The sequence below is a fragment of the Neoarthrinium moseri genome (assembly GCF_022829205.1).
Source record: "Neoarthrinium moseri strain CBS 164.80 chromosome Unknown scaffold53_Wmoseri_CBS_16480, whole genome shotgun sequence".
Taxonomy (NCBI): Eukaryota; Fungi; Ascomycota; class Sordariomycetes; order Amphisphaeriales; family Apiosporaceae; genus Neoarthrinium; species Neoarthrinium moseri.
Window position 1 is genome coordinate 1 of NW_026055167.1, and position 66757 is coordinate 66757.

At 52.0% G+C, this 66757-nt stretch overlaps 22 protein-coding genes across 22 annotated transcripts; 10 read left to right on the plus strand and 12 right to left on the minus strand.

Annotated features, from left to right (window-relative positions):
• On the plus strand, positions 1–1679 carry JN550_010341 (uncharacterized protein; the record flags this gene model as incomplete). Its single annotated transcript, XM_049308584.1, has 6 exons — positions 131–817; positions 931–1005; positions 1068–1126; positions 1196–1240; positions 1301–1434; positions 1548–1679. Coding segments are annotated over 6 exons (1132 nt in total), but the record flags the coding sequence as incomplete, so codon positions are not given.
• Positions 1680–2082: 403 nt separating this feature from the next.
• On the minus strand, positions 2083–2901 carry JN550_010342 (uncharacterized protein; the record flags this gene model as incomplete). The annotated part of the gene is made up of 1 exon (XM_049308585.1): positions 2083–2901. The coding sequence occupies one exon, from the start codon at positions 2899–2901 to the stop codon at positions 2083–2085; it is 819 nt and encodes a 272-aa protein (XP_049167622.1).
• Positions 2902–3571: 670 nt separating this feature from the next.
• On the minus strand, positions 3572–4536 carry JN550_010343 (uncharacterized protein; the record flags this gene model as incomplete). Its single annotated transcript, XM_049308586.1, has 2 exons — positions 3572–4218; positions 4272–4536. 2 exons carry the CDS (start codon positions 4534–4536, stop codon positions 3572–3574), a joined length of 912 nt encoding a protein of 303 aa, XP_049167623.1.
• A 1554-nt stretch (positions 4537–6090) lies between these two features.
• Positions 6091–6408, minus strand: JN550_010344 (uncharacterized protein; the record flags this gene model as incomplete). The annotated part of the gene is made up of 1 exon (XM_049308587.1): positions 6091–6408. The coding sequence occupies one exon, from the start codon at positions 6406–6408 to the stop codon at positions 6091–6093; it is 318 nt and encodes a 105-aa protein (XP_049167624.1).
• Positions 6409–8464: 2056 nt separating this feature from the next.
• JN550_010345 (uncharacterized protein) lies at positions 8465–8886 on the plus strand (the record flags this gene model as incomplete). Its single annotated transcript, XM_049308588.1, has 3 exons — positions 8465–8495; positions 8563–8740; positions 8799–8886. The coding sequence occupies 3 exons, from the start codon at positions 8465–8467 to the stop codon at positions 8884–8886; spliced, it is 297 nt and encodes a 98-aa protein (XP_049167625.1).
• A 216-nt stretch (positions 8887–9102) lies between these two features.
• On the minus strand, positions 9103–11154 carry JN550_010346 (uncharacterized protein; the record flags this gene model as incomplete). The annotated part of the gene is made up of 11 exons (XM_049308589.1): positions 9103–9173; positions 9223–9328; positions 9393–9615; positions 9679–9801; positions 9855–9985; positions 10051–10438; positions 10487–10565; positions 10667–10708; positions 10761–10858; positions 10922–10930; positions 10979–11154. The coding sequence occupies 11 exons, from the start codon at positions 11152–11154 to the stop codon at positions 9103–9105; spliced, it is 1446 nt and encodes a 481-aa protein (XP_049167626.1).
• Positions 11155–13541: 2387 nt separating this feature from the next.
• JN550_010347 (uncharacterized protein) lies at positions 13542–15798 on the minus strand (the record flags this gene model as incomplete). The annotated part of the gene is made up of 7 exons (XM_049308592.1): positions 13542–13600; positions 13699–13793; positions 13876–14132; positions 14189–14564; positions 14628–15199; positions 15247–15404; positions 15453–15798. 7 exons carry the CDS (start codon positions 15796–15798, stop codon positions 13542–13544), a joined length of 1863 nt encoding a protein of 620 aa, XP_049167627.1.
• A 642-nt stretch (positions 15799–16440) lies between these two features.
• On the plus strand, positions 16441–18835 carry JN550_010348 (uncharacterized protein; the record flags this gene model as incomplete). Its single annotated transcript, XM_049308593.1, has 12 exons — positions 16441–16629; positions 16681–16736; positions 16793–16896; positions 17027–17113; positions 17168–17385; positions 17452–17589; positions 17647–17682; positions 17732–17838; positions 17893–18012; positions 18063–18199; positions 18254–18433; positions 18492–18835. The coding sequence occupies 12 exons, from the start codon at positions 16441–16443 to the stop codon at positions 18833–18835; spliced, it is 1716 nt and encodes a 571-aa protein (XP_049167628.1).
• A 47-nt stretch (positions 18836–18882) lies between these two features.
• Positions 18883–20223, minus strand: JN550_010349 (uncharacterized protein; the record flags this gene model as incomplete). Its single annotated transcript, XM_049308594.1, has 7 exons — positions 18883–19032; positions 19084–19480; positions 19533–19674; positions 19750–19811; positions 19874–19906; positions 19974–19986; positions 20034–20223. The coding sequence occupies 7 exons, from the start codon at positions 20221–20223 to the stop codon at positions 18883–18885; spliced, it is 987 nt and encodes a 328-aa protein (XP_049167629.1).
• A 1436-nt stretch (positions 20224–21659) lies between these two features.
• Positions 21660–21977, plus strand: JN550_010350 (uncharacterized protein; the record flags this gene model as incomplete). Its single annotated transcript, XM_049308595.1, has 1 exon — positions 21660–21977. The coding sequence occupies one exon, from the start codon at positions 21660–21662 to the stop codon at positions 21975–21977; it is 318 nt and encodes a 105-aa protein (XP_049167630.1).
• Positions 21978–22487: 510 nt separating this feature from the next.
• On the plus strand, positions 22488–26925 carry JN550_010351 (uncharacterized protein; the record flags this gene model as incomplete). The annotated part of the gene is made up of 3 exons (XM_049308596.1): positions 22488–22780; positions 22908–26253; positions 26317–26925. The coding sequence occupies 3 exons, from the start codon at positions 22488–22490 to the stop codon at positions 26923–26925; spliced, it is 4248 nt and encodes a 1415-aa protein (XP_049167631.1).
• Positions 26926–30269: 3344 nt separating this feature from the next.
• JN550_010352 (uncharacterized protein) lies at positions 30270–32148 on the minus strand (the record flags this gene model as incomplete). The annotated part of the gene is made up of 2 exons (XM_049308597.1): positions 30270–31746; positions 31802–32148. 2 exons carry the CDS (start codon positions 32146–32148, stop codon positions 30270–30272), a joined length of 1824 nt encoding a protein of 607 aa, XP_049167632.1.
• Positions 32149–38732: 6584 nt separating this feature from the next.
• Positions 38733–39932, minus strand: JN550_010353 (uncharacterized protein; the record flags this gene model as incomplete). The annotated part of the gene is made up of 3 exons (XM_049308598.1): positions 38733–39184; positions 39252–39689; positions 39854–39932. 3 exons carry the CDS (start codon positions 39930–39932, stop codon positions 38733–38735), a joined length of 969 nt encoding a protein of 322 aa, XP_049167633.1.
• Positions 39933–40311: 379 nt separating this feature from the next.
• JN550_010354 (uncharacterized protein) lies at positions 40312–40752 on the minus strand (the record flags this gene model as incomplete). The annotated part of the gene is made up of 1 exon (XM_049308599.1): positions 40312–40752. The coding sequence occupies one exon, from the start codon at positions 40750–40752 to the stop codon at positions 40312–40314; it is 441 nt and encodes a 146-aa protein (XP_049167634.1).
• Positions 40753–42186: 1434 nt separating this feature from the next.
• On the plus strand, positions 42187–43924 carry JN550_010355 (uncharacterized protein; the record flags this gene model as incomplete). Its single annotated transcript, XM_049308600.1, has 3 exons — positions 42187–42533; positions 42597–42901; positions 42960–43924. 3 exons carry the CDS (start codon positions 42187–42189, stop codon positions 43922–43924), a joined length of 1617 nt encoding a protein of 538 aa, XP_049167635.1.
• Positions 43925–45830: 1906 nt separating this feature from the next.
• On the plus strand, positions 45831–47810 carry JN550_010356 (uncharacterized protein; the record flags this gene model as incomplete). Its single annotated transcript, XM_049308601.1, has 6 exons — positions 45831–46030; positions 46109–46817; positions 46949–46986; positions 47045–47172; positions 47225–47587; positions 47701–47810. 6 exons carry the CDS (start codon positions 45831–45833, stop codon positions 47808–47810), a joined length of 1548 nt encoding a protein of 515 aa, XP_049167636.1.
• A 128-nt stretch (positions 47811–47938) lies between these two features.
• On the minus strand, positions 47939–49690 carry JN550_010357 (uncharacterized protein; the record flags this gene model as incomplete). The annotated part of the gene is made up of 1 exon (XM_049308603.1): positions 47939–49690. The coding sequence occupies one exon, from the start codon at positions 49688–49690 to the stop codon at positions 47939–47941; it is 1752 nt and encodes a 583-aa protein (XP_049167637.1).
• A 2501-nt stretch (positions 49691–52191) lies between these two features.
• Positions 52192–54179, plus strand: JN550_010358 (uncharacterized protein; the record flags this gene model as incomplete). The annotated part of the gene is made up of 7 exons (XM_049308604.1): positions 52192–52315; positions 52370–52455; positions 52508–52575; positions 52649–52921; positions 52971–53145; positions 53208–53978; positions 54060–54179. 7 exons carry the CDS (start codon positions 52192–52194, stop codon positions 54177–54179), a joined length of 1617 nt encoding a protein of 538 aa, XP_049167638.1.
• Positions 54180–54696: 517 nt separating this feature from the next.
• On the plus strand, positions 54697–56672 carry JN550_010359 (uncharacterized protein; the record flags this gene model as incomplete). Its single annotated transcript, XM_049308605.1, has 2 exons — positions 54697–54743; positions 54983–56672. 2 exons carry the CDS (start codon positions 54697–54699, stop codon positions 56670–56672), a joined length of 1737 nt encoding a protein of 578 aa, XP_049167639.1.
• Positions 56673–57715: 1043 nt separating this feature from the next.
• JN550_010360 (uncharacterized protein) lies at positions 57716–58810 on the minus strand (the record flags this gene model as incomplete). The annotated part of the gene is made up of 3 exons (XM_049308606.1): positions 57716–58160; positions 58239–58376; positions 58464–58810. The coding sequence occupies 3 exons, from the start codon at positions 58808–58810 to the stop codon at positions 57716–57718; spliced, it is 930 nt and encodes a 309-aa protein (XP_049167640.1).
• Positions 58811–60611: 1801 nt separating this feature from the next.
• Positions 60612–61664, minus strand: JN550_010361 (uncharacterized protein; the record flags this gene model as incomplete). Its single annotated transcript, XM_049308607.1, has 1 exon — positions 60612–61664. The coding sequence occupies one exon, from the start codon at positions 61662–61664 to the stop codon at positions 60612–60614; it is 1053 nt and encodes a 350-aa protein (XP_049167641.1).
• A 3666-nt stretch (positions 61665–65330) lies between these two features.
• JN550_010362 (uncharacterized protein) lies at positions 65331–66656 on the plus strand (the record flags this gene model as incomplete). Its single annotated transcript, XM_049308608.1, has 4 exons — positions 65331–65501; positions 65549–65665; positions 65718–66186; positions 66250–66656. The coding sequence occupies 4 exons, from the start codon at positions 65331–65333 to the stop codon at positions 66654–66656; spliced, it is 1164 nt and encodes a 387-aa protein (XP_049167642.1).
• Positions 66657–66757: the final 101 nt, after the last annotated feature.

A 66757-nucleotide genomic window follows, 5' to 3' on the forward strand; every position in this document is an offset into this window, starting at 1 on the left:
CCCCCTGCCAAAGCTCGACAAGGGACCATTAAAATCCGATGCATACGCCGGCAATACATACACACGACTGTCACATTGGAGTGATGGAAAAGCGCCTTTGTCGCATTGACTGCTGTTGATAAGTTCCAAGGTTGTATCTCACCGGCTGTCTGTCCGTCCCCGGGCCACGAGCAGTGACAGCTAGAGTGCCATCGGATCGCAGTAAACAAGCATCGACTTTGGGACGGCAAAGCTACCTACGCGAGGACTCGCTCGCACCACCAGCACCAACACCGACCATGGCGGACCAACCTCATAGCATCTTCTCCCACAGCAGCAGCAGCAGCGGCAGCAACAACAGCAGCAACAGCGGCAACAGGGGCAAAAAGGCGGCGGTCTTGGGACACGCAGACCGCCGTCCCAACGCGCATGCCGAGCCTGACGGGAGGCCGACGAGCAGCAGTGAGGACCCTGCAGACGCCCTATCCCAGTCGGGGCCAGCGCGGCGGGCGGCGGCGGGCCTCGAGGCCAATCAGGCCCAAGCGCGACGGCTGCCCCGCCATGGAACCCGACCCCTCACTCTGTGCTTTTTCACCGTACTTTGGCTGCTGTTCGTCTGCCTTTTTTTCCTCCCCTGGCAGTTGAACGACCGTCCCGGCTGGAGTTTTTCTCGAAGTGTCCAACACGATCTCCACAATTACAAGGAAGTTTTGAAGACCATCGTCTCGCCTGCTTCCTCTCCTCCTCCCACTCTCGATCTCGGATCACTACCCATTCCCACGTCTCAACCCATTTCAGCCGACCCCCAACCCGAAGCCAAGATGTCTACCGAGCAGACGTGAGTCTTCCACCGCTCCGCTCCGCTTTGCTTTGCCTTGCCCTGCTTTGCTTTGCCTTGCCATCACCCAGGACCCAGGCACCCACAGACAGACAGGCTGACCGATGCCCCAGCTTCATTGCTATCAAGCCTGATGGCGTCCAGCGTGGCCTTGTTGGCCCCATCATCAGCCGCTTCGAGAACCGAGGGTGAGCAAATTGACACGACACCAACCCGTCCCCGACCACTGGTGCGCTGACACGGCCGATAGCTACAAGCTGGTTGCCCTCAAGCTCGTCTCCCCCAGCAAGGAGCACCTCGAGACTCACTGTGAGTTCCATCCAAAGCCAATTGGGCTCGATACAAGAAACGCTGGACTAACCTCTCTCCTCTCCCCAGACGCTGACCTCAAGGAGAAGCCCTTCTTCCCCGGCTTGGTTCAGTGTATGTCCCCCTCGAACCTAACGAAACCCCCGATCTGCCATTCATACTGACCACGAGCAGACATGCTGAGCGGCCCCATCTGCGCCATGGTCTGGGAGGGCCGTGATGCCGTCAAGACTGGCCGTACTCTCCTCGGTGCCACCAACCCCCTTGCTTCTGCCCCTGGCACCATCCGTGGTGACTTCGCCATCGATGTAGGTTACACACATCCCCCCTTCTCTCTCCTCTACTACCCTGGTCTTTTCTCTCCGCAAACACACACAAATCGCGCTTGAAGGAGAAATACCTGCTAATCTCTTAACCCCAGGTCGGCCGCAACGTCTGCCACGGTTCCGACAGCGTCGAGAACGCCAAGAAGGAGATCGCTCTCTGGTTCAAGGAGGGTGAGGTCCTCAGCTACCAGAGCCACAGCGCTGCCTGGATCTACGAGAAGCCGTAAATCCATGTTCAGCAACCTGCTGACATGAAATGATAAATTACGGTTGTTCGTCTTCTGAAATATAGTGAATAGACAAAACGATCACCGAAGCAATCCAGATGTCCATGATTTGTGAACTATTGACAATGCCTCTGCGAAAAGAGGGAATGATAAACAAAGGAAATTGCTCTCACTCCTGAGTATGCCATCCAAACTTGCTGGGTTTGCGGGTGGGCCGGAAAGTCGGGGATCGATAATTACCTTTTCTGACTTACTGTTCTCGGTATTTGCGAGACTTGAAATTTGTTCACTCTATACAAGTCCTGGGCCTGTAGGAAATTGTACGGTTCTCTATCCTCAACCAGTCGGGAAGGGGGTATCTTCATCGGCACGCAGCCTGATTTACACAGGACCCGGCGTCTTTCTATCGCCTAAACAGAGCCCTTCTAGCCCAAATCATAGCCCTCGCAGCCGAGGGTGTTGCCCAAAGTGAGAAAGCTATCCTCGGGATCAGCAAAACTTTTGTGATGGCGTACGCGGCCACCAGCTGAACGCCAAGCTTGTAGCCAGACTCGGTGTTCTTCAGGGTCGCCTTCTCCCGCACCATCTCTACAGCCCGGCTGGTCTTACTTCTTGCCTGCTCAACCATCTCCACAGTCTGCGCGTCCTCCTTGCTAGAGCTCCCTCGTAATCTGCCCAAGAAGGCCCAAGCACCCGCGGGATTCCCTCTGCTCCTCTCCCGTTCCCGGTCTGCCTCCCGGCCCAGCTCCTCCTCCAGCCTCCTCTCGCCCTCCTGGGTGTCTTCGTCCCCGAGTCCAAACCAGCCCTTCCTCCTGAACCACCTCAGGAACTTGAAGGCTCCCTCCTGCACGTACGGCGCCCACGGGCCGAAGACGTAGCCGGCGGGCACGACATCATAGTACCGGAAGGCGGTGACCAGGCCAAAGATGGGCAGGACAGCCGTGATCTCGTGTACTAGTAGGAAAGCGACGACATGGCTGCCCGGCGCGGCCCGGAAGTTCTGCAGCGTCGGATGGAAGCGCTTGGGCAGCCAGCGCTGCGTCCGCGTCAGGATCCGGTCGAAGCGGCTCTGCTGCTTAGGTGTCAGGTCCGGAGACGAGGACGGCGGTTTGTTCGACGAGAAGCGGGCGTTCAAGGGTCGCCGAGGGCGGAGGAGGGTGTATCGGAGGGTTTCGGCGCTCGTGGTAGGTACGCGGGCGTGTAGGAGCCGTAGGAACGGCATCTTGGCGAGTGTTGGTCTCGTGGCGATTATAGAGACGGCCCGGGAGAGGTCTTTGTCTAGAGCGGAGGAAGCTGGATTGATGACGAAGGACGGGAACTTGATTGGACGGAGCGGCACCCATACATGCTGTCAAGGGAGGGGAGAGGCGCAAGGACGATATCATGTGCAAACAACGAGGTCTCTACGATGGTTCGGGATGCATGTAGCAATGCAACTAGCTTGGGACTCGTTTACCAAAACGGCACGCCGATCACTGACGTTGGTGTCGATTGCGACCAGATACAGCCAGACGGCCGCTGGCGGGGCAGCATGGCGGCGTGGCGGCGGCGGCTAAGTTACCTAACCAGGTACCTAGGTAGCCCTGGTAGCTAAGAAAACGGGCAGCTCCCGGGCTGGCTGCTTCTACCTTTTTAGTAGCTCAGCCGAGCTGTGGTTGGGCCACCCCCCAGCAGCCTGGACACTCAGACGAGCGGCCAGAGGTGTCGCATCCTCGCACACCTGCCACTCTCCTTGATATCATTGCGCTAACCTGCTCATTGCTCATGGAGATCATTGTCGTAGAGCCGCACCCATCCCACATGAGGTCCGAAAACTGTGCGTGCGGGGCGGCGCTGACGGGAGCTGAGGTTGGTGACAACTTCAGCCCACGTCAGAAAGACATGGAGCCCTATCACATGGGTAACTGCTCTCCCAAACCCTCCACCAGCATCTGCGGTGCTTGGAACCCTTTGCCGTCCTTGAGCACGCCAGCCTTTCTCAGCGCACTGATGCAGCTCTCGATGACCTTGATGTCAACCCCAGCCGTCTCGCCGGCGAATCTCACAGTCTTGAGCCACTCCCGCGCATCTTCCTCCGAGTAGTCCAGCGCTGTACTGATGTACTCGACAGCCTCGTCCTGGTGCTGCTCAAAGTACTGGATGCCCCGGTCCAGCTTCGAGAACAAGTCCTTCAGTCTGGGGTCGTTTCCGAGCTTCGTGCTGGACGTAGATGCCACGATCTTCCAGCTGCTCCAGGGCGTGTAGATCTCGCCAATCCTGCGGATCTCCCCCGAGTCGTAGTACCGCTTGGACGTGAAATGCTCCCACATGAAGAAGTCCGCCGTCCCGTCGTTGACGGCATTGCGCAGATTCGCAAAGGTCTGTAGGACCACAAAGTCTGCATAGGGACTGCCGGACGAGAGCCAGCCTTGTTGGTCTGCCAGAACGTAGCCCATGACCTGGGAGCCCGAGCCCAGCCTTGAGATGCCAATTTTGGAGCCCTGGAGAGACGGGACGGACGAGATGTCCGGGCGTTTGGCCCCTGTGGAAATGGCCCAGCCTACAGTTGTATCAGCCGTCTGGATACGCCGAGGCATGAACGCAGCAACTTACAGAGAGGGGTCTCGACATAGGTGCCCACGATCCGGTACCCACCGTCCCCAGGTGTGTCTTCCTTGCCCAGGCCCGCGACCCATGCCTCTGTCAGGCCGATGCCAACATCAATCTCCCCGGCCCGCAAGGCGGTGATCATGTGGCCAGTCCCGGAGGGGAATGGGGTCAAGGTGGCCGAGAGGCCGAAGTGCTTCTGTGCAAAGTGGATAGGAGTGGAGAAGTGCTCCGGGACGAACCCGATACGGAGGGGCTGGGAATCTGCCATCCTGCCTTGTTCTCCAAATTGTGCACTCTCGGGATCAGCACGTAATCTGAGAGAGAGTGAAGACCGGAGAGCACACGACTTGAGCGATTTCCCAGTCGCGTTCCAGCTACGCCGTGACGGGAAATTTTCCTCCTGCCGTTTAGTTGTGCCCGCAGGAAGATGCAGGGTCCCGTCCGGTTATGAGCGGGGATGACGTGCCGTTTTACTAATGGTGGGGCCAGTGTGAGAGACCTGGACCCTCTGGCGACCAAGACGACTTGCATGTGAATATTTGACTCGCCTCGCCTCGCCTCGCCTCGCCTTCTCTGCTCGTCAGCATCGAGTTGCACACTATCCAAGACCAGAACCGCAGTCAACTGACAGGCCGGGAAGCTAGGGGAGTACGCTTCGATCAAAGCAGGTGGTTAGCTGCCCATGGATAAGGTCTGTAACGCGGTACCTGGGTAGGTAGGTATCCTTACTCGGCTAGAAGCCAATCCCAAGACCTTGGGCATCACCACCGTGCTAGCGACGGGAGTAATCGATCGCTGGGATACCTTCAGGGAGCTGTATGTATTAAAGTGTGATGACGGGCTCAGTTGAGCACAATATTCAATCGACTTCACCATCGAGCTTCCATGCAGACTGATCCACATTCTTCTCGTACCTTTCCACAGAGGGTGATTTGAACAGCTTCTTCAGTGCTGTGGCCAAGGGGTTTGACCTCCTGTCTTTTGGTTTGGACTTGTTTTCATTGGTGGTTTCACTTTTCGAATCTTGCATATGTTCTGTGGTTTGACGATGATAAGTTTTAGTAGGCATCGCAGCAGGGAGAGGTTCGTAGCGCGTCGGGTGAATCTCTAGAGTCACAATGGTTGGATGGGTCTGCTGAGATGAGCGTATGGGTGATGGTGTAGCACCCCAGTCCTAGTGAGCGTACTTGCAATTTCAACTTTCTCGCGACAAGAAAGAGGAGGTCTTTTTGGACGGAGGCCGGCCACTTTGACAATAATCCCGAACTTGTAGGCGCTGCCAGGATCGCCTTCAGGGGCGTGTCATTTATTGGGCGGCCACGGTGGCTACGTTGAAGCGGCAATAGTGCCTGCGAAATTGGTGCGTCATCCTCTGACTGGTGTTTGTGTCTCATTGGACTATATCGTTACAGCCCGGCTTGGCGCAGTGGCTGACACCCGAGCACCCACATTGCTTTACAATTATTGCATTACCCAGACGTATGTTGATCTGGGGATTTTTGGACAGACCCAACATCCAACCGATCAGATCGTAATCTCTACTCACAGCTGTATAGGGACGGCTTTCGTGTTGATATGGGAGTTTCGTAAACTGGAATATATAAATGAGTATGGCTGAATGGGGATTCTCTTAGCCTCAGTCGGGACTCTTTCCAACCTGCATCTCGAACATTTGTATGGCCCATGGCATTCTGTTGTCCTCGCACCGCTACGAAACCTTCCGTCCATTTTCTGTCGAGTACTGCCATGAGGGAAGAACTGAAGGTCTAGCAGATGACCAGGCTCTCTCGATACCAATCCACAGCCTCTCGAATAGAGCTCCCTAAGCAAATATTGCCGCGACGCCAACGGCCAGTCCAGCAATAGCCATACCGGTTTGCTTCGATACAGCGCCACTTGAGATGGAGGTCTTGGTAGGAGCTTGGGTGGAAGACGCCGTAGTTGTAGTCGAGGAGCCGTCCGAGCTATCTGTAGCTGAAATTGAACTTTTAGCGGTGCTACCTTGTGATACCATCGAAGTAGAAGGTATTAGAGAGACAATAGCCGATGACGTCAATGTCGTCTTTGCTGATGTTGAAGTCGTCGTATCTGCGGCAACGGCCGTCAGGAGAATGGTAGCAGTAACCAACGCGAGCCTCATGGCTGCTGATACTTGAAAGGTTGACTGAGGCTGCAATGTAAGCTGATGATGAAGCAGCTCGGATTTGATGTCATACGCACACAAGTAATACTAAGGAAAGATCAGCCTTCTATGTGGAATTCTGAATTCTTCGACATTATCAAAAATCAATCAAGTGCTCGCTACAAATTCTTGGTATGCAAGTTGCCTGATCTTGAAGTTTGAAGCATGGCTATATTTTCAACTGAATATTCGATTCTGAGATGAAGAATCGGTCAAGTATGACAAGAACCCGTGGATCCCACAAACCCTGTTTGTAGACAAGGAGGTTTCCAAGCAGCCGCCCCTGCTGAAATACTGTAACACCCCGGTGCGCTCGATACAAGGTACACCGCATGATGTTTGACAGCCGGAAAAAATACGCCGTGTGGACTTGGGTGTTATTGTTAGACAGACGAATGTCGGACAGGCGGCGGGCGTCACGCAAACTCGGGCGAGGCAGTGTTGCAGTCTACAGAATTAGGTTGATAGGCATCGTGAGCCCGGTGATATTCAATGTGGGAGTGCACCATTCATTGATACAGCCCACGAGCATGCGGACATCATAATGAAATTGGAATCATAGTGATTTCCCGTGATATGATCCATTGTTAGCCTCGCAGCGGAATGCCGTTGTAATAGCGCTAACAATGCCCCCTGCGCTCTTTCCTTCACTTTTCCCCCTTTCTTTTTTTATGTCTCCCTGTATTCTTCTGATGGCTTATTGTACATCAATCGAGCGGTAAATGCGGCATATATACACTTATACGACAGGCGACTTTACTTGATAACGGCATTGAGATGTAGATTTACAGTTGCTTCTCGTCATGGCCGTGAGTACCGAATCAATCCATGATAGGCAATGCTGGTACAATCAATTTAGTCACAATTAGAAGACTTGCAAGCATGATGCCTGGCTGTAGGCATGTATTTCTCTTCGAGTGAGTATGATACGTTTTGGTAGAGGTGCACACACAGATAGCGGTGCGAGCTGTCATCTATTGGTAACTGGCGGCAACTGCCATAAAGATAAGGAGATAAGCTAGTTCCGTGGTAAGATACACCTTAGTGGGAGCCACGGATACTTACATTCTCCATCTTCAATACATCACACATCGCACCCCATAATGATCGCATCATCTAGTTTTATAGATATATCAGCTTGCAGCCGAGTTTGGCTAAAATGGATAAGTTGCTAGGGTAATCCACTAGCCTTGTGCTTGATGCCGCGAGCTGAGGGCGATACCTATGCCTGAAAACAGTTGCGCGCATTCTGTAAAAGTTCCTCTCCAATCTGAGTATTTCATTGTCCAGGGAAGCTAATGGGGTATAAGTACATGCGTGCGCGAAACGCCAGAGTACATGCTTGCTTGTACTACGCGACCTGAGCCAGTTGTCTTTGTTATGCAGATCTATTGGCTACGTCTGCCTGTCATTTTTCATCACTAGCAATTGACATTCTCCCGCACGCAAAGCCCTCTGAATCAAATGTATCAGTTGGCTTGATCATCCGATGGAGGTTGGAAATCATCGTAACTTGGGACGATTGCGTTCTGATGCAGCGTCTCGGCGTTGTGGGGAATAATTGCAAACCTGGTTCTTGCGTCGATCAAACCATTCACTTCCAGGCTTGAAAACTAGAGTCTCAAAAGTGCTTGCCGAGGTCCACTTTACAAGCCGTACAGAACTCAGACAAAGCCCAAATGCTGAACACGTACATGTACTTTCCGGTTGAGCCCATGTCGTGGATCAGGACTTTGACGTCCTTGGCCAGGGATTGCCTCCAGTCTTGAGACGAACCGGGCTTCCCGCGGCGAGACAGACATCAATGCTTCTTCTGTGTATGGTTTATATCAGTCCACAGCCGATCGCGAGGCCACAGTGCATATATATAAAGCCCTGCTTAATCCCAACATGCCTTGGAATTGGCATGACATCCGTCCAGCCACAATAACAATTTGTGAACGACCCGGTGTCGCCAACGCCAAGTCTGTATTAAACTTATTGACGTTTTTCTCAGTGAGAACTTTTTTTCATCATGGCTCGCTTCATTCTAGCTGCTTTTCTATGTAGGTGTCTGAGGACCAAGGTCATCCCATGATCTCTGTGCTTTGCTAATTTGGTCCGGAACTGCAGTTGCCTTAAGTGTCACGGCGATCACCCCGAATAACGCTGGCGCAAAGAACGTTGGGTCTGGGAATGGATCACAATTCATCACAGGAGGCTGCGTCAATGACGCTGATTGCCAATCGGGTTGTTGCGCGGATGCAAGCAACGTTGGTGTATGTTCGGCTGAAGCGGCACAGTTCCAGAAGTAAGTTTCGCCGCGTTCTTATGCTTCAGATGGGCTCCAGTTCTGACTGTCGATATAGTGGAAAGAATGGATGCAACTTCGTTGACCCGAACGCTGCCGCTACAATCGCAGCTGCAAAGCAGCAGGTTAAGAAACAAGGCTTTTAAAGAATCGGCGTGCTAGGCAGAGACTTTCGTAAAATGAAAGACAAACCAATGCTGAAAGCTGAGATGTATCCCTAAGAGATATACCATTTAGAACTACATATTCCGAGTCAAAGGTTTGATGGTGTGGAGTCCAATTTCCACTCATGAAACTGATGATTTCGCGGTGCTCTTGTGATCCGACTCCATATCATTTCTTGTCCATTTATCTCTCTGTAATCATTCTAGACGACGATTCTTCAAGATAAATGCCGCTAATAGTGCAAATATGGAGCAGGCAAATGATACCCCTTTGTACGTGATTAGTCACAAGGAATGACGTAACTGACAGAGACCTACCATAGCCCCATCTTAATCCATCAACATATGCGCTTGAAATAGCGTCCGCAACGGGCCCATGGAGACTGTAAATGTAGTCAACATTTCCTGAAGCCTTGGAGATAATCTTGGTGCATTGACATTAGCCATGGCCTTCCGAATTGCTATGAGCCTGCCTAAAATATACTAACCTCCAGTCGGGCTGCCAGATTTAAGCCCAGTTTGACAAGACCATCGTCGAGTTGTTTCTGCATCACCTCAAGCATCAATGCGCTAGTGACCGCGATCCCCGTGATCATTCCGATAGGCATTGAAAGAAATAGACCCGAAGCCGCAACTGCTTTGTGAGAGGGCTCGGTAACGGCATTGAGGCTGACGAATATGGCGGTATTGCCCATGCCTGCACCTAGCCCGCTATACCAAAGTATGAGACTTTGTGTATTAACGACAGAAAGCAAAGAGTAGATGAAGACATACCCGAAGAAAATGTACATAGACTCCAACCAGTTGGTTTTTCCAAGCCAACGCAGAATTAGTAACAGGTAAGCTATTGATCCTGATACCGAGGCCGCTATTGCAACAACCTTATATCGACCAGTACTGCTCGAGGAGTTGAGTTAGAGTTAGCCATTGCAAAAAGAATGGATACGCACGCCTTGATAATCCTGCCTGCAGCTAGGCCTCCAACGGCATTGCCAAAAACAGCCGGAAATAAATGGATGCCGGCTATAGTATTTGAAACTCGTTGAGTGACTTGAAAGTATAGCGGGACAGAGAACATAAGCTAACCAGCGATCCGTTGTTAGTACAACCTGAATGTCTCCTGAGCACTATAGCACAGAAACTTACAGCGGTTTGAGCAGCAGCCAATAATCCTATTACGAGGTAACAGGCAACCAGTTCTTTGTTCTTCAACATGCGAACCGGGAACACAGGGTTCGGAGCCCACCACACTTCATTCGCCAGGAACAAGAGGAGGAGAACGGCACCGATGCTGAAAAGCACAAAGATTATCGGATGCTCCCATGATACATATACACCACCAAGCTCCAACGGCAACATCATTGCCAGAATACCAAGCCCTAGAAGTATAATCCCAATCATGTCAATTCGCACAAAGAAATTGGTCTTGATGCCGTTGTAATTCTGAGATGCAGTTGCCCGTTTTGTGTTGGGGATGGCCAAGATACAAGAGACAACGGCGATGGCAAACATGGGTGCTTGGCTGAGGAATGACCTGTGCTATAATTCAGTAAAAGCGTATGGTTAAGCTGTTGCTACTCACCAACGCCAGCCAACCTGGTCTGCAAGCCATCCACCCAAGGGTCCGCCTAGGCTTCGACCAGTAGTGTTTATTACATTCACTGAAGAAAAAGGTTAACATCATGGCTTTGAGGCTGATTCCTGTACGCATATCTCAAGGAGTGCACTGAATGAGGCAAACGACCCTTGGGGAGAAACGTACAATATCCGTGCCAAGTAGCAACCTCCCGAAGAGGTATAAGGTCTAGTGGCCGTGAGTTAGTGTCGCATGCGATCGTGTCGAAACAAGCTCTCACCAGTAATCAAAACCAAACCAATTGATGACATTCCTGAGCCGCCTGAACCCGAGATAACCCTGCCAAGTACAACCTGCCACATACTCTGGCCCATGCCGCTAGGATGACACAGTCAGTCCATTATATATGAGACTATCACAAGCCGACTGGAGTGTGCATACATGGTAATCCTGTGAGTCTTAGTAAGCCATCTTAAGTGTTGATTCAAGGGTTCTCACAAACCGACGACCATTAAGGCGTAGCAAAATACGAGGAGCCATTTTCGGCCATATATATCGCTGAGCTTCGCATAAAGTGTCTGAGTCACCACACCAGCTAGTAAGTAACTGATAAACAGCCAGCTAGACTCCTCAAGGGCGTTGAATTCCGATGCGATTCTAGGATGAGTGGCCATGACAATGGAGCCGTCTAAACTAGCCGTAAAGATGCCTGTGCATCTTCTAAGCATCCACCGTGAAGTTCTTGGTACGTGAATTTTACCTATTGACAACACTGCAACAAGCTGGATGAGTGATGCTGTATTCAAAGTCACATGTACTGACAGCTTGGTTTGGCTGTCTAACGCTGCAGGAGCGACACTCGCGACGTCTTGTTCTCCATTTGCGACCGCTGTGGCTGGCCTGACGTCGGATCCGTCGCTTCTGATCGAACGGCAATCGCCTACGCTGTTCGCTGTTGAGATGCTTGAAGTCGGCCCCAGAAGGGCACTCCTTTCATCATTTTGATCGCGCATTGCAGATGTTCAGTGCGACGTCGCGCAATCAGGAACGGTCTTCTCTGAGCTCCGTGGCGCAGTGGCAAATTCAATGGTTGTTGAATTCATGAGGTGCACACTAGGTAGTAGATTGAGAGATATGCAGTGAGGGTCGCGGATGTATTGCCCAATGAAATGCTGACCTTCCAATGACGCCATCTGGCTGCATACCATGTTTGTCTACTAGGCCTGGAGCCGTCCTGGGTGCCGAAAACGAAGGCACATGTGCCAAATGTCAGGTATTGTAAATTCACAAACACTGTAAGTTATTTTCCTTTTGAATGTAGCAAATTTAGAAGGGCGTAAATAAACACCTCTGTATAGTTAAATCGTTTTGATAGTTTATTGGAACTATAGAAGTCAGCTTCTGGTATGTATAAGGTTGCGCAGATCACCGCGAGATTCTTCCTATATAGTGCAGGACTATACGCAATGATGGATGTGGATAAAAGCAATATGCTATCGCGATTCATTACCCGTGATAATCCTGTAATAAATCTGCAAAATTAAGGTGATGAGCCGGCAGTACTATACGTCATCTCTAGTCGTCTTATGCAGAATTATGGAAGTGTATTTGTGAACGAGAAATAAATTGGTTCGGGAACAATATTGTCATAAGTTGCCATAGTTGAATATCAGTCAAGTTCCTTAATAATCGCTTTGCCGAAAATCCATAGAGCTGGATTTATACCTGAAATCATCGAAAACTGCTCATGTGCGTCTTCTCCCATCGTCCAAAACTCTCGCTCGGCCTCGGCGAGTTCGCGTGCTGGCATAATGCCTATGGATTCGCCGCAGTCCATAGGGAAGTCAGAAAAGTACTCGACACTGATCTGGCCCTCGATGTTCGTGACGGCAAGGCATATCTGCCGATATCTTCGCTATATACGAATTGGGAGAGCCAGTTCATCTGTCGTAAAGTGTCTTCACTAGGATTCCCACCGGGGATCCAAAATTAGGGAACTCGTAGCCAGTTTGAGTCCTAGTTTCGAGCTAAGGAAGGTGAATGGAGACATTGTGGCTCGCTCATAGACAACTCCCCATGGACAACCGCCCATGTGTGCGTCTCGTCGTGATCTAACCAGACGTTTAGCCGCCTAAGTTGGCCCAAACGACGCAGGTCAGGGTAAATGTGACTCCACGCCTTCAACTTTGAGAGAAATGCAGCATCGCTTGTATCCGCACTGGGAGCCCGGGAAATTTGGCAGATACCGCCGGCCGCTGTCGGCTTCAGTGCCTTGAAAAACTCCACGAAGAGTTTCAATGTCAGGGCGGACACTTCTCACAGAGGCTAAGGCACAGCGGGAACAAATATCAATCGGTAAGAATCTACTCTCAACCGACATCAAATATCATAAAGTGTCAAGGTCGCAGATCTCGACGGTGCGTGCACTTGTCGAAAATAGGCCGCACAATGTGTATATATCTGCCAACAGATGTTGAAGATATAGTTCCATAATTAGCAATCCCGAGAAGATCGGAAGTCGAGAGTCATCATTTTTGGCGTCTTTACTCTCAGGCGCGCCTTGCTTTTCGTCACAGATTACTTCTTGGCACCTCCAGTAAGGGCCCCACGAGGAAGAACGATGCCGCGGCCAAATGGCTCGGCACGGCATATGGACGCTGTCCTTCTGTCTCATTCCCGTATCGTGGACAGGAATGGGTGTGATGCATCTTGAGATGAACAGGCCACCGTTACGGAGGACGACATAGAAATTGTCCAGAGAGAGTTGTGAGTATATAGAGCAACGTATCTCTAGTGGTGCTAGAAACAGTTTACTTCCGAGCTGTGGACTGACGGGCCCGTCGGAGGGCGTGAGAATCCCTGCGTACCATTCTGTACGCTGTGCGGTCGGCATGATGAATCGGACAAGAATCATGGTATCACAGACGGATGGTTGCGAACAGGAACCAGATGCAATAATAAGAGAAAGCGGAGCACTATCTTTGGCCTCTGTCAAGCCGTCAATTCTAATTAGCGTTGAATATCCCCGTTTACGGGATCGTAGAAGATAACGGAAGTCCGGTTACAAAACGACATGCGGTGCTGCTGAGGTGATGAACAGGCGGCTAAGTACGACCGGAGCTGTAAACACGTATCAGCCAGCACGCAAATACGTGCCGCGTCAGAGTTTTTGAAGTGATTTCCCCGGCCAAAACCCCTAACGAAGTGAATCAACCAACGGAGGTTAGTTTGTAGGATGCTGAAGCTCATATTGAATACCACTGCCGAAGGATCTAATGCTAGTTGTTGAACTTCAACATTATTCGAAATGGTGCTAGTTTATGTCAACAACTGCCCGTTCATGTTTATCTACAAATTGCGGGCCCTCAGCATCTAGAATGAATCCCATCTCACACCTATCGAAGACGATATTCTGACGCTTTTCGGCATAAAACACATCAAAACGGGGAGAAAGAGCCTCCTTCAAAGTCTCCACACTCCCGGCTGGATGCAACGCCTCCCATGGGCGAGTGCAAGTTCCAGCCTTGCAGGACTTCAGAACAAAGAGTAGAGAGTCTAAGCGAGCTACAACTCTTTCAAGAGGCACTCCAAGTAATTTGGTAGACGTGGTTTCTTCCTGGTCTAGGAGGTTTCTCATTTGGCCAGGATCGGTCTGGAAAGCTTAGTATTAGCTGTGTTGCACACATTTCAGACGTTGTCTTTACCAACCTTCAAATCATACAGTTCGTGATCGTTATTGCACCAAACTTGATAATGGAGATCATACGAACTGCTTATTACCCTCAGAGCTTTGTATGTGTTATTCCAATACAGCCTTTGCCAACCCTCGAACAATGTGCCTTCATTGGAAGCGAAGCCCCAATGTTCGACAGTCACATGCTCATGCCTGCTTTTAGTGGCTTGTTCTAGGCCATAACTGGTCAGAGGTATTGCCAGCCCGTCAAAGTCATCCCTAAGAGGTGCTCCAGCAATTTTTAATAAAGTCGGAGCGAAGTCAGTGTGTGTCGTGACAATATCCGTTACTGCATTCTTTGGGACGCCAGGTCCGCGGATTATCATGGGGATATTTATATCTTCCTCAAAACTGGAAGCACACATCAGTAATGCAGCAATACGACGGAGATATGAGACCCGAATCCATACTCACCTGCATTGTTTTGCCGGCTGAAGCCTATGCTGGCCAATGTGGTACCCGTTGTCGGTTGTGTAGATGATGTAAGTATTTTCGAGTATGCCATGTCTTTCCAAGCGTTTCACCAGTCCATCGACAAGATCATCAACGCTTTGAAGGGCTCTCAAGCGTTGCCGGTAGAAATGATCATTGTATTCGACATTCTCCTGACTTTGCTTTGGCAATTTTCTGATCCAGCTTGCCCCTGATGGCTGATTCGGGTTGAAGTTCTCAGTCCGAGGCACTTTGGCGTCATTGAACAACTTCGAATGCTTTTCTTCAGGAACAGGGACGCCAAATATTACATCCCGTATGTCGGTATGGTTCCCATCCACAAAACCAGGGGCCCAAATGTTTGCATGAGGCGCAACCGGGGCCACTCCTAGGAAGAATGGATTACCACTTTCGACCGCTTCGTCAAGAAGCCCCAAAGCCTTCTCCGTCAACACCTCTACGCTATGTCTTCCTTCGTAACTGACAGGTGGGTCTCTGTTTCTTTGATATGTGCTGTTCATATACCAATACGTGAATGGATCCAGCAGGAAGTCCTAGACAGAGTCAAACACAATGAAAGGAAGTGCCGGTGTACACCTACCGAGGAAGTCCATCCGGCTGCATGAGGCGAATTATAGTTGTTAACAGAGTGAGCATTGAATAATTTACCGGTATAGTAGGTATTGTACCCTGCTTCCTGCAGCCAAATTGGCAAATAATTGTTATTAAAGCCTTGGCTCAAGAACTTGGGATACCCTCCTGAGAAATCCGTTAGCACTATTTTGAAGTTTTGTGGCGGTTACATACCATATGGCGGGTTGACGTTAGTAACGTTTGTGTTGTGCGCTGCTTTACCGGTCCATAAAGTCACTCTGGATGGGCAGCACAAAGCGGTGGTACAAAAGTGACGGCTGAAGGAGGTTCCTTGATCAATCAGATGCCTCTGGACATGGTGCATGTAGTTCAAAGACTGCATGTGCAGGTCCTGATCATCCGTAAGCACGAAAATAATGTTAGGACGAGTCGCTGCCGGATGGGAGATCTGTAGCTGCGGACCAATGGGGAGCTGGTTCACAGGTTCAAGCGGCGCAATGCTGTCGGCGAGTGATAGAGTAAACGTTGCCAGAGGCAGCAGTTTGAGCGCAACCATCATCTTCTTGGCAGCAAGGTTCAATTCCGTTCAGTATGATGAGGCTGAAGAGGGCAACAAGATCCTGACGCTGAACACGCTGCGCTGACGAGCTACTTCCTCCGCCGGGGGTCAATTACCACATCGAGTAGCGAAACCGCTATCGCTATCTGGCGACGTTGGAAGGGAATGCCCCTGTCCAATTTCAGATTTGACAATTTGACTGTGGTATTGCGTGATCAGCAGCATTCCCCCCAAGGCTGAAAAGCTTGATAAAGGCTGTCGAATGTCATATCACCTTTGGGCCATCACGGGAACAATCTTGTGATATCCTTGGACGATGGGAGGGCATAACCACCAATTATCTGCTATGCGCGTCAATGTACGTGCCGTGGTTCGTTGATACCCCGCATCTGATGTTCTGAAAAGGGCAGTTGTTGAGTAGCCGGATCATTGGACCATTCTCTTGGGACTTCAATACATGCTGCATACATTATGATTGATGACCCGGATGTAACTGCGTGGAGCCCCAGTGGCGACCATAAGAACCTCTTGTTGATAAGCCATGGCTTCCGTTTGGAAACCCCAAAAGCTTTGTGGCCTAGGCAGAGCGCCGACGCTCCAATCAGCAGCACGTAGTCTACAGTAAATTCGCAACCGTCCACGATGGCGACGTGGGTTCCCGAGCAGATCGTAACGGAGAAACTGGTTTCCCAGGACGACCCTGAATACACAGCCGAAATCCAGGAGGCCCGCGAGCAGTCTTCTTTGCCTTTGGGAAAGCCCCTAGAGGAGAAGAAGTTCTGGTTCCAGCGAACCAAAAAGACCTACGACCCTTATTCTATTGCAACACTAGTGAGTTTCCATGAGATACTGGGTTGAAACGAGAGCTGATAGATTGATTAGCCAAGTGTCTTTGATGTTCCCGATGTTGCGCCCCAATATCAACCTCGCGATGACTGGTGGGTAATATGGATTATGCGTGCAAACATTCGAGAGAGAAGCTGAGCATTCAAAGGGAAAATCTCCATCGATTTGACCCCTCGGCACGGTGGACCTGGGAGGAGGAATTCAAAGTCATCAGGAAGATGGACTTTCGCATCATGTCGTGGTGTATGATTAGTGAGTAGGCTCCAGTGCCCCGGAATAGATGCGTTTTTCGAGGGGGAGATGTTTCACGCGCCCAGGCCACAGGATATAGCCATGGACCCAATAAGGGTTCGACAACTAGACTCGCTAACTTTGTTTCCAGTGTTTATGGCAATGGAGCTTGACCGAGCGAACCTGTCTCAGGCTTTGTCAGATACCTTTCTAGAGGACATGCACTTTGATACGAACGGTTGGCGAGCTCAGTCTTTTCCTCGGAAGAAGCAAAAAGTCTGACAAACAGCAGTTTACAATCTCGGAAATACCGTATTCGCAGTCTGCTTTCTATCCGGAGAATTCCCCTCCCAACTACTGAACAAGTGGCTGGGCCCGGATCGGTGGATCCCCACTCAGATCATTCTGTTCTCGGTCGTTTGCGCGTCGCAGTTCGCGCTGAACTCTCGAGCCTCGTTCCTTACATGCCGAGCATTTCTTGGATTTCTGCAAGGGGGCTTCATACCAGAGGTAAATTAGCGGCCAATTTGACAAAGCTAAAACAGTGGGGCGCTACTGACCAGTGCAACACTATAGGTCGTCCTTTATTTGTCCTACTGGTATAAACATCATGAGCTAACTCTCAGGCTTGGCTTTTTCTGGACGGGCATGTTCATTGCGGATATCCTGGCGGCCATCATCGCGTACGGCTTGCTTCATATGAAAGGGGTCCAGGTAAAGCTTCGCGTCGTGCCAGACCTTGATTTGGTTTCAAACTCACTTTAATCTTAGGGCTATGCTGGGTGGAGATGGCTCTTTCTGATCGAGGTATTGTCCAGGGAATATCTGGTTGCTTCCATTTGCTAACGGCGTGAAGGGACTTATCACGGGTAGTATTGGTGTCCTCTCCTACGCCGTGATGGCTCCAGGGCCAACCCAAACTGCAAGCTGGTTTCGCGGCAAGAAGGGCTGGTTCACGGAGCGGTATGTCGTGTGATTGTAGAAATGGCACTTTGGTTCATGACTGACATTGAGTAGCGAGGAGATCATTATGGTGAACCGAGTTATCAGAGACGACCCAGGAAAGGGCACCATGCACAATCGGCAACCGGTAGGATTGAAATTGATCTGGATGAGTCTCAAAGACGTCGATCTTTGGTGCGTAGACTGATGCCCATTCCCTCGCGGCTAATTGACATTGTGTATAGGCCCTTATACCTTATCGGTTTGACTTTCAATATCCCCACGCTAACGCCGACTCAATATCTGACACCGTCGCTCCGTGCACTGGGGTTCGGGACTTTCGAGACGAATCTCCTCACGATTCCTTACTTGGTTTTGAAGAGTAGGTGGTTTACCCTAGAAGCGGGCTTGAGGAACGCGCTCATGAATACTATAGTTGTTTTGATGCTGGGACTAGCCACTCTAGCTGAAGTGACTGGCCAGCTTGCCGCCTGTGCATCAATCCTCCAGTTCTGGTCTTTACCCTTCCTGATATATTTGCGTGTTGTTGATACGACCAAAGTGTCAAAGTGGTTGACGTGGGGGATGACGAGCTTACTGCTCGCTGCGCCGCTTGGTATATGACACTTAATTATTTCTAATGGGAGATGAATATGGCTGACCCTTCTTCACAGGACATCCAGTACAAGTGGGCTGGGTCTCGCGAAATGCGAATGCGGTCCGAACTCGAACCGTGGGTGCGGCGCTCTATAATATGTTCCTCCACGCAGGAGTTATCACATCCTCCAACATCTACCGAGCAGACGACGCGCCTTTGTACAGACGAGGCAACAGCATCTTGATTGGAATCGCATGTATGAACATCGTTCTATATGCCCTGGCCAAGCTGTACTATGTTCAGCGCAACAAGTCTAGAGATAACAAATGGCAAGGGTTGACCCCAGAGGAGAAGCTTGTGTATCTGTCTGAGAACAAGGAAATGGGCAACAAAAAACTTGACTTCAGGTTCGCTTCATAGAGACGTACAAAATATTAATATGTTGGATCTTGTTACTGAAAAGCCTCTCAACATATGGGGTGGTGGCTGTGGCGATAATCAAAAGCTACCAGCACGGCTTTGGTGTAGGCTAGGGCCGCGAATACGACCATTGTATGCATTATCTGATGGCTCGCGCCGACGATATCGAAGCGTCGAGGATACCAAGTCTCGGGAAACTATTTCATCTTAGCCATTCCCATGCAAGAGTGACAGGACTGAGAGCCTACCTTGAACGCGTACGCAACAACCCCTAGGCCATTGCAGAGCACCGTCAGCCAAATCCAACAGAGTCCTACCCTGGCGCTTTGCTCTTCCAAACCTGCCGCCAAGATACCATGGAGGATTGGGATAAGGAATGATGCAAGACCAACAGAGCCGAAGAGAAATGCGCGAACGTGACCCAGATGTGGTCCGCCAATTGACGGGTGGAATGTCGCGAGCATACAGCCACCCGCAAGGCTGGTAATGACCGCAATGTATAAGGCCTGCAGGTACATGCGGCAAGGGAATGTATAGAGAATCAGAGGAAACGTTGACGTGTAAATCAGGAGGAGGATGCCAGCATAGTCCAACTTGATGCCAAAATCGTAGGTCGTCTTGCTGTGGTGCATGAAAGTGTGAAAACTATTGGGCATCAGTCCATGGGCCGAAGTGATCAAGGAGCAGCGCAACTTACGTCGTGGATAAGACGAAGCATGTCCCCACGCCGAAGAAGTAAATGCTGCAGACGAAGAGATCAATTTTGTCGGCGGCTTCGTAACGAGACATGGCGTCCGTGTTGAAAACCGTGTGAGGCAGCGACGCGAAGATAAGCGCCCCTGCAGCGTGAGAGAAGATATTGACTGGCGTGTGTGAACAAGGCAACCGACATTCGAAAGCCAGAAAGGACTAACCAGTTTCATTATGCACATATGTCCAGCTTGCCAGACAGGCTACCAGTGTTTCTGGGTCGGGCCTAGCGCGGGATCAATACATTACTCTAGGAAGAATGGAAGATTCTTCGAGGGCTATACCTACCTGTATCCGGACTGGAGGTGCTCGCTGCCTTGCCTGTCCAGAGGCGCACTTGTAAGATGTCACATACTATTATACGCATCTGTTTGGCTTGTTGACTTACTGGCGCCAGGATGCTAGATACATGTCAGTCTCGGCAGCTTGACCAGAACTACAGACCTACATAATGCAGACCACTCCAGCAAAACTCGTGTCGTGGACCGCGTGTCGACGGAAACCGTGGCATCTCGGGTCGACAGCGAATTCGTCTCCCCGCTGGCTCCTTTACGACCACGGGCCATCCCCAAGAGGCCAACTGCAAAAGCCTGAAAGCTCGAAGACGTTGACGCCCTCGGCGCGGTGCTCATAACCATGGTGCCTAAAAGCACTAGAAATTTCCATCAATTCGCGTTGTCTAGAAACATCCTACCCGCAGGCCATAATGCCTGACTGATCACGTAGCTTATCGCAGAGCAAGCCGAGGAAGGTTATGACCAAAGACACCACCGCTGGAAATGACGCATTTTTCTCTTGCGACGCGACATTCTGTTGCATCTCGGCCCCTCATTGCCGGGAAGGGACGTAGACGAGCGCATTGATCTGCGGCAGGCGTATGGTCCGACATCGTCAAACCTGGCCCACCCAACCACGAATTGCAAAAGTAGATCCCGGTGGATCAGATGGCACAGGGACGCAATGGTGTGAATCTCTCGGGATGGCCACTTGATGATTTAAGCCCGTGTCAAAGAGGGGAGATTACGAACAGTGTAATTGGATGCTTGCCCGTTTTCCTCTCTGCGGCCGTCTCAGCGGTGCCCCGGTGCTAAGGCAGCCATTTACCAGGGAATGGCTCAGCATGTACTGTGAACGCCACCGCCGAGGTCTGAGTGCCGGAAGCATCCATGGCGCCGGCCATGCGGGGCTAGCAGAGTGATAGGCACCCGACTCTACCTACATAGATAACCGATGACCAGCGTGGTCTGCGTAGGCTGGTGCCATGTCGGTCTATATATGGAGGAGCCCTGTCAAGTAAACGAACGGCCCTCTTCGGTGTTGAAGTACGACTTGTGGGCGATGAGGAGGCTTGTGGCTACCGTACCGTAACGTAACTCAATCAAGGCGTGCTTATGGATACTGGTCATATGGTCATACAATCAGTGTCATCGTATATTCGACTGTTCAGCCGTGTTGTGCTCGTACACAGTAAGATGATCAGCGACTGCGGCGTGGGTCCTTCTCTGGACGTGACGGGCTCGAATTTGCTGCGCAGAACCTGCCTTTGCGGCTGTCAGATCAGTTGCGCGCGGCATTGTCCACAAAATAGACCAGATAGAAGCTTGTTGATGGGTGAATGGTAGCACAGCACTAACCTAATGAACAAGGCTCCTCGATGGACTAGGTATACAAAATCTCGAATATGCCCATTGCCCATTCGTCTATCGTGCGCAGTGAGAAGGGGCACCAAAAGCTTAATTGAGGCGGACAAAAATAACCCACCCAGCCAACGATGGGGAGGGGAGCAGTTCTTACGCTGACAGCGAGACCCTGCACAACGGCGGGCTTGGCACTTCGCCATCCCCTGCTCCACCAGACGAACAGAGTGCTCCAGCCCAGCAGGCAGCACCTTACGTAGCCGAGCCAGCTGAACGACCCCCGCAAAGGCACCTCCTCGAATTGGAACCGAACCATGGATAAGTTATTAGCACCTAACTTGCAGTAGAAACCGGTACCTAGGTGCCTAGGTACGGTAGGGTTTGGGTTGGCTGGGAACGAGACAGAGGGATTGTACTGTACCCTGGTAAAAACCACGATGGTGGACCCAGATCCTGATCCTGATCCTGATCCAGTCCCAGCCCCAGCCCCAGCCCCAGCTTCTCCTTCTCTGTCGCCAGAGAAGGCCCTTGTATGTTTCTTGCCTCGATACCTGCTCGCCTGCATCCAGGCTGCGAGCGTGGCCATCCGGGCTCGAATGATGGCGACATGGACACTACGCGACGCTATTGCCAGGCGTGGCGCTCTGGAGAAGTGGTCGTGCCTCGTCCGTTCCCCGTTCTCCTCCTCCCCCGCGCAGAGCTGCGAGCAGGTGCTGGCAGCCAGACTCGTGAGAGGTCCAGCGGGCGGAGCCTAGAACACGGTGTCCCACCGCATTGGGAGACGCTGGCCCTCGTCGACACATCCACAAATGACGCCGGCGCCTGAAGCTTAATTGCTGATCCCTGCCACCCCTGCCGTGGCGGAGGCATCTGGACACGCCCGAGTGACGGAAGAAGCACAGCTCGTAGATCGCCCGCCGGCTCGTCTCTGGCACATGGGCGCATGCAGCTGCTCAGCTACGCTACTGTGCCTCGAGAGACAGACACAGACTACTGTGCCTGCTTAGGCTGGAGCGCCAGCCGCAGCCTATGCTCCGCTGCATGCCAATACCCACGCCCACGCCCACGCCCACGCCCACGATGTCGGCCGTCTGTCTAGCTTGCTGCCCTCCCACTCTTTCGTGCCAGGCACCCTCTGAACTCTCGGTGGTTGCATGAACCTTCGTGCGTCTTCACTGTCTTGATGAATTGCGAGCCGCCATGCGTCGGCCCTCTCCACCCGTCCCGTAGCCAGACAGAATCCGGACCGCAGTTGCAACGCAACCATGGACCGCCGTCATGTTCCCGTGGCGTCCACGTCGTCACATGGCGGCAAGAGCAGAGCACACCATCTCGAACATGTACGGACCTCTTCGGGGGCATCCCGCTTCGTCCGCGGCCATAAGCAGCAGCCCAGCGTCAGTGTCACGAGTACCGACGAGCCGCGCTTCAACCTCGACAACTACCGTTCCTGGGCTCGACGCCAGAGGAAAAGAGCGCGGGAGAACACCTGGGCCCGGCTTGAGAATGCCTTCAACGCGTGCTATCAAAAATGGATCATCGAGAGGTTGTTGCGCCAGTATGTCTCCTCCCTCGCCCCCTAATTGCCTCGCTCCAGGCTAGATTCGAGTGGTCCAAGCCCAAGGCACTCGGCTTCACCTCTACGCAGTTATACAGCAGATGAACATGCCTGACATCCCTACTAGATACCCGTTGCCTCCCAGCAAGGACGGCCGCCACATTCCCCTGACATATGGCCACGTCCGAGAGACGCCATTGAAAGATGACCGGACCGGCAGTACAAAACCATTCTGCTCAAATTTCATTCGTTCGAGTCGATACACGGTGTGGAGTTTCCTCCCGAAACAGTTGTATTTCCAATTCAGCAAGCTGGCCAACTTCTATTTCTTGATCATTGCTATATTGCAGGCGATCCCCGGCCTCAGCACGACTGGGACTTATACGACCATTGCGACCCTCATACCCTTCATCGCCATCAGCATGGCCAAGGAAGGCTATGATGACTACAGAAGGTATCAGCTGGACAAGCGGGAGAACCGCAGTATGGTCTCGGTCCTCGATCCTAAACACACTGCGTCCGGCAAATTGAAAGGGAAGAAACGTCGGGAGAATGCCGATGTGGAGATGTCCATGGCTGAGCTGGATGACTTCAATTCCCCTGCCAACGTCTGGTCAAAGATGCAGTGGCAGGACCTGAGGGTTGGGGACATTGTCCGGCTGTACAGGGATGAAAGTCTGCCGGCCGACATTGTCCTACTACACGCCACCGGACCAGAAGGCGTCGCGTACATCGAGACAATGGCATTGGATGGAGAAACGAACCTCAAGAGCAAGCAAGCCTGCCCCTTGCTTGCGAAACGTTGCGATTCATTGGCAAAACTGAGAGCATGTAATGCCCAGGTTGTCTCGGAGGATCCAAACATCGACCTGTACAGCTACGAGGGGCGAGTGACCGTCGACAACGAGACCATGCCCCTGACGCTCAACGAGGTGGTCTATCGGGGATCCATACTGCGCAATACTACGCACGCAACAGGTCTGGTTATCAACACAGGTGAGGAGTGCAAGATTCGCATGAATGCAAACAAGGAAATCCGCGCCAAGATGCCCGCCATGCAGCGCAAGATAAACCACATTGTACTTTTCCTGGTCGCCTTCGTTGCCTTCCTCGCTGTTGGCATGACCACTGCGAATGAAGTATGGAAATCCCGTTACCTGCACAAGGGCTGGTATCTGAAAGCAGTCTCGGTGAAGGAGATTCTCATTGGATACATCATCATGTTCAACACCCTCATCCCTTTATCTTTGATTGTCAGTCTCGAGATCATCAAACTGGGCCAGCTTTTTCTTCTCCAAGACGTGGAGATGTACGATGCCGAATCCAATACACCCATGGTTGCGAATACCACGACCATCCTGGAAAACCTCGGTCAAGTGAGCTACGTGTTTTCAGACAAGACAGGTACCTTGACAGAAAACAAGATGCGGTTCCGCAAACTGAGCGTAGCCGGAACCGCTTGGCTACATGACATGGACGTTAAACGAGACGATCTAGAACGAGAAAGACGTCTGCAGTTGATCAAGGGCAAAGGCAAGTCAAACAATGTCACTTCAACCATGTCTGTAGAGAGTGCATCTACCGAGCCGATCAAGACTCCTCTCATCAACCACGCCAAAAGCTTCGTGACGAAACAGATTAGCACAACTTGGACTTCAACTGGTCGGCCATCCCACGCTCAGCCGGAGTTGAATACCGAGAAACTGTTGCTTTACGTCTATCAGAAGCCAGACACCGCCTTCTCAAAGAAGGCGAAGCAGTTTCTTCTCTGCGTAGCGCTCTGCCACACGTGCTTGCCAGAGACCAAGGCAGACGGAACTGTGGAATTCCAAGCCGCGTCTCCCGACGAACTTGCCTTGGTAAAGGCAGCACAAGACCTAGGTTACTTGCTTGTCGATCGCGCAACGCAATCAGTTACACTTCAGGTGAAAGGTCCGGAGAGCGGTCTTGATCTGAATGAAACATACGAGGTTTTGGATGTGGTCGAGTTCAGCAGTAAGCGGAAGCGAATGTCCATCGTAATCCGCATGCCGGATGGTAGGATATGCGTCTTCTGCAAAGGGGCCGATAGCATGATCCTTCCGCGTCTGAAATTGGCACACCTGGCTATGCAGAAGGCATCAGACATCAGTCGCAAGGCCACTCTCAGGAAGAGTGTGGAGGCAACACGGGCCCTCCACCGAAGGAGCATGCAAGCGCAGCACAGTCTCGACATTGTCCGTGCTGCATCATCCAAGCAGCACGGTTTCCGGGGAGTGAATGCGCCCACTCGGTCGTCCGTTGTCAGTGACGCAGTCGACTCTTGGTTAGACCACCGTGAGCACGATGACTTGGATGAGCCTGGCCACGAGGAGGTATACCAAAGCCCAATGGTCATGTCTCCTGCATCCTTTGGCCATGACCATGAGCTTGACGGCATGATAGACGAATCGCTCGCGTCTAATGATGGTGCCATTTTCGAACGTTGCTTTCAACACATTGACGACTTCGCGTCAGAAGGCCTGCGAACTCTCCTTTTCGCTTACCGTTATATGGAAGACAAAGAGTATGCGTCCTGGAGGAAGACGTATCAAGAGGCAACGACGTGTCTCGTTGACAGGCAACAGCGCATCGAGGAGGCTGGGGAGTTGATAGAAAGAGATTTTGATCTTGCCGGCGCCACTGCAATCGAGGACAAGTTGCAGGCCGGAGTGCCAGAAACGATTGACAAATTGCGCAGAGCGAGTATCAAGGTGTGGATGCTCACAGGCGACAAACGTGAGACTGCTATCAATATTGCGCACTCTGCAAGGATATGCAAGCCGTTTTCTGAACTGTATGTTTTGGATGCACTCAAGGGAGAGCTACAAGAAAGTATGGTGTCAACATTGATCGAGATCGGTCGTGGGATGGTCGCCCATTCAGTCGTCGTGGTAGACGGCCACACGCTGAGCATCATAGAGGAGGACGAAACCTTGAAGGCCATCTTCTTCGACCTGGTTGTGCGAGCAGATTCGGTCATCTGCTGCCGGGCTTCACCTTCGCAAAAGGCCAACCTGGTCAAGTGCATTCGAGATACAGTTCCGTCGTCACTCACGCTTGCAATTGGTGACGGTGCCAATGATATCGCGATGATCCAGGCATCACATGTGGGCATCGGCATCTCCGGTCGCGAAGGCCTCCAAGCAGCCCGGATATCCGATTACTCGATAGCTCAATTCAGGTTTCTGCAACGTCTGTTATTCGTACACGGCAGATGGAACTACCTTCGGACCGGCAAATACGTCTTGGCGACATTCTGGAAAGAGATGGTCTTCTACATGGCACAAGCCCAATTCCAGCGGTGGAATGGTTGGACTGGCACATCGCTATTTGAGAGCGCCAGTCTGGCTGTGTTCAACACCCTGTTTACCTCCTTATGTGTGATCCTCCCAGGCATTTTCGAAAAGGATCTCGATGCCGCGACCCTCCTTGCTGTTCCGGAGCTATACACAGTAAGTCGAACATGGTCCACGACTAACCGCCTGATGAGGTGACGCGCTAATGTCTTTCCGCAGTATGGCCAACGGAATGAAGCTTTCAACTACAAGAAGTACATCGCCTGGAATGTGATGGCAATCATTGAAAGCATCATCATCTACACGATTGTCCACTGCCTCTACGGCGACTCGTCACATGACCTATTCGCCTTTGGACAACTCGTCTTCACCGTCGTGGTAATATTTATCAACACTAAACTGTTCGTGCTTGAAATGCACCACAAGACGACTGTTACGCTCATAGGTTGGCTACTCATGGTTGGCGGCTGGTTCGTGTGGAATCTCTTCATCTCGGGATCAGGTGTGATGAAGCATACTGCAGGGCCGTATCCCGTAAAGGACAATTTCACCCATGGCTTCGGACGCCACGCGCTGTGGTGGGTCACTGGGTTCCTTGCCCTCGCAGCTGTCGTGGTATTCGAGTTATGCGTCACGGCCCTGAGGAGGGTTTATTTCCCTAAGGATCAGGACCTATGGCAGGAGATAGAGCACCTTGGCGCAGGCAAGGTTTTGGAAGAGCATGCGGCAACCGGTGACGTAGAGAGAGGAGGCGCTGCCCAAGCTCAAGCTGGCGAGGGCGTTAAGCTGGGGAAAATCGATAGTGGAGGGACGGTAGCATCCGCCTGAGGAACTGCATATGAAAGGCGCACATATACCATCAATAGCGAATCTGATTTTGAATTATTGGACTTTGTGCCCCTCATGGGCGCGTTTACAACCCTGCTGTTGACCATCACTCTTTGGAAAGTCCTTGGCGATCTGATGACGGCGCCTTCTTTTGTGTTTCTACCTGGAGGTAATTCGACCTTTACTCAGCGAGTTCCTTAGGTAGGTACTTCTAATACAACGTCCCAGGACGCTGGTTTCTGCCCAAGTGCAGTGACTTTCGGTGTCTGAAGGTTCTCAATTACCAGCTTGTGAATTCTACCTGTGCAGGTGTGTGAACGTTCATACGCAGACCTCGAAGGTGGTGGGCTTACGCTAGGTGGAATGCTTCAAAAGGAGCAAACGGTGGGTGCCAGGCACTGATCAAATGGCCATTTGGAACAAGGGAAGAATGCGAATGAAAGCGATACCTCCTATGTGCTGCGATTTTCCATACTACTGACCCAAGCTCAACTCATCCTCTCCCCCGGCTCGCCTCACTTCTCTCCTTTCCAATTTCTCTCACAAATCACTGCCATCGATTGCCTCCCTAATCACGCGTACTTCTTATTTCCTCCACAGACCGCGTCGTAGGTCTAGTCGGCACCGAAGACGGAGCTCATGACGCGTTGAGCAACCCCGTAGGCTGGGCGAGGACCGACCCGCCCCCTGGTCCCCCGGAAACCGTCTGCCTCATCCACTTCATTCCCACCTGGGTGCCAAATCACCTAGCGTAAAAAAAATTGTCCATCGCCTGGGGCTGCGATGTGCTTTGGTGGTTCGGGACCAGGCAGGAGAGTCAGTTCACGACATGTTTCTCGAAGCTCAGCTCGCCGTCGTCGTTTCTTAGCCCTAGACTTGCATATCACAGCGTGCCGTACCGGACTCTCCTTCGCGGGGGGGACGTGGCAGCGTGCCCGGGGTTGATGAGTAGCGAGGATGGTTCCACGGAGAGATTCTTCTTTCGACGGCAGTCAAATAGGAGCGAGGCCTACCCTAGAACCGGTCAGGCGGCTTCCTCCAGTCCCCATAATTCCAACAACGGCGTTGTCTCACAGTCGTCCGCCCCGCAGAAAGGAAACTTGAGAGGTTCGTGGTCGCCAATTTGACGTGAGTGAGCTCGACGACTGGCCTTGTGGTTGGTTCGTGCCAACAGCCATTGCAACTGCCAGGGCACAACCTGAGAGGCACCATAAGGCGTCCGAAGGCGGGCAGGGCTGCCACTGATTGCCACTGTCCGAGGTAGGACCCCATGGTACGGTGGCATCGGCGGGAAGGTGGAGTCACGCCTGGGCGAACGCTCCGTGCGACTCGCGTATGTCGGTAGGACAACGGCGCGTTGAGAGTGTTCCTACCTCCTACTATCTTCGGGGATCACTGGGCTGTTGCCGATCCTCTTGGTTGTGCTTCACCATACTGCCAAGCCTTGGTCTGAGAAGGAACAAAGTCGGCAGCTCTCCGCAAGTTTAGGTCAGCCGTTGCTCTGCTTTGCATATACCATCTCTCGGGTTAAGTTGTTGGTGCAGTCAGGGCTGAGCGTGAATCCACATGTGGTCTCCGGACTCTAGTGTAAGATGGGCCTCAGTAACAGCTGTCTGATCAGTGAAGCAATCGAATCAATTGGGTGGCTACCAAGTGGTCATTTGCGTAGGACGTGAATTACTATTTCAAGAGGGCTGTGATGAGTATACTCCCCCGTTGTTGAATCTCCCCGCATCCTCTGCGATATGGAAGGATATTCATGTTCCATTCGGCCTCACGATTGGACCATTGCTCTTAGCTTCGAAAGACTTCGAGACAATGCAGCGGAATATCTGAGACCTCTCCCCTTTTATTTTATTCTACTTTTGTTATTTTGTTTCATAATAGAAGTATGAGAGGGGCTGGGGGAAGGGGGGTAACTTTCGAATCCGACACGGAAGATACCCTTTACTCTCGCTTTCGTTATGTTGGGGCCGAAACTCGCCAACATATCTACAGTCTATCCAAAAAACCACTCCCACAATTGCCTTACAAACTTTCCAATCCTGAAACTCGCTAAAAACGCGCTGTCACTCGTAATAAGATGCATATCAGTGTTCTCCTCGGGTCATTAAAAGACATATTACAGGATGTCAACCGTGGCTGCGTTTGCCTCAATAGGCCACGACGTCGTGGTCTTCAAGGTAGCAAAAGTAAACCATATAGACCATGAAAACGCTGTAAAGAGGAGTATTTAAAGATAAAATCACAATGTCCTTGATTTATAAACCCTTTACGACGACAAGGTGCGGATTACACGAGGTTGACGTGCATTCTTACTCTATAACAGCTTAACATGTGAAATATTCCGACGCATTGAACAGGGCACTGTAATGCAAAAGCAAACGGATGTAATCAGCCGAGGTGAAATCATTTTATTGCCCCTATTATAACCCTCGCCGTGAAGTCGTGATAAGGAAAACACAGCTGCCCAGGAACCTCTTCAACGACAGGATTCAGCAACGGCTGGGTGTCCATCCCGGCTAACCACAGGACTCGAAACCTGGCGCTTCCGCGGCTTTCGCCAACAAGAATTTGATTGGCCATGATTGAGTCTCGTAAGTCTGCCGCCTATCAGTTGACCACACTTCCCTGAACACTGGGAGGGCCCCTATTGCCCAACCAGAACCATCCGCATTCAGCGGAACAGTTATTCAGAGGGACCAGCTCCAGTGGTAAGACAAGCCCCCCGGCAACACCCACTAAAGATTATTAAACCAGAAAACCCAAGCCTCCTGGGCTTTCACCAGATTCATCTATTTTGTTTCGCCCTGCAGCCGGGAAAAAGCTTCGCCTTGTTTCATGATGCGAGAGAAAAACGATTGAAGTCGAGAGTTGCAAAAACAGATTCGGAGATCGCAGGAGAAAGAACGCGAATAGATCACGGTATTATCGCATAATGGTGCAAGTAGTCAAAGACCGCCTTTAGTAGGGAACTGCGAAAACAGCCCCAGACAGGGTAGAGTAACGATGGGCTAAAGCAAGTATACGGATCGCTGTGCCAGACGCAATGTCGAATGCCAGGAGGTATCGTCATGCAAAGTTCCGTGGCTGATGGAGTCGATGAAGGTGGCAAGAACAGAAACGAGTTCGCGTGCCGGAGAGCGGTTCGGAGGTATATGTTGAGTATCCGAGAGCAAGGGAAAGAAAGAGGGAGAGAGACATGGAGAAATGCCACCATAAATCCAAGTGGTATATTGTCCCAGAACGCCGATCAAGGTGAACATCAAATGGTATCGCAGCCAAAACCAAGTACGTATATACGACATGAGCAAGTCGGGGAACGCCCTCAAAGACATCCCACATCACTGTTGATGAGGCATGTTCTCGGGCGTGCTGACATGGTCCATATTATCGAACTGGACTAGTTGGTTCATGTCCAAATCGCCTTGATTCGACTCGACAAAGGCTGGAGAGTGGGGGTGCATCGGCAGGTTGATTGTGTGCTTCGAATACATCTCATTCAGGCTGTGACCATCGTCTGAGATGGCAGAGTCGCCGACAGGGTAGATGTCGGCGGAGGCACTACGCATCAACCCCATCGGGGGAGACTGCTCCACGATAGCAGGGTCGCCATGGGAGAATGGAAGTGGCGACACGGATTGGGGAATCATGCTCGCGGGCTGCATCATGGGAGACAGAAAGGTGCTGCTGTAGGGCGTGTTGTAGCTTGAAGCAGGTAGCGGCGTGTTCTCTGGGGCCTGCGAGAAGTAGTTCGAGCTGTTGGAATACTCTGAAGGGGCACTGGTCGCAGCAGACAAGGGGTATGGCCGTAGATCCATGCCGTAGCCTGCTTGGGTATCGATACGTAGACCAGGTCCGACGGGGCTAAGCTGATGAGGATGCTGAGGCACTGGAGCAAAGACATTTGGGCTGTGCGGGTGTGGCTGGGCTTCACCAGGGTGCTGGATATAAAACGACGGCATCGGGCTCTGGAACAGGGAGAAGTCGACAGGCGCGGGAACTGATCTGCTGCGCTGTCGCTTGTGCCCGGGGCCTCGCATGCCAGGGTGAACCGGGCTGATACCCCACTGTGACTCTTGATACATGCCAACATGGGGCTGCCCGAAGTTGGGCTGCGACGAAGGGCGTCCCGTCGGCGACACGGGCGCCGAGACCGATAACGCGTGATGCTGGTCCATGAAGGGGTTGGGGTTGTGACGGTTCATGAAAGACTCGAGCGAGACCAACTTGGCCAACTGACCACTAAGGACCTTGGGGTTTCCACCGAGGTGGTGCACGAAGCAATGGGTAGCCTGCTGGTCCTCGGTGAAGTCTCCGCACTGGAAAAAGCCGTTTGAGTTCGGGGACGAGTCCATGAAGAAGTTGGGAGGGCGGTTCAACTCGATGACGATGCCGCCCGGCTTGCTGGCGTCGCCCTCCGGATTGTCCAGGTATATGTTCTTAATGGCGCTGAAATGGTACTCGATCTTGTATCCCGCCTGATCGTTGTTGATATAGTAAGTCATGGTGCATTTCTCGGGCGAGTAAAAAATGATGAGGTCCATGGTGTTCTGTCCAACACGCGTCCACTTGCCGACGGTCAAGGAACGGCAGGTCAAGTGGTGAATGAGCACCTTGCCCTGTCCACCTTGCTCTCCTCCCAGCATCATTGAGGTTCCGTACGGTACGAGACCAGTCCGGCCCAGGAAGGTTCCCCCAAGCCCCTTGCCGGATTCCATGGCCTGCATGGCAAGGTATGCCCTCATGGATTCAGGGATGGAGTCAATGTCCTCGCCCGTCTCCAGGCTCTTCTTGGCCAGCAACTTAATCTTTGCACGTCTGTGGCGGGTCAGTCGGTGTGTCGAGGAAGGACGCTGGATGGCAGACTACTTACCGGTTCTGAAACCAGATCTGCACAGACCTTTCGGTCATGTTGATCTCTTCCGCAATTCTCTCCCGCACATTGGCTGTAGGGGTTGGGTTCTTGTTGAACTCCATCTCCAAGGTTGTAAGTTGGTCTTGGGTCGCGCGCTGTCGCTTCTGATTCTTCTGCTGCTGAGTGAGCGTGCTCTTCCGGGGAGGTCTCCGGGACTGGTTTGACTGAGGCTTCGAGCCGGACGAAGAGGAAGGCGAAGGTGACTGGCTATCCTTCATGGCGCTTGATCCGTCGGGTGTAGACATGATGTCTAATGGCTGCATCGAGTCTGCGGCAGTTGGGGCCGTGGAACTCGATGGCTCCATTTTGATCGCGTCCATGACTAGAAATATTGTTACTCTTGAGGAATATTTCTAGGGTGCTGTTACGCGATTCGCGACGTAGTTTCGAGGCAATGAGAGTGCCACGACCGCGTCGAAATGTGACAAATGTTGCTAGCGGCGAATTGTCGGGTTCGCAGCCGTAGTTGGCCCTATTGAGCGAAGGGAAGGTATTGAAAGTGTCGCAGATAGTTAGTTGTTCAAAGGAGAGTTGTCCAGATCCAGACCCTGTGTGTGTGGATGAGGAGGTATGTTGTACTTTGGTGCCGTGGCGTGAATGATAGCAAGTAGGTAGGTAGGGACCGTAGTAGATATTGAAGCCGAAGGAATGAAATGGACCCGGAAGGAGTGACGGTGTCCGTAGTGGCTCGAATGTCAAAAAGAGAGCGTGTGGGTGAACGAAAAGGAAAGACGGGGAGAGAGGAAAAGGGGAGAGGAATTATCGATTAACGATAACACCAACGACGAGGGAGACGATGGAGGATGGGATTGGGATGGTAGAGGGAAAAAGGGAAGAGGAGGGAGAAGAAGGGGTGCGGCACACACTAAAAAAAAACCCGAGCGGGCCACTGGCTGGGTGGAAGGGTGGTGTTCCTGGATTTGTGTGCGGAAGGTGTCTTCTGGCAGACTAGGGGGGGACCCCAACCGGCCATGCTCACGATGGAGCGCTCACTGGTGGAGAGCGAGCTGCGGTGCAGGGTGTTGATTCGGGTTGGCTGCCACACACCGTCTCTTCTGCCTTGTCATGCCATGCCATGCCATGCCTTCTGGTCCTGCTTACCACAGTGGGCTTGGGTGATGCAGCCGCCTGCAGATCGTGACTGTGCAGACATGAATAGCCCCAGGACCAGCACAGTCTGGCACCGCCCGGCGGGTTGACCAGACGCAGCGCGGTACAAGCGGTACAGGCCGGCATCACACCTCACACCTCACACTCTCATGCACACGCGCGCAAAGCCTAGAGACTGGTCGACTTGGTCCGTACATTGCAGTCAGTCTCCTGGCGCCTTTCCTGGGTGGCCAAAACGCCCTCGACCCCAAACAGAGTGTAGCACGTTGCCGTTCTGGGCGCAGCGGTTTCGCAAGTGTTCTTCGCGCGCTTCTGTGGATTGGATCGCTGGCCGCGGGTGCGACCATAGAGAGACCAGTCAGACAGGCAGACCCATCGGTCGAGCCAGTGAAACTGGCGGCAGTCGGGATCTACGACGCAGTACCTGGGTAGTACTCAGGCTTGGCAGCTCGGGGTTGACTCTCCACACGAATGGAGCGGCGGAATCTGCAGAGATCCAGACAGCAGTTTCGACTCGGGGTTAGCTGTCAGAAGTCTCTGGCATGTAATCGACTCGCGCTGGTGCGCAAGGATGTTGGTGCCGTGACCCCTGGGCCTTGCCCACCTTTGGAAGTCGAGACAGTACAAGGCGGGTCGTATTGGCACTGGGGACTCCGAGCTTGTCATGATGCGCAGCTGACTTTTTGGATGGTTGGATGGGACCACGAACTACCCACTCCAAGCCCACTCTCTTGACAGTGTCCGGCTAAGGAGCCCTGGCAGGTCGGTTTGGGATACTCCAAAACAGAATGCGGCCGAGCACCAGCAAGACCAGTTTCGAGAGCCTCAAGTTGTCTATTGACCACGGTCCACATGGATCGCCTTGCGTCGGTGCATCGCCGCTCACCAGAGCCTCAAACCCGACCTCTTGATTCAACATCCGCCATCTTGGTTGCTTCATTGGCAGATTGTGCCCCGCGGTGTGTCGACAGTCCAGGACGTGCTTGATTCCATACTGATCTCAGACACATGGGGACGCGCCTTGGATGTTTGCTGAAGACCTCTCAGACCTCTTTAGCTTGATTGGGTCTAGCTAGGGCCCTCTCGTGGCCGTTGGTCACTATGTAGTGGTTCACCACATTCAAGCCGAGACACCCACTGTCAAACACACGACCACTATCGCCCAGCAGATCTGGCGATCCGCCGCCAGGCATTGCTTGATTTGGTCATCTCACAGCTGCATCTCATGGTCACAAGCGGCCTGTGGCCCTGTGGACTCCAGAAAACCGAGAAGATGACGTGCGGATGATTCCGATTGAAGCATGAGCTGCCCTGGCTGCTACTCCGGTACTGTCGATTACGCAACAAGGGTCAGGCCTGACCAGGGTTGCTTAGTTGTTTGTGAAGCCTTGCCCAGATCCGCCCAACAGCCAGCCTGGTACCCCTCCACGGATCGCCGCGGCTGTGAGGTGAGTCTGTGAGCCTGGCTGGGGCTGTCCGGCTTCCTGCACAAACACAAGACACTGGTTAGCTGTGCTGACTCGCTTTCCGGTCCCTTGGCCAACCGTAGCTATAATCCAACCAGCGCCCATTCAGAGACTCGGCTCAGAGCTCACAAAGGGACTCGAGGCTGGCAGCGATTCCTCTGGCTGCCAGAAGAAGGTGTATTTTCATGAGAATCAACGTTGCAGCCGGCGCGATGCATCGCTAGCCACGTAGGCCACGCTGTCCGGCGGTGGGGTGAAGGTTTGGATTGGCGCGTGTTCTGGAACCAATGAGGAAAGCAGGGGCCGTTGAATGGCCCACGCCCATTCCGCGACTAAGTGACTGCATGAATCAGCAGAAGTACATAGTAGGAGAAAAGGGGGCTTTACTCCCCGCGAGCACAAGGCTAGGATCCCTCCTTCGTTCCTTGCCTCGCATGGCCATGCTGCCCCGAGGGACCGGACTTGTAGCTCTGGCTCACAGGGAGGGCAAAATTGCATTGATGTCTTCATAGTTGACGACTCTTCCGGCCACACAGGGAACTACCAAGTGCCATCGAGGCGCCAACGCACGCTTGAAAGAAAAGCGCGCTCGTGAAACCTCGTGTCGGACAGTCTCGGAGCTGTCGGGTCAGCGTGGCCTGGTCACTGAGCAGACCGATCGCGCCTGGCCGGGGCAGCACTGGCGGGCTCTGTCTGCGCTCAATGAGGTATTCACACCGCGATGGACAAATAGCCCCGCAATCGAGGAAAACGACCCATCGCGTCTTGCCCGTTTAGTGACTGATCCCTACCTCCTTTTCCACTGCAGGGGCCTCATCGAGACAGCATCCACGTCCACCTAGGCCACGAACCGGCCAATCGCTCGACGGATCAGCCAGAATCCCTGTTCAAGCCAGACGGCTTTCCGCTCACGTTACCCTCCCTCTGCCATCCTCCTGGTCCCACTCCACTTCCTGCCCTCTGCTGCGTTCTGGATTGGACGAGGTGCGCCTGATCATGTCGTCCCTGTTGGCCAGGGCCACACGGACCTGCATCAGTCTTCGTTCCTGCAGTAGCTCACAAGTTAGTTCCATTCGCGCGCGACTCCATGCTGCAAGGTCCACGCACTGTGCCCACCGAACGCGCATTCGGTCAATGCCATCGACTTAAAAGTAACTAGGTAGTATGGTAGTTATGTGTACGGAGCCCTGGGAGTAGTCAAGTACCTATTCGGGGTAGTCGTACAGAGAACATCGCCCTCCACAGACTCTCAAAGCACTACCATGGGGCCAAACAGCTGCGCTTGCATCATTGTACAACCGGAATGGGCTCTTCTAAGTCAGGGGCACCTCGCGCCTATTGAACTACTGCGTTCAATGGATTAGAGCATCAGTCAGCGGTTACTGCCTGCAGAGATGCGCTTGAAGGCGGGAGAGTACTATGGATTCGCGTGGACTGTCAAGCCAGGTTGTCGAGACCAAGGGCAACGAGGAGGACTCGAAACGTCCCACGATCTTATCTCCTGGCCCTGGGCGTCTTCGCCGATTCGTTGCCCAAAAATATGCATCTCGCATGACGAAACTATCGCTGGTTGTCACAAAGGCTGGTTGCCCCACTGCCTAGTGCAGTTTGAATCTTCAGATTTTAGGACTTGAGCACGTTTTGGGCTTCTTGGCCGCAGTCAGTTCGAACTTTGATCCATGCTGCCTGTCCAAATGTTGTTTTTGACAACTCAACCGTGAACCAGACGGTCGTCAACACATTCACATCCTCTATGAGTCTGAGCAGATGTCTACGCTTCAGATGGCTACATGCCAATCCGTTTCTTCCCCTGTGCGCATTTGCCCGCAGCCCTTGACTCCAACCGGCAGACTTGCCGAAACCACGGAGCAAGTGGTACTACGCAGGGATCCCTGACTTGGTTGGTCAACAAGATCGTGCTGAACCCTGAGATGTACGTATGTACAGTTATATCGAGATTCTCAAGACACAAAGTTGAGAGTGTGTACCTACGTATATAGTCTCAACGGACCACGCCTAGAAAGCAGCCTAACTAAGTCGGCGGCAGAGAATCGGCTCTGCCACAATACGACCAGCTTTCGTCTGATATTTTCGCCTTGATCGTTTCCGCTTCAGCCGCATAAAGGGGTCATGATGCTAGGTACCAGTATAGTCCAATCAACTAACAGTGGGAGCCTGATGCATGACTTGTACGGCTGAGCGCTGCCAAACCTAGTTACACCGTAAATACAGAGTCCTATGGTACAACGTCTAAGGCAGTCAGCTGGTGCTCACTTTCAGGTGCACTGCAGACGACCGATCATGGCAAACGGTAGGGTGAAGCCAATTTAGCTGCCCACCAATTCCTCACTGCATGAATTCTTAGAGGCTGGCTCCACGTAGCCAATGACCACCGGCTGTCCTTGGCCATCCTTGTGTACGTGCATGAACGATCGCCCCCAGGTTGGTGTGTATGCTAAGGTATTACTGGTTCAATGGTCCTCTGCCTCTAGGGCGCATTTTGAGTCTGGAATTCAGTCCAAGCAGCTATGAGCGCTGCAAAGTAGACATGTGGCACAGGAATTAATGCAAGTAATTTGGGAAACACTCAACAGATCAATACCGCGATATAATGCTTACACTACCTTCAGCCACTCCTGAATTTCAGCCGGGCAACAAAGCTGTGTCCTGGACAAGAACCAGCCTTCTAGAAGAATGTCGAGGCCCACCCCGTTAGCTGGAAAAAACTAGGGTGGATGGAAGGAAGTTTCTAGCGTCATCCGAACAGACGCTCTTCATTGGCATTCTCAAGTTATGATTCAATCTTTTGGGGCATCCAGTGCCGTGGTTCCTGAAACGTGATCATACAGTGACACTGGAGTCGGGCCATTCCCTTTCGATGAGCATCCATATCTCAAAGCCCCAACCCCAGATTTGCCTGACCCGACCTCCCCCTATACTAGCGAATGCCAGACTAGAGTTGCATCGCATAGCAGTCCGCGCACCCACTCTTGTTATCTGGAACAAAAGGATGGCGTGTCACCCGCGCTGCCACAGATCTGCACCAGCATGTTCGTCTGAAGTCTCGACTGGCGCGTTTTCCACCCCTTGCAATGGCCCGCTTCAGACTGAACAAAAAGCAGTGTGAGCAAAAGGAAAGAAAGGAACAGAAGAGTCGCGTACCCCTGTCCGCTGCTGCCGCCGTTTGGGGCTTTGCGCTGCACCCAGACAGACGATTAACCCGCGCGACCCAGAAAATCCAGCGCGGCTGTGCAATATGCAACCCCCATTTTTAGTACGCGGCCGGCCGGGCGGGATGCCACCGCTGCTTCTGCCGTCTCCTGTCGAGAGCAAATGACGAGCACAGTGCTCCTTCGCGCATGAAGGATGGGCGAAAATACTCCGAAAGATCTGACAATACGACCGTGGAGCCGAGGGCTGGGATCGATGCTAGAATCTGGCCTGTCAGACTTGGAAGACACATTAGCGAAGACTGTCGATGTTCGGCTGTGATGACCTCGTGAGGCGAGTCTGAGACGGTGCCTGGCCTGCTAACGCGAAAGTAAGTCATGTCATTTGGGTGTGATGCGGAGCGACTTGCTTTTCTACGATATTGCCTCTATTCAGATCACTATTCTGGCCTGCATGATGGCATCTTCCCATTGTGAGGGGGTACCAATGGTGTAGCTGCCTGAACCTTGCTTGTCTCTCCTCGTCCTATGTATATGTATATAATAATTTGGGGTGTGGTCAAGAACCTCGCAGAAGATGGAGATAGCAATACCCATGGACTGTTCAGCGTTATCCAGAGATAGCTCATCAGTGCTTCACTGCATTATACCTGTATTTGGGGGGCTGATAACAGCGCATCCCTTCATTTCGTTATTTCTACCAGCAGTAGTTCAAAGTGCCAGTCATAGGACATGCATACTGTGCTCATCTGGATCCTAAGCCCATGAGTTGTCATGTTACATGCAGAGGAGATTTAATCTAATTCTGAAAGTTGAATAGGCGTTGCAGCCATCCAACTTACATGTTTACTTTTTCCGTTTCAAGCCGTTCTGCTCTAAAAGGCTGACTCAACCCGAAAGAAAAAGCATATGGTGGACTGGGAACCAGGGCGTAGGCTTCAGTGAGAAGACTGCATCTTTATCAGACTCTTTCGCATCCGACCTAATGCATCTTTCATTCTCTTTTTGCTTCCCATCCTGCAGGCCACACATGATATCCGCTTCCTTGGCCGCAGCTTCGGTGCCATATCACGACCCGCAGCATATGGCATATCAATCCTCATGATTCGATACATGAATATCTCTAGCAAAGGTGGACTCGGGTCATAGATCCTTCATAACTTCATTCACAGCCTTCGCGGCCATTCGTTTCCGTTGCTCCTCTGGGAGACCTGCACTCATGTCTCTCACAGCCTGGAGCTTGCGCATCATGCCCTCGAGCTTCTGGATTTCGATGTCGTCTAACCTGGCATCCTCTTCATTGGCTTTCTCCTCAAGTGGATGTTTGCTCGCCTCGCCGTCCATGAATATTTCGTCGTCCTCCTTCCCAGAATTCCAAATGGCACGTTTCAGGCCGGCGAAGTCCTCTCTATCAAACCCAAAGTCCAGATTCTCCGGGTCGAGCACTGGGCCTTGGGCACCAAGAGCATCGTCAGGCCCAGCATCATCGTCTAGGGAGGTCTCAAAATCCCCAAAGTCGGAATCCAAATCACCGCCATCGTATGACCAATCGTTTGCCTCCAGTGCTTCACGGGCTCTTGGGATGCCCGTTTTTTCTGTGAATAGTGAGTATGCGTACCCCCAGAATTGGAAGAAAGTGACGCCAGGTCGTTCGAAACATACCACCGAATTCATTCCGCGTCTCACTTTCTTTCGCGCGAACCTGCACGAACTCGAGACCGCTTTCAGCGGCACACTCATCCCACTCTTCCACGTCATCAATCTCCCCAATGCCCAAGCAGAGCCCAACTCCATCCCAGGACCAACCACCCAGTCCCTCTTTCACGACCTTGCCGACGTTTTGTATCAGCTCTCTGGCGGTTCTGCCCTCGTCCGAGTGGGGGTCGATGGGCAAAGAAAAGACCACTATCACTCCTCCAAGCACGTTCAATACCTCCTTAGCTTCTGGTGCAAGAAAGGACGCCGCCCATTCTGTCGGACTCGACACAAGGTCTAGCCAGATAGGCACAGATGCTGAGTAATACGCGGTCTTGAGATCGAGAGAGTGCGTAGTCCCCGCCAAGGTTGTAGACACCAGCTGTGGCGCACTGCCGGTGAGATCTGTGTAGCTATTCAGTTCCTGAGGCAATGAGAGGTGCGTCCGTTCCCGTTTCGTGTCTCACGGCACTGAGCGGAGAGACCCAAAGCAAACCACAAGGTCTCACGGTCTCCCCGGACTCGAGGCCAGGAGTGCAGGCATTGCAGACACTTGAGGTGGGACCTACCTTTGACAAGCTTGCTCAGGTGCTGCTGCGAGTCTTCGAGCGAGACAGCCAGTATTCTTCGTGGGTTGGCGATGTCCATTGTCGACGTGCTTGTCTGAGGTCCAGATTTCAACATTGGGTACTGGACCCCGAAATTCCGATGGAGGGGCAATCAACACCACTAAGTTACAAGCCAGTTGGAACAAGGTTCACCCCGCCATGCGAGATGACTAAGCCACGACCGTGTTTCGCTGTCCCGACAGAGAGCTAATGGTATACCTGATCGCAGACTGGTTCACGTTTGGTTTTGGGCCAAGCAAGGTGGTGTAGCAATGTATTGGTGTTGCTGCACCGGAATGGTCATTCGCCCTAGATCCAGTGCTGTCTATCCGAGCCTCGCTGTATTTCCAGAAAACAACACCACCGCCAAAACTCCATCGCCAATGCCCGCCCCACCAGCTTCACCGACTCGAGGACGGCTAACCCCTCCCTCCGTTGTAATCAGCGCCGCCGGCTTTCCGTAACCTGGGCACAATCTCCTTTTCGCTCAGGTCGGCCTTGTCCCGGGCGTCGACCTGGATCGAGTGGTGCGCAAGCACCCTCTTGACGTTGCCGCTCTCGATGCTCACGCGCGCCTTGCGCATGACCTTTGTGTTCTCGCCGATCCAGATGACCAGCGCAAACTTGACCCTCTTGGACTCGGTATCGTTGGCATACTCGACGCGGACGTATGCGTACTGCGCCTGGCTGTCGTCGAGGTTGCTCGCGAGCTCCGACAGCCCGCCCGTGCCCGTGCCCGTCAACTTCAGCTTGTCGCCCACGGCGCCCGCGTACGAGATCAGGAGCCAGTTGGTCTCGTCCTTGTCCGAGCGCACGGCATCGTAAGCCGCGATGATCTCGGGCGCGTCGGCGCCGGACATTTTGAGCGGTGGGCAGGAGTGTTGATTTTTGGCTGCTTCGAGTGTGCTGGCGTGGCGTAAGCCAGTTGAGTTGTCTTCAGGCAAGTTGTTCGGTCGCAAGGTGAGCTCAGCCGCCTGGCATCTGAATGTCAGGAGAGTGTTTCGGCCTTCCGTGGATCGGTCTACCCGACCTGTCGCGAAAGGGACCTAGGGACCCCGTCTCCAACTTTGCTCATGCGAGTAATGGCGCAGTTGGCATCAGCTGCCCCGGGGCTTGTCTCAATAGACCAGCTGGAAAACTCAGGGGTAGGCCGGAGGCTAACCCCATACCTTATCCACGTTACAGTATCAAGTTAGTGTGGATTCAAGCTGAATTGATGTTGATGATGTTTGATGTCAGAAGCCACTGCATCCTTCTTCTTTTCTCATCTACACGAAACCCATTCCATGGTGCACTGTTGTCACTTTCGCAACGACCCCGTCGCTGAGACCTCAAGGGTCTGTCGGGAGTATCGCACGCGAAAGCCCGTGGCAAGTGGGACCACAGAAAGAAATCACCTTGACACAAGGGCATGAGTCAAACACGTTGTTGGTACATGTCTCTACTAGCCGTCTAGGCTCTTACTAACCTAGATTTGACATGACCGTGAACATGAGCGCGACGCGGGTATCCTGTAGGTCCAACGGTGAAAGCATTCCCAATCGTAGCACGTGTCGATTTTCACCATCGACAGGTGGTTTGTGGACCGGGGAGAGACTTATCGTTGCATGACGTATTCGCCTCAAAAGGCAAGACTGCTCCGGCCTGGTAGCCTATGAGCACGTCTGCCGTACTGCCGTTCCGATGTTGGGGTACCTAGGTAAGACGGTAATGCCGGCCCCTGTTGCTGACTAGCGATGACCGACGTTCACGAGCTACGGGAAGTGTGCGAAAGGGGTTGTCGGGCTGTGGGGATGGGGGCGTTGCTCCACCCTCCACGGGTAGTTATCCTGGTTCTGGGGATCTTGAAGAGCTGCAAGCTGCAAAAGCGAGCGAGGAGCTGCTTTGGAGCTTGTAGAAGCAGAGGCTTACTGCTACACAGTATAAGGCTTTGTCAATCCGTGTGTGCTGGGTATGGGACCATCCCCCTTTATCGAATCTTCACGTTGCAAATCAAACGCTTCCCGCAACAAAGATGCTGTTTCGGCGATCACGTACCGATCAATCTACCGACGCTTCCCCGGCCCCTGGTGGAGCAGGCATACGGTGATAGACCCGAATGTATCCTTGCAATCACCGTCTTGTTGTCACCGTAGCATTGCTTAATTACCTGGATCGGCTTCGCCTTGCATAAGAAAAGATCATGCCGCCTCGCCAAGTCCGGCTTGAGGGCTTCGCTGCTTTGCGAAAGCAGCTGAGCTTCAACCCTTTGGCGCAAGTTCTACTCTATCGTCTCGTGAACCGTTCTGCCCAAGATGCCTGATCGCTTGTCTTGGGGCCTTGGTGCCCTTCAGACTCTATTGGCAGTCTCAACTGTCTATGCTATCGACTGTACACCTGAGTCTTTCTCGACCATTATCGAAAGTAACCCAGACGCAACTGTCAATTACGCCTATGCAGTTCCACAAAACGGCTCATTCGGTGTCCCGTCTTTGGCGTTCCCTACCAACGCTACAAATCTGCCAGCCCTCTGTGCTGTTGGTATCAACGTGAAGTCTTCAGCGAACACGTCTTACAACTTCGGTTTGTTCCTCCCGGACACAATATGGAACGAGAGGTTTTTGGCCACGGGCAATGGCGGCTACGGTGGTGGCATCAACTGGTGATTTCATATTCCTCATTGCCCAATGTCTCTGGTATGACAGTCCCTAACTGTTGCGATCAGGCCTGATATGGGAATCTTTTCTCATTATGGCTTTGCCACCATGTCAACAGACACCGGTCATAATGCATCGGCTATCAGTGATGGATCATGGGGGCTTAACAACCCCGAAACATTGATCGACTGGGGATATCGCGCGATGCATGGCTCAGTTGCGCTGTCAAAGTCCATTGTCACCACATACTACAGCATTTCGGAGGGCATCAAGTATTCCTACTACGCCAGTTGTTCTACTGGCGGACGTCAGGGATTGAGAGATGTTCAACTGTACCCTGATGATTTTGACGGCATTTCAGTGGGAGCACCAGGTGAGTTAATCGCTCATGTTCTGTGCTGTATCGCGGCTTGAAACTGATCTTTCCACAGCGTGGTGGTCAACTCATCTTGCTTCTGCAACATTGAAGCAAGGCTTGTACAACTATCCCACAGGCACTCCAAAATACATCGATCCTTCGTTGTTCTCTACCATCAAGGCAGAGATGACCAAGCAGTGTGACGCGCAAGATGGATTAGTTGACGGGGTCGTGTCAGATCCATTTGGCTGCGACTTCAATTATCAGGAACTTCTCTGTACCTCGAGCAACTCTACAAACTGCCTGACGCCTGTTCAACTCCAAACAGTCTATCAGTCGTTTAACGATTGGGTCGATGTGAATCAAACCTTCGTGTTTCCTGGCCTCACGCTTGGCACTGACCCTGGCTTTATGTTGGGCGGCGTTTCTCCACTTGGTTATGGCTATTTCCAGAGCTGGGTGTATAACGATACGACGTGGGATTATACTCAGTTCACGTATGCCGATGTCCAGAAAGCTGATGAAATCGACCCTGGTAATGCTACCGCCGACGCCTTCGATATGACACCGTACATGGACCGGGGTGGTAAAATCCTCATGTATCATGGAACCGCCGACTCTCTCATTCCGACGGGAAGCAGCAAAGTGTTTTATAATAGGGTCACCGAGACTCTAGCACCCCATGGAGTCGAATTGGATGACTTTTACCGCTTTTTCCTCGTTCCCGGAATGCAGCACTGTTCTACCTCCGACGTGGCTCCGTGGTACGTTGCCGGGGGAAGTCAGCAGATCGAGGGCATCACACATTCCGTTCCAGGTTATGAGGATGCCGACCACGACATTATTCTGGCTTTAATGAAGTGGGTCGAGGGTAGCACGGCACCGGAGAAGCTTATCGCAACCAAGTATGTCAATGACACCTTCGAGCTGGGGCTTGAGAGTCAGCGACCTATTTGCGTTTACCCAAAGCAACCACAGTACATTGGGTCTGGAGATGTCAATGCACCCGATAACTGGGAATGTAAGAGAATTTACTAGCTACGTATAGTTACGAGGAATGAATAGTCCGAGACGTAGCATGCAGTTGTTACGTTCCTCTATGGTACCGCATGTGAGTGGCTACAGGAACTTCATACGCACAGCTTCTATTCCACTTTGAATTCTCACTCCTTCGCGAGTATTGGCCAAGCCTCCAGAAGATCGCCGCACTTGATGTACGCTTGAGTATAGTCACTGGACTCTGAGATGGTGAACCTCTTTCAAGTGACGAATACCTACTGCCGTCCCCCCAGGTATGAGCGTCATGCATGTCTCCTTCAATCCCTTCTGCTGCTGTTACTTCAAGCCGATATTCCAGAGACCAAACCTGTCGATATTGTGTGTAAAGTACCTGTCAGGAGACTGGGACAGGCCTAGTGGTTCAACCACCCTGCCCTGAGCGGGCTGACAGAGCCGGCTTTCGATGCGCGCGGACTTGAGCTCCTTAAAAGGCTAAATCACTTTCCGGGATGTGTTCCGTAACAATGATTTCATCTTGTCAGGCATGTAGACTTAACCGACCAGATTTTTATCGAACTGGACATATAGTGATTTGAAGCGCAGAATTCCTGTTTGATGTGCTCTATTCACGTCCGTTAACCCATTAGCTGGACACAGAGAAGTATAAAGTTTGCAAGACATCCAATTACCCCTACATGCCAAGTAGAACAGTGTCTAAGCTACAGATTTTCTAAACCTTGAGTATCCAGGCAGCCTTGATCCCTTCAGCTTTTCATTGGTGAGGAGAGCCTAAACGCACGTTCGTGGGTTGCGTCCTCCACATGTTAGCTATGTGGATACCAGTCCGATACAGCCAACCTCAAGCTCGAAAACGCAGGTCTCTTAAACCAAGTTTTTACAGTCTAATCAGCGGAATAGGTCGAGCGTCTATGCAACGTTGTTTGGTGGTAATACGCCAGAATGCCTTGTGATCAAGGACGGGCCCATTCAACCTTTTACCCCCAGTCATACAAACGGGTAAAAGTATTCTATTGTTTTTTCCCACATTTGATTCACCTCAGATTGTACCAGGTGGTGTATGTACTCTTAGTGTTGACTAAGAGTATTCAGATCTAGCATTAAGGATCTGCCAGCAGCAGGGAGGGCTAGTAACAACTAGGGAAAGCGGTACGTGACGGTCACGATTTATGGGTCAATTAAATGAGGTGTAAGAAGCATGAATTGCGTCCGCTCTTATCTGTCGATGCCCCTCAGATATATCTCAAAGTATTCAGACAATTCTACGGTGCAGCTACCGGTGCAACAAATGCTGGGATGTGGTCGGAGATGTTGGTACCAAAAGTCCTAAATATCGATTGCGGGGAACTCTCGACCGTGAGTCGCAACCCGTATGCGGTTGAGACTACACGCACCAATCCCATGACAGCACGTGAAACATTCCTTTGCGATAATATGTCAGCTATTGGCCAAACCACAATCCTTGTTGTTACCTGTGAAGCCTTACGGTGGGTTTGACGTCACCTTTTTATACCTTTGGCCCATTTGAACCACACGACCTTGGCGACCCGAACGGGAGGATCTCAAACCCTGGCTCCACTGAGGTCATCCACAACTGGAAAGCTTTGTTCATTCCATATTGTCGGAAGCTAATATTAAATCTGATAGGTTAGAGAGGCAGCTGTGTGTGCTCCAAAACCGCCACTTTGGCCAGAGAGTAATGCTTGTAGATACCAGCCCCAAGGCCGCGCGACATGATCGTCGTACCGCATGAGAGGGGCAGGATTTTGATCAACGACGATTGAACTCACCTGTGCGACATTGAGATGGCGTGGCTTCGCGTGATCCAAAAAGCTTGTTCTCGCACTAATTTCTGGGCATTTACGAAGCCAAGCCCTTCTTTATGACCCTCGACGTGGTATACCGCAAGCCGAATTTGTGACTTAGTATGGCCACAACGCAAGACTCAAAGGTAAAAGATACGCCAAAAGCAGAACATGAGTACATCGAAAGCGCACCACCGGGGGGTTCTCCAGTTGAGCCAAACATTGGGGAGAAGGCAGCTCACCGGCCTGGAAGCAAGCGAGAACTCAAGGAAACTGACGAATATGCTCACTTGGGTTACAGCTATCCAACCTGGAGAAAGTGGTGAGCTAGCCTCGCAAACTTTCACTACACATGATTTTGTCTGTAGTTGATATAGTACTAACGGTCGAACGAAAGTAGGCAAATACTGATTGTTATGTTCCTTATCCAAATTTCCATCAACCTGAACGCAAGTTTATATGCCAATGCGGTCGATCATGTCTCCAAGAAGTTCGAGATCAGCAAACAAGCCGCCCGGATTCCGCAGCTCACATTTCTCTGCGCTTACGCCTTCGGGTGTGAGCTATGGGCGCCGTGGAGTGAGGAGCTTGGAAGATGGCCGACCCAACAACTCAGCCTTCTTCTTGTCAATATCTGGCAGTTTCCATGCGCATATGCTCCAAATTATGCAACGTTGGTGATCTGCCGGCTCCTTGGGGGGCTTTCCACCGCAGGTGGCTCAGTCACTCTTGGGGTTTTGGCTGATATGTGGGAACCTGACGACCAGGAATATGCCATCGCCTTCTTAGTTCTGTCGTCCGTTGGGGGTTCTGTAGTGGGGGCTGTTGTTGGTGGGTTTGTCGAAACATCGAAACCCTTACCGTGGATATTCTACACGCAACTAATAGCTGGAGCTGCCGTTCAATGTATGCACTTCTTCCTCGTTCCCGAAACTCGCTCCACAATCATCCTCAATCGCATAGCAAAGAAGCGAAGAAAGGCAGGCGAAGAAGTATATGGCCCTAACGAAGTCAAAACCCAGCGAATGACATTCAAAGAGGTCATAATAATATGGAGTCGGCCCTTTTACATGTTGTTAACGGAGCCCATTATTGCGTGGTTGTCAGCTGTGAGCGGCTTTAGTGACAATCTGATATTCATTTTTCTCCAGGGTTTCCAACCGGTGTATAAGCAATGGGTGCGAATAATCCTTTCCTACGGTCCCCTCTCTGGCCTTCTCTGCTGATTGCATTTCCCTAGGGGTTTGACACTATCGGAATCAGCCTGGCATTTATTCCGTGAGTTTTTCCTCGTTATAAGATCTGGGGAACGACCAAACACTCAAAATATATTCAGACTGCTCATCGGGTACTTTCTGGCCTACTTGTCTTTCCTTCCGTCAATCCACATGTTCCGGCAGAAGAGGCGGAAACACGGCTCTGAGTCTGTTACACCCGAAGCCCGTTTATGGTGGCTGAAATATGGTCAGTCAAACCAAAACTTTCTCTCGAATTATAACTAAGCCTGCCACTGAAGTTATCCTTCTGGAGCCAATTGGTCTCATAGGCTTCGCATGGACATCGCTTGGACCACCTCGGGTACACTGGATAGCACCCATGATATTCTCTACTTTAGTTGGCATTGCCAACTACAGCATATACCAGTCCAGCATTGATTATACTGTTGCAGCTTACGGTGTATATGCTGCGAGCGCCACTGGTGGAAACGATTTCGCCCGAGATTTTCTTTCCGGTATTGCGGCTATATATTCCGGTCCCATGTACGAGAACATCGGCCGCGACTATCCGCTTGAATATGCAAGTACAATACTTGCCATCATCGCCGTTTTTGTTACAGCCCCGGTTTTTTTCTTCTATAAACATGGGCCTGAGATTCGGAGTAAGTAAATACCTAATCTCCTTGGTATTCTAGCTACTGTCGGAGTTCCACGGTCAAGAATTTTTTCAGACCGGTCCGAATCGATGCTCTTGATGGCTGACCCGGACATAAAGTGCGTAGTAAATTTGCTTCTGAAATCGCAAAGGCAAGATCGGAAGGCAGAGGTGGACGCCCGAAGAATGAGGGCGAGAAACCAGATTTACCAGGTCATGAACAGGTCTGAGGCAAGAGCCTCAAACTAAAAGAACGATGGAACCTGAATGAATATTTGTGATTAAACTCAAAACTCTTCCTTTCATATGCCACTAGATGTACCATGCAATGTCCTAAGGTGTGTGAAATCAGAGCGTGCTAAAAGCTCCACGCAGTATATGTATTGTTTCTGAAATAGACCAAGAAGTCGTCGTCTCCCACTAACCTCCATGCCTCCAATCCTGGCTGATCGGTGCCTGAATCGAGCGATCTCTGCCTGCGCACGGGATTTTCAGCATACGCCTGATTAACATCGAAGAGGTACTCCAGGGAGTCATATATTGGATGGTGAGTTTGCCCCCCGATCTCGAATCGCAGCATGTCGGATTTCATGGTAATCCTATGCCGTCTCGTCAAATTACCTTGGTCAATGCGCTTTGGGTGTGACGTTGTGTATACGGGAATAATGACGAGATTCCTCAGGTCAGCATTTCTGGTAAACTCAGACAATGAGCTGAGCATGCGAATATTAGATCCTTGGAAGCAGCCAACACTGATCAGTCTTTGATTCCAGATATGAAACGTCTTAGGGTCCGAGCCTGGGAGTGGATGATGATGGAAGACTCGGAATTTCCTTGTATAGACGTTGAAACAGACTGAGACCACAGTGACATATACTCGTGGATGCGATGTATCCCATTGACACTGGCAGTTCACGGCATTGCATAAGTCTTCATCTGGATCTCCATTCCTCGCTTCGGGGTGTTCGAGGTAGATCGAAAGTAAGTTGTATCCTCCACAAGAATCTATTTTCTCCCAGCGCAGTTGTCCACTGTATATCAGTGCCCGACTCGACAGCAAATCCTCTTCTAAGCGATGGGAGGTGGAGAATTTCCGATCTTCGAACTCGTGGACGAACAGGTTTCCGTGTTCTAATGTCACGACAAAGAAAGCGTCGGCTTTACTCGGGTGGATGATGAAGTCAATGGGCGTGTTTGTGCGCTGTAAACGAATCCCGACGCGGTGTGTTCCTAGCAAATGTGAAGAGAAATCGCCAGAGTTATTCCAGCTCACTGGCCCATATTTGTAGACTGGTGTCATGTCAACCAGCTGCAAATTCTCCCCAAATTTCCAAAGATAGACGATGGCATTCTTGGCGACCACAAGTACAACCTCGCCTTCGATGACACATCTCTCGACTCGAAGTGGTACGTCAAGAGACTGGAGTGTGTCCCGCTCGAGGTGCCATGCATGCAGTATAAAGTGCTTTCCCATTACGAAGAGTTTGTCACTCATGGCGGTCTTGAAACCTTGTTGTTGTTCTTTGTGGTCGGGAAATGAAAATATCCTTCGCCTCTTGGTACGCAGATCATCGACCACGGCAAGGTAAGGAAGAGCATACGACTCTGGCCACCAAGCTATGCGGCCGCTGTTATATAACCTGAATGTAGCAAAGTGGCCGTCGGAATCACGAGCATCGTTATTCGAATGAACACCTCCCTGCTCGGGAGGCAATTTCTTGTTGACCTTGAAATAATTATCCGATTCAAGCAGCATCCCATGATAAAGGGCACTCGAGAAGCGGCCCTTGATGCGGCGTTGATGTTTGGTCAAGGCGATGCGGAATGATTCGCCCGCGTCTTGCTCCTCGGTTGTAGTGGAGTAGATGTGCTCCGAAAGCCCGTGGAACCAGCGATCTGCCAGTCTTGGCCATATCTCATCGCTGAGCCAAATCCATCGCCACATGCGGCATACGTTGAGGGCCGCCGCTACGTCGTCGGGCCCCAGGTACCCGAGAACCAAAAGATGCAACTCAACCGGCAGGCAGCTGAGGCCATCGCGCGCGCGACCGAAGGTCGGCGAGGCGGCCATAATCCGGCGCAGCCTGGAGACAATCGATTTCATTGACATTCTGAGCGAGATGGGTGCCTGCTGTCGCATGCAGAGTCGATCCACAAGCGATGTCCGACAAAAGCGTTCATCGCTCAGGCTGACGCCGGAGACACAGCCCCTCGTGTCATATTCGCCAGAACAAGCCTAGCCCACGTGGGTCCTAACGCTTAAGCCTTTAAATGGGGCCACCATATAAACCGAGCCCTTTAAGTTCCGCGTTAAAGATATAGAAACATTCAACACGAATATTAATATCGTATTAATATAAGAGAGCTTTAAAAACGACCTTTTTGTCGGGGCATCGCAAGCGAATTGAGCCTCCGTTACAAATCCTATCACATTGCGAAATTTTAAACTGGAGAGGAGAGGAAAGAAGAGCTCCTTTTACAACTGTGGCGTTTGCCATTTTATACGCAAGGGGGACCGCCCCTCACCTCTCGTGCAGCACCATAGCAACCACTTGCATCAGCCAGTCCATACCACTTCCTATGTCGATAGTTAAAAGCGGCGTGACATCCTTACACTGGTGTTTACCACCATATTAACCACTCGAACAGAGTGATCCAATCGCAAATACTTTACTTGCTACCACCACCTTCGATGTTACCATCTGGATCTTGTATGACAGTTCCCGTGCACTACGCAAATTGTCTAAATAGTTGGAAGCAACCCAGCCCAGAATTTCTCCATTAAACGGTTCCCAAATCTCATGCCGGAGAACGCTCTCCTCTCCCCTCGGTTGGCCATCATATCATCCCGCAACAGAACAGATGCTGCAGATAACATATATTAAACTCGTACTAAACAAGCCAAAGATTGCAAGATCCATTGTTAGGGGAGTCCAAATGATCACAGACCCCACCTCTAAAGAGCTTTACCTGCGGCCGCTGAGAACAGTACCGTTATGGAGGGGCAACGGTAGAAATTCGGTTCAGTATACTCTCTTGGTCCTTTTCTGGGGAAAGAGGGCAAGATTCAATGTTTTAGACTTGACTCCATGCCAAGGATTCTATAATTGTACTTGACCTAACCCTGTGGTGGCAGGTGCTTCAAAGCCCAGTTTTACTAGAGCGCTTGCTAAATGTTCGAATCTATTTCCAAGTTGGGGCCGTTCGGCAAGCCCAAAAGTCGAACACAACAGACAGACTCTAGAGATTATTTTCTATTCTACGGTACAAATTAGCCTGGCAATCCTAAGGAAGACTACAATACAAGCGAAGAACTTGGACGATGGCACGGAAACTTCTGAAATAAGATATATAACGGCAGACAGAAAGTGCACGAAGCATCCCACTGACAAAACCCTTTTCTCGGCTTCGGTTCCAACACAAATAACTTCCCTTGCTTATTCAGGAGCGGAGTGTCTGGTTTCTTCAAGGTCTGTTGCTAGATAATCTCCTTAATGAGTATGCCATGATGTCAAGAGTGTCCAGTATTCCTGAGATGCAAAAATGTCACGAATACGAACAGGACCCGAGGATACAGAGCTAAGGAGCTTATCTTATTTTTTTTCTCTTTGGCGAGGTGGACTAGTATCTCCTTTGGGCAAAAAGCCGATGTGGTAGTAAGCGTGATGGAGCAGGAGTGGCTTGAGAGACACCTCAGACTTGAAGCATATTACCCAAAGTCTTCATAGCTGAAATGCTATCAATTACTTCTTGTTTTAAAGCCACGGTATGTCTCACTACTAGTAGCCTGTGTATGTATGCAAATCCTGAAATCAATCTAGAGGACAGCCTTTGCTGGTCTCCAGCTACGGCATGAGATTACTGGGGCTTTGCTCCAACTTAGCGAGCCAGTAGATTGAGTGATTCCATAAAATAAGGCACTTGTCCCACATGGCCAGCAAGGCTTATACATAGTTCCTTGACACGCCTCAAAAAATAATCACCTGTCTTAGCTTTCGCGGCCTTTCTGCTGGATCCCGCCATGGGCCAGTCGAGCATATCGGTCTCTTTCGCGACGCAGTCACCTTCCGCAATAATTACAGTGACGTAAGTGCTTATAAAGCCCAACTGTATTGATGGCTCGGCATTGTAGAAGTCATTTCCGATTCGGCCCCCAAAAATCAGAATTCTCACTCCTACATCTCGTCTCCGCACTCGATACCTCTCATCCAATCACGGCGCACTGGTTTAGGCATAAGTCGATCAATACCCCAGCTGTGCAAATATCAAGACTATCAGCCCTACGATATTATGCATAAGCTAGGTCAGGCAGAAGCCAGGGAAGAAAGTTTCAAGACAGGATGACAGCCAGCTGATCGGCCAGCGTCGGTCCATTGGCGACGTCAGCACGCAGCACCTACGAAGGGTCCCCTTGTGCATGGTGAATTACTGCTGTATGATGCAATTGCAATCTTCCCACTGCCATGCGGTTGTTGCCTTGGCTGTTTTAGAGCTTGCATATATTAATGCCCTCCTCTCGAACCCAAAGGTCGATTCCAGTAGTTTCAACGAGTGGCGCCGATTGTAACAGTATTAACAAGGTTTAACCTTCGCACAAACACGCGACTAACCATGGCTCCCAAACGAAAGACACGAAGCGCTGGAGGATCCAATGGACTCAAGAAGCAGAAGACAAACAAAGGTGCAAAACCAACGCAGCCCCAAATACCTGTCGACGAAGGGTTTGAGGAAGGCGGTAAGCGCAACAGCAGCCCCTCTTACCTAACAGTATGAGCTGACAGATTGCTAGGTAAAGTACATATTCACGCCGATACCAACGGAACCATATGGGATGCATCCCTCAATCTGAGCAACGTGTCTGGAAACAACAACAAGGTATTATTCTTCATTCCTCCACTGAACTTACGTGTTGACTCGACCAATGCAGTTCTACATGCTGCAGCTCCTTGTTGATGACAAGGAGGACACATATTATGCACACGCGAGATGGGGAAGGTATGTCCAATTTCCATACTTGATGGCCCTATTTCGCGTTTGAAAAGAGCACCATGCTCACGGCAATTCTTAGAGTTGGCGAGACTGGACAGATCAAGACTGTAGACTTTGATGATCTAGACGACGCTAAGGCGGAGTTTGGCAAGCGTTTCAAGAGTAAAACTGGGTTGGATTGGGAGAACCGCACTGGCGAGCCGAAAACAAACAAGTACACGTTCGTTGAACGAGCCTATGAGAACGACGGTGATAGTGACGACAATGGAGGCGGACCGCGAAACTGCGGTGCCAAGCAAGCCAAAAGTGAGCTTGACATGCCAACGCAGAGGCTCATGGAATTGATCTTCAAGTAAGGCTCTCCGATCTGTCGAGGGTGCAGCTTGGCTGACGTTGCACAGCGAGAATCACTTCAACTCCGTACTAGAGGAGATTGGCTACAACGCCGACAAACTGCCTCTTGGAAAACTCGGGAAGTCGACCCTGAAGAAGGGCTTCGAGGAACTGAAGGAACTTGCCAGCTTGATCAAGCACCCAAGCCTCGCACAGAACAAGTATAGCCGAGATCGTGATGAGGTATGGAATGCTGCTACTTTCGATCGTCTTGACAGGCCATGAGTATGCTAAATCCTGAACAGGTGATTGAAGAATGGACAAACAAGTACTATTCGACCATTCCGCATGCGTTCGGTCGGAATCGCCCACCAATGATCGACAATGACGATATCCTGCGCAAAGAAGTGGCAATGCTGGACACTCTCACCGACATGGAGGTCGCGAACACAATCATGCGGGCGAATGATAAGTCCAAGGACTCTGCATCGGTGAACCTTCTCGATTCCCATTTTAAGGGACTTGGTATGAAGGAATTCACCCCTCTGGAGCGCAAATCAGACGAGTACAAGCAGCTCTCCAAGTATCTCCTGGATTCAAGTGCAGCGAGCCACGGGCTGAAATACCGGCTGCAGGACATCTTCCGCATAGAACGTCCTGGCGAGCATGATAGGTTTGAGAAGAGCACGAAGGAGCTGAAGGACTCCAGCCGGTTGCTGTTGTGGCACGGCTCGCGGACTACGAATTTTGGTGGCATCCTTTCCCAAGGTCTGCGCATCGCACCGCCAGAAGCTCCTGCCAACGGCTATGCCTTCGGAAAGGGCGTCTACCTGGCAGACCTGTCCTCCAAGTCGGCCAACTATTGCGTGGCCTCGATGAGCGGTGGCGTTGGCTTGCTGCTCCTGGTAGAAGCAGAACTCAGCAACCCCATGTATGAAATCGACTCGGGAGACTTCAACGCAGCCGAGCTGGCGAAGAAGAAGAATTGTATCGCTACCAAAGGAGTCGGAAAACTGGGGTACAACAAGTGGAAGGACGCAGGATCAGTGCACGCAGCCTTGAAGGGTGTGAAAATGGTGAGTCCCTCAACCCCTCTGTTTCTTGAGCCAAATGGCAATGAGCCACCCTGAGAAGAGGAGGCTGACTGAACTGCACAGCCTGACGGCAAGCCGGGTAGCAACCCAAACCATAAAGGGGGATATCTCCAATACAACGAGTATATCTCCTACAACGTGGAGCACCTGAAGCTGAGATATCTGTTCAAGGTTGCAATGTAGTCGGTTAAGTAGGTAGAAAATCGATGTTCCATATTTTAGTCTTGCCTTGGAATATTCTCTCCACGATACCAGAATTCGTCGTGGCCGTGATACACCGTAGCTTGTTCAGGTCTAACCTCCCGCGTCCGTCTGGCCGCGGTAGTTCTCCCGTCCGTCGGCGTCTCGTTACTACAACCCAGAAACCATCAGCTGACAGCCTACGCGAGGACGAATAAGAGGCGGCTAGCGTTCCAGCTCCCCCGAAGTTGGGGCGTCACGTTGCCTTGGGGTTGGTCTCGCCTGCTCGGTGAAGCACGCGGTCAGAGAAACAAATGAATACGAGGAGTGGGTTTGTTCAATGACCGGATTCCCATGCCCAATTCCTCTGAGGATGTGTCGCAACTCACGTCACGAAGCAGACGGCGAGTGATCTCGGGAATGGAAATAGCCCACGTGTAGTTCAAGACTTTTCTTCTGTTAAAACGACGGCGAGAACCTCGTTCAGGTGGAAAGTCATCCCGAAAGCCCCTTGCGCTCCATGCCCGGAGCGTGGCGGCCAGATGCCCGTGGTCAGGTGGTCGGGTGGTGAGTGAGGGAGCGGTACTGTACTGTAGCTGTACCTAGATAGGCGCTTTGGCGGGCTTAGTGGACCTCGTCGGCGCAGCACCAAGCGCCGTGGCCGCCGGGCCGCCCTAGCAATCGGCGCCCCGCGCCCAAGCTCTTCGCTAACTCACATCCTTGACGGCTGGCAATTACGAGGCTGAACTGCGCTTCGTGAACCGATCCCTCTCAACGTTGAGCTGATCCTCAACTTCCCTCGTCAGCCTCGCCCATCACCACACCAACACCAGTCTCCTCCAGCATCTTCGCATCTCGATCAGCAACTCGTTCGCCATCCAAGCGTACGGTGTACGCGACGTCATCTCCGTACGAGCAAGCCGCTCCATCGACACCCCATCCTCCTCCGACCCCATGGCTTCAAGCAACGCAACGCGCGCCGCAGCGCCGCAGGACGCCCCCTCCAAGTCCAAGGAGCCTGCCTTGTTCTGGAATCCCGAGAACGTGAAGGATGTCGCCGAATCGCTGGGAATAGGCAACCTGGGTGATGAGCAGCTGCGTACCATGGCCCAGGAAGTTGAGTATCGCATCGGACAGGTTATCCTCACGGCGCTCCGACACATGCGACAGGCCAGCCGCCCAAACATGACCACGGAGGATGTCGACCGCGCGCTGCAGGAGCTCGATGTCGAGCCGCTCTACGGGTACGACAGCACTCGACCCCTCCGATACGGCGAGGCAAGCCTGGGGCCCGGTCAGCCCTTGTTCTACATGGAGGACGAGGAGATGGACTTCGAGAAGATGATCAACATTCCCCTGCCCAAGGTGCCCAGGGACTCGACCTTCACTGGTGAGTTTGCTCCTTCCCTCGGATGCGCCGCCTCTCGGCGAACCCCTCTATCCTCACACCGAACCCCAATGCTAACCACCACCCGTCCTGAAGGTCACTGGCTGGCCATAGAAGGCAGCCAACCAGCGATCCCCCAGAACCCGACCACCTCCGAGGCCCGCTCGCAAGAGCTTCTTCCAAAGGGCCCTGGTGCGAACCCTGCTCTGCCCGCACTTGCTGGCAACCAGGGCGCCAGCTTCCGGCCCGCCGTGAAGCACATTATCAGCCAAGAACTCACCATGTACTTCGGAAAAGTTCAAGCTGCTCTCCTGGACGACAACCCCGAGCCTTCGGTCCAAGATCTGCGAAACGCTGCCCTGGAGTCCATCAGGTCCGACCCGGGCATCCATCAACTCATTCCCTACTTTGTGAACTTCATCTCTCACGAAGTCACTCATCACATGGACGACATCTTTGTTCTCCGGCGCATGATGGAGTTGACCGACGCCTTGGTCGACAACCCCGAGATGTTTCTCGATCCCTACGCCAGCTCTCTCTCTGCGGCAGTCCTCACTTGCCTCTTGGGACGCAAGCTCGGCACCGAGAATGGCACAGACGCCTTGAAGGAGCAGTACCAGCTCCGGGAGTTTGCTGCTAGCCTGGTTGGCCGCATCTGCCAGAAGTACGCTGCCTCCAACAAGATGCTCCGCCCCAAGATCACGCGAACCTGTCTCAAGCATTTCCTCGACTTCAACATGCCCCCGGCGGTCTGGTACAGCTCCATCCTCGGCCTCGCAGCCTCTGGCGGCGCTGAAGCAGTCAGGATCCTCGTGCTGCCTAATCTGAAAAACTTCTCGGAGGGCATGCTCCAGAAGCTCAAGGAAGGCGGCTCGGAGGGCAATCGCATCGAGTTCGAAGCCATTATGGGAGCCATCATCAAGGCTGTCCGTACGCTGGCACCAGAACAGGATCTCCACATGACGAACGGGGTCAATGGCGTGAGCGAACGGGAGACCACCGAGCTCAAGGACTTCGTCGGAGAGATCATTGCAGAGAGGCTCGTGAGACTGAGCGACCACCGTCTTATCCAGTTATTCCTAGACGCACGAGCATTCGCATCCCACTAGAAGTCGGCCGCACGCGCCTTCGGGTTTCTCTAGGTGACTGTACGCGTTAGTTGGGCACCAAGCTTGGGGCCAACGCAGTGCGCAGGAAGGGGGAGGTTTCTTGCAGGTGAAGGGCTGTTCGCGTTGGCGTTGTTCAGGCGTTTCTTCTTTATACCCCAGGCCAACATTGCATAGGCGTAGGCGAACGGCGTTTTCGGTCGAGGAAGACGGAGGGATGGACAGGAAAATAGGTTCATGTCTCTGCATTTGGATTGCCACAGTACATGGTGGACACAGCGGTCTCAGCCATGCGGTTTGTGTTGCTAGTTCGGACAGAAAACATGCAGGTCACGGTAGCTAGAAGTAGTGACACCAAAACATATGGTCAGAATTGTGCCTCTTGAACGCGGCCAACGCGGTCTTCGTGTTGTCTCCCAGGCGACTGCATCATCGCACCTGGGCAGCTTGGAGAATGCGAGAGCCCTGAACCCCGTGACAACTAAAGAGGCATTCCAGACTTTGAACCTTTTACAGGTCGCCTGGGTGACGATTAAGGTCAGTGCATGTCGTTCCTTGGCAGAATGACTGTAGATGAAGGATTCAGCGGTGCTCATACATCTATCTCGCCAGTAGCTCTTGGGAGGTGGGCATCGTATGGGCTAGAATCTGCCTGTCCGACGGGGGCATGCACACCGTAAGACAGGCATGCTATGAGATACCGTTACGACCTGTCTCTCCACGGCTACTTGTTCTAGTCAAGACCCGCCGCGTTGGGTGGGAGCCACTTGGTTGAGCAATTCCGAAGCGCAGTCACATGTTCAGTATCTTGGGCAACGGTGTGAACGAACATGGCATTGCTTGCCAATCATACAAATCTACAATATGTACAGCCTAGCCGCCAGCCCAGCGTGACCAAACTCCTCCCCGTCCTTACTACCCACTCTCGGCAGCTCCAGGTACAGGGAATCTACCAGGAAGAGCATGCTTGGTGTATCATGTCTTGCCCTCAAGCGAACGTGCTCCCCTAGCCCCTCCCTCTCACTTCCTTGTCCTCGCGATACCATTTACCAGTAGAAAGCCAGACCCAACGCAGCTACCAAGCTGCTAGCCCAGATGGCGTTGCTCACCGTCTTGATGGTGGACTTGCTGAAGCCCTTGGCGAAGTCATAAGTGAGATGTCTGATGCCGTTGATGCTGTGGAAGGTAAAGGGCCAGGCGAGAAGGAACTTGAGACCGCCCTTGACGGCGACAGGCAGAGCGCCGAAGGCGGCGGCCAGCGAGGCCGACTCGAGGTGCCAGCCCATCAGGGGGGCGACCAGGTAGGAGGCGGCGAAGACGTACAGACCACCGGAGAAGATGGAGCCCGTGATACGCGTCCAGACGGAGGCGCCGAACCACGTCTGGCTGTAGTCGTAGATCTGCAGATGGGGCGACACGGGGCGGCTCTTGCGCTGGGTGGCCAGGAGGCTCTGGGCATCGGACTCGCTGTACTTGGTCGTGGTTACGGGCCTGCAGCAGGAGCAGTTAGCTAGGGCCTCCCGTGTTGCTTCCGCGTCGGGGCGTCCGCGAGGGCCGTCGGTCAGTTACCTAGTCTGCATGCCCAGTGCCAGGCGAGGCAGGTTCTGGGAAAAGAAGGCGGCATTGGGCTTCTTTGCGGCTGGAGTAGAAATAGACGTTAGCGCTCTGTGCATTACGTGGGTTGCTCCCGGAGAGCCCTCGCGGCGTCTGCTGGCGTCTCAGTGAAGTGTCGATGCTCTCCTGATCGCCCCATTCGCATCGCCTCCTCTGGCTGCTCGCCCAAGTCAGACGGACCGTCTTCGCATGGCGAGACTCCAAGTCGAAACCCACGTCGACCAAACCCCGTCGTCGCCAGCCGCAACCTCCCAATTGACCCAGAAAAGGAGATCAGACTCACCCTGGCGCAAGGCCGAGACACCGACGCGTGATGAGATCATGGTGAAGAGGGTTGGACCAACAGCTACCGTCTCCGCAGGGTCGTCGCTCGTCGCTGGATGTTGGAAGACGTCGCTGCGACCAAGGCACCACGGGCCCTGTCCTCTCGAAGCACCGGAATTCGGTTCCTCGGTAAATGCCTTGGCCAATGAGCGGCCGCCCAAAGTCAGCCTCAACCCGGGCGTCCCCAAGCCTCCCCGCCACATCTCTGCTGCCCGCGTGTGGCTTGGGCTTGGGCCCAAAGGCCCCACCAGCCGTCCCAGACCAGCGAAGCTCAAATACAAAATTCGTTCGGCGCCGGTTTTCCTCTCCTCTCTTTTCCCTTTCCTCTCCAGATAGCACGGGCAGCCCGGCCATGCGACGCCCGCTCGATGGGCGTCGCGCCTTGGTCGCCTACTCACGGTTGCTTGGAGAGTAAACATATCTTGGGAAAGATGGATCCTTCGTTAATCTCGGTGCCGAGTATCCCCCGTCTCGGTCTCGTTTCATTCTGCGATCTACATTTCGTTGCTCTTGATTGATATACGCGTTTGCCCATGTGTGTGTGTGTGTGTGTGTGTACGCAGCTGTGTAGTGTAGGCAGGGCAATCGTAACCTCTGGTGCATGACCTGCCCTGGCGCGCAAGCCGTTCGCTGCTGCTGGTCCAACATCTGAAACGATGTTCACCTTTCCCTTTGGCTCGCACTGCGCCAGCATGCTTGCTTGCCCAGCATTCATACAGTGTGGGCGGCCTTTCTACAGTACATCCGTTGGTTCGAGAGGAGGACCACGTCCCATGGATGAACTACTTGTGCAACGTCGTGACTTGTGGACAGAGGACCAAGACGCTTGTGATATGAGAACGACCCCGTTCCCAGGTTTCTGGTGGAAGGGGCCAGATCACATGAATCGCTTTGGAGAAATTGGTGCCCAGTTTCGGAATGCAGCTCTGATATCAGGGAGACAAGGTTGGTGGTAGACTCGGATGGCACCTAAAAACATCGTAGCAGCACACATCAGCAACCTAATGACACCCATTGGCCCCCCTTTCAAGACATTTTACAAAGCGATCGACCAAGACAAGCCCACATTCCTATCCAAATGGTTGTCAAGAATTGGAACAATCGGCAGATAAGAGAGGCAGTCGGAATATCGGATGCATTACACATTTACAAACAGGCTGCCTTACTGATATTATTGTTCTACAATGGAAAGTGCTTCTTTCCCGCCACCAAGTATTGATGCCCCGGCTCTGATAAGCACCCAACGCTGTATCATTATGCCTTACCTGTCTTGAAAGTCGAGCTGCATATTTCGCCCATACATGAAGAAGCCAACACGATAAATGCCCTGACAGAGAGCCCGCGGCACCTTAATCCGAACTATGGGACCGATGTTGAGAAACCTGGCAGACTACTTACTGGACACAAAACTTCTTCCGGTTCATCAAACATTTGCACTCTTAAGTTGGGGATTCATCAGGTTTGGTAGGTTCTATACTAGACTTGATGGAGAACAAAAGAAGAAAAATGTTTCGAAATTCAAATGACTGGATGGCTAGGTCCTGACATTGGTGACATTACACTACTGGATGAGAACCATTTTCTTGAAGAGATACTGGGCCAGCAAGGTCGCTGTACGTATTGTGCGCACTGGAGAGCGGTACCCGTCAAGGGAGATCCCAGCAGCCAAACCAATGTACTATTAGCAGACCTGATTCTCCGTGTTGAACCTACAAGGGTCCCAGGTAAATGCTAGTGAATAGAGATCTCAGTCTCGGTTACGGCCTACGCCACGTCCACCCACACCGTGATGGACACGACATGTGGTCGACTCATTTTCAAATCCACTGGGCCGGCGACATGTGTTCGCGGAGGACCACCGTATGATTCAGGCAAGTCTAGACATCTGTAGCGATTCTCTTACATCTACACCTTTTTGGTCTACATCCATGACCTAACATGAAACATCGCTGCGTCCATGGTCCCGCTCGATTGCTAACCAACTACTCATCCCCGATCCTTGATTTACCTCTCCCGGCCGTAACTAGGCGGAGGAGTAGGCTTGTTGTCCAGAATCTTCTCAATCTCCTCCAAGATCTCGGGCGTCAGCTTGTCAGAGAGCGCAAGGGCCTTGATGTTGTCCTCGATCTGCTCAACCTTGGTGGCGCCCAGGATCACGGTACTGACGTTGGGGTTGCTAATGCACCAAGCCAGCGAGAGCTGAGCGACAGTTCCCCCCAGCTTCTCGGCTAGGGTGGTCAGCTTCTTGACCTTCTCGATCTTGGCCTTGCCCTCCTCAGACTGCAGGGACTTGACAGTGTTTTCGAAGAAGTCCTTGTTGGTTGCGAAGCGCGAGTTCTCCGGAATACCATTGTTGTACTTGCCAGTCAAGAAACCAGAGGCAAGAGGCGACCAAATAGTGGTACCATACTGGAACTGCTTGTACAGAGGTGCGTACTCGACCTCAAAGCGCTCTCGGTGGAAGGCGTTGTACTGAGGCTGCTCAACGACAGGTGCGATGAGGTTGTACTTCTCAGCGATCTGGGTGGCCTCCATGATCTGGGTGGCGGACCATTCCGACGTTCCCCAGTAGTAGGCCAGGTTGAGGTTGCGGATGGTCTGGGTAAAACCCTCGACGATCTCCTTCATGGGGGTGGCGGGGTCAGGTCGGTGGGCGAAGACAATGTCCACGTAAGGCTGGTCCAGGCGCTGCAGCGAGCTCTTGAGGCCCTCGACAATGTGCTTCCAGCTCAGGCCACGGGTGTTAGGCTCCTTGCGGCCAGTGCCGAAGAAGACCTTGGTGGTGAGAACGTACTCGTCCCGGGGCCAGCCGAGCTCCTTGAGGGCCTGTCCCATCTCAACCTCGGACTCGCCATTGGCGTAGACCTCGGCGGTGTCAAAGGTGTTGATACCGTGGCTCCATGCCGTCTCTAGGCACTTCTTGACAATCTCGCCCTTCTGGGTGCCTCCGTAGGTGAGCCAACCCCCGAGGGACAGCACGCTCACCTTGAGGCCGGTAGGGCCGAGGTGGCGGAACTTCATGTCCTTGGGGTCATATGCAGATTGAACGGCAGGCATCTTGGCGGCGTGTCTGGTAAATGTAGCAAATGTGCGTGAGCTGAGAAGGCGGAAAGACATGCCAATGCGGGGGGTCAAGCGGTTTTGTTTCCAAGATCACAGTGGATTCGGGATTCTTTAAGATGAGTATTCCGCCATCTTGGGTTAACTTATCCCTCAAACGGCAGGGGGCGTAAAGTTAGTCGTGACGCAACCGCCAGAACCCCGCGCCGTTTCCATGGCGGCGGGGCTGTTTCGCAGTTGTGTATTAATAATCAACTGCGGCTATTCTGCAATTTGCAGTTGCTCGGTAGTAAGTCTGTCTGTATGTAGCGAAGGCCCTGTGATAAAGCTGCTAAGTCTCAATGCTTTGGCTCGTGGTTTTGGGAATAGAAGCTCTTCTTCTGGATCACGATAGGTACAAACATAGGTAGCTTATTGGGTAGGACCAGCATATGCATGCAGACTGTTGTGTAACCCCGCTGACTAAGCCATAAGCTCCACACCCGGATCGGACTCGGGGGACTGAGCACACCCGCCCTTGTACGGAGTATCTTCATGTTAACGATGCGTGTATTTCGAGGTTCATTCCACTTGTTACAACTGTGTTATCAACGAGGAGGAGGACGACGACGACGACGAAGACGACAAATGGTCTGTTTCCTTTGAGAATAGTTGCGCAGAACAGCTTAGTCGCCAGAATATGCATACCATCTTACCCCAAGCCAGCTTATATTCTTTCCTAGCCCATTGGAACACGAATCCGACGGGAGACCAAAGATATAATACAGACACTCATTTACTTCAAGAACCCTCCATCCAATGTCCGGATGGGTTCACCACGCAAATCCGAGCCCACAGGTCTAACACCCGGGTACTGAGTCCGCAATAAATCTGAAAGTGATCCTCCACCTTCACATCGCTTTGCATACTTATGGCTGGACTACAGGGGCTTCACGCAACACGTTGTTGGGGTTGCCGAAATGTAGACACATTGTGCATTGTTTATCTGCGCACGTGTCTGAGCATTATAAAATGTCGCGGAGAGTAATTGGTGTTTACGTCGTGCCAAAGGGTTACTATGAGGTCAGGTATAATCAGGGTCAGAGGTGTGGTTCAATTCGTAAAGAGACTGAATCTTGTCCCTCTTACATGTTAGGGGACAAGAAGAGGAATATGTACCAGATGCTGTACGGTGCCTCACTGGACCTCCTGTAAACCTAATGCATCGCCGTGACACGCTGCTTACATGCTTAACAGGTACAGGAATGTTTATACCATGGTACTGCGGGGTATGGCCTATATATCTGTATTTGGCGACCTTCAGTAGTTGCAAGCATATGAACTACTTGTGTAGCTAAATGCACTTTTCTTATCATCCTCATTCAATGCAGACAAGCTCGAATGCGATCTATCGTAAAACGATACTAGTTACTCACTCGTGGCATCTGTGCACCCTCTGCAAGACTCAACTCCGGGATGAGACTGATCCTTCCCGTTGTCTATCTGAATGGGGTGCCAGTGGCCCAGCGCTTATAAAACCTCCATCGAGCCGTCTGCTAAGACTCTTTGCTGTTGAATCCGAGTGGTAATCATCTTTCCAGTATTCTGTCATACCCAAATCATGGCTCCGGAGGTGGCCCAACGGTTGTCCCTTTAGGGGTATGAAAGCCATCCGAAACGGGAAGAGTACCCACTTTCTACTCTGGATCGCCTATCTGTCTGTACTTACAACCATCACTCTCCCTCTTCCAACTTGATTTCTAGACAAACAAGAGCACTATGCCCAGTTAAAAGAGCCAGAGTTAAAGAGAACCCCTGGGCAGTGTCGCCACGTGGCCGGCATCGTTTAGAAACGACCAAGAGGACTATCATATTGTCAAAAGGAACAGCAGAGTTCTGTTCGCCCTACAATGGCTAGGCGGCCTAGATACTAGATTCAAATCATTGATCAAGATGAATCGTCTGGATTTCACGGCGAATGCGTTTATGGATGAATCAGGTCTCGGCCTGGAAAGAATGACGTAGGGAGCGCTCTGTGATATGGACAACGGCCAATTGGTGAGGGGGTTCCAGCTGAATTCTATACCTTGTGGGATGATCCTCCTCTCTGCATCCACCACCCTCCCTCATCCGAGAAGGACGCCAATCACTTAGATTGCACCCATTTTCCATTTCCACCTGCTGAGGAGCAAAACATCAAAGCTCAAGGCGCAATCTCCACCACGTTGTCAAGATGCGTCATGGGTATCTACATATGATGCGGTGATAGCCCTGTAAAGGTGTATATCTTCGAGAACTCGCATACAGAGGTACCAAGACGGCCTTTCTTCGCCAGCCCCTTTCGCCGAAGCAGTTGATATGCGCAACCGACTCGCTCCAGCGATTCCAGGAAACGGGTTTTATACAGGATTGTCTACGAATTTTCCAAACCAGCTGACCCAAAGGGATGTCGTTTCAGAAAACTTGCCCATGACCTGCATAACGTCGTACATGGGCAAAACACACAAACTGCGATAGAGATATCGGCGATAGATTCGCTGCAAGCTGTGACAGTTATCAGAAACAAAGCAAGCCTGTTCTTCGCTCCCGCCTCTGTCTTTTATAGTGACGGACCGGCGAGATGCCCCTGTACGACAGCGATTTCGGATTCGGCCGACCCGAAGCGTAACGACACCTGATAACTGATTAATTCGCCATGCCTGACACCATGGCTATCTCCTCTCCACGTGCTAAGGAAGATGGCCCGAATGAGAGCTATCAGTTTGTCATACCCTTTGAGAAGAATGCTATTGCCACCCTGCTCAACTACCCAGATGTGCAAATACATTCTAAGTATAGAGCAGTGCACTAGCTTCAAGGCAGCTGACTGGATCGTTGATCGAGTAAGTATCCAGTCTTGCATAAGACAAGAAGTCTGAAGCGTTAATGCAGACGGCATAACTTGACATCATTAAGGTATCTATACGAGATCTTGGCAATAAGCCAACCACAGGGAAGAGATATACGTGGAGTTCGATATGGCCTCGATGATTGAGAGAACTGGGCGGTACACCTGGTAATTCATATTAGTCAACTATACGCTTCATCATGCTTTTGAACTCACGATTACGACTTGCGGGGATCCTTGCTGATATGGACCAGGATTCGCCGTACGGCAATGGGTGCACGGAGTCGTTACGCAAGCGCGGTGAGGTCTAAGGTGATCAAACAGAAGAACATATACTCAACTTAAGAAACGCATTTCTACCTAAGTGACTAATGTGCAGTAGTCACATTGATGCCCATCATGCCACGAGGCAAGTGGTTCGCGACATCAACCTGGGGGCTGTCCAACAATTTGTGCTACTACTACAGCACGGCTGTGTGACTCTTCTGATCACATGTCCTGAATGCACCCGATATTCCCTGTCTAAATCCAATTGCTAGTGAGGAGAATGATGGTAGCGCCGGTTCGGAGCCGATGAGCGAAGTACCGACATGCGCGGCGTGACCCACTTCGGACGACTCCTAAACACGCAACCCTTTTGCACCGGCCTACCAAACCCCGGTGATTCTGGGATTCGGAGCAACAACTCAGATTTACATTCTCAATTTTCGCATGTATGCGCTCTGGTAAATAGGCCATCAGCCATCAGTTTCACGCTCCTGAACCCCAGTGGCCCAAACCTCTTCCGGACCATCACGATGGATTACTCTCTTGAACACCACCAGTCCTATATCGGCAAGCCGGTGTCGGACTTGCCTACTCCCTCACTCATAATCAGCCTTCCGGCCGTAAAGAAAAATGTAGAGACCCTCCACAAAGACGTCGAGGGGCTTGGTATCCGATTTAGACCGCATGTCAAGACGCTCAAGGTAAGAATCATCTAGCTCATACAGTCGAGAAGCTGCTAACCAGCCAGGCTCTCGAGGTCACGAGGATGATGTTAGGAGAGGGGAAGCACAGAGCAGTGGTGGCATCGACGTTGGCAGAGATCCGTGGAGTTCTGCCCTTGGCGAAAGAAGGCCTGCTTGATGAAGTATGTTCAGATCTCAACCCGCTGGTCCAATCCCGTGACTAACATCTCAAAGTGTCTGTACGGCTTGCCCGTTGTATCCAGCTACCTGCCCCAGCTGGCAGAGCTGCGAAAGTCCCTGAGAATCCTCCTCATGGTGGACAATGAGCAGCAGGTTTCCCTTCTCGAAAGGTTTGGCGCAGACCAGCCATGGGACATCTTTATCAAGATCGATGTGGGCACCCATCGTGCTGGCGTGCTTGCAGGAAGCTCGGCACTGCATAGCTTGGTCAAGCGGGCTGAAGCATCGAATCATGCTCAGATCTATGGCTTCTACTGCCACGCTGGGCACTCGTACGCTAGCCGGACCTCGGAACAAGCTCAGCAGACGCTAAGCGAGGAGTTCTCGAGCGTTATAGGTGCATCAGGCCTCTTGCCTGCAGACCGCGAGCTCGTCGTGTCTATTGGCTCGACGCCCACTGCTCACGTTGTGAGTAGTTTGAAGGCGCAGCTGCCGGGGAACACCAAACTGGAGCTTCATGCAGGTAAGTCCTAGAGATAACTGGACATGCATAGAGTTTCCCACTGTTAACCATGCTGGTACACAGGAAACTTCCCTGCCAATGATCTACAACAGGTGTCAACTAGTCTGGTACAAATACAAGACCAAGCGGTTCGAATCGCCGCCGAAGTCTGTAGCGTCTACCCCGAACGGAACGAGGCCTTGATTAATGCAGGAGCTATCGCATTATCCAAAGAAGTAAGCCCGAATTATCCTGGGTTTGGTACTGTGGTGGGTAAACTCGATTGGGGCGTCATCCGCGTTTCCCAGGAACATGGTATCCTGGCTTCCTCCAAGACTGGTGCGTTGGCGGATAAGGAGTTCCATGTAGGCCAGCGGGTCTACCTGTACTGCAACCATGCATGTATCACAGCGGCGGCCTTTTACGTGTATTATGTTGTGGATGCAAATGATATCGTTGTGGCAACCTGGATTCCTTGGAAGGGCTGGTAAGGGATAGTATCAGTGGTTAGTCGCACCTAGTGAAGATTGGGAACGTACATAAGGAAAGAATCCGCTTGGTGCCTCTGAACTAGAGCCTGCCGTGGTGCCCT